Source organism: Atheta coriaria, unplaced genomic scaffold (assembly GCF_025399875.1).
Source record: "Atheta coriaria isolate IRGN ID8LTWV9N9 unplaced genomic scaffold, Caltech_Dcor_3.1 hic_scaffold_22_pilon, whole genome shotgun sequence".
Classification (NCBI taxonomy): domain Eukaryota; kingdom Metazoa; phylum Arthropoda; class Insecta; order Coleoptera; family Staphylinidae; genus Dalotia; species Dalotia coriaria.
Genome location: NW_027045464.1, coordinates 37,905 through 109,993, shown reverse-complemented (window position 1 = coordinate 109,993; position 72,089 = coordinate 37,905). Strand labels below are relative to the sequence as shown.

Here is a 72,089-nt window from a genome sequence, read left to right as displayed (position 1 = left end):
CGCAATAATTATTTCAAAACAGAGAATTTCATTTTGTTAATAAATTATTTATGAAATTACTGATTTAATTTTAATGTGTAATAACATCAATAACATCATTGTTTACTCTTGTTATACATTTACAATACTCTGCACGCGAGTAGATTGAATTTTCAGAAATAACTTTCAAATTAAAAACGTGAATTTGTGCATTTTAATTAAAATGCACCGTGACATTATAAATGCATACTCAAACGTTAATATTATTTTAAATTAACATTGATAATTGCAAATATCGCTCTTGGAGCATCAATAAAAAGCAATAACAAATTGTCTATTAAACCCAGTGTTCACATGAAATTACATTTTAATTCAGTCTATTTCCCGATGTTATTTTGTAATATTACAAGTTATGTTTGATTCCGATATTAATATAAATATGTCAGTGTTATTATGATGGAAATTTGCATGAAAAAGTTGTTTATTAATTGAAGGAAGCGATCACATCCGAAATTCGATATTTCGACCAAAAGCGAAGGGATAACTGAACAAACATCCGGGCCCCTCGGGACGGGTTGTACCCTCTCTGCGGTCGAGGATAAATTGGAAAAGTATGGCTTCAGGTGTAATCCATCACTGCTTGATACAATATCTCGGACATCATCAGTCGCCGCGCCGCGTTCGCAAACATCCGACGCTCCCATCGGCGATTTTTTGAAAAATTGATATATACCATGTGTATTTACAGTGTGGAGTATAACATATATATGCAACCAACATTACACACACACAAATATGTTGCACACATGTAAAACTGGTTGCCCCACTGATCGAACGCATTCGTTATATTTGCGGACGTTGCACCGTGCGCGCAAACGTGTGCTACAATTACAATTCGCGTTGATTTACGAGCGCATATTGCGAGCGGTGAGTAACGAGCGCCAATGAAAAACGCAACCACGGCAAGTGCGTAAGAATAAAATTGCATTAGCGGCGTGAGGCTGTGTGCAAATAATAAACCGCGATGATGGAAATTCGTGTTTTCATTTCGTTGCAAAAAAAAAAAACAACAACCAAACACACAACAGATTTTTACTAAAACGTTGTAATTAATTGATGCCCAACAAGTAGGCAACCCAATTTACACACAATTGTTGATTTTTCATAAAATAATTGCATAAAATATTTATACAAGAAAAATGTTTCAGATTTTTGTTGATTCATTCCCGTAGCTTTTAGTAAAATGTAATTGATTTAATTGAATTGAATTTAATTACTATAATTATATCTCAATATCAATTTTCATCTCATATTTCACACCTGTAGATGATAATTTTAGATATTTTAATACTTATTCTCTTATTATAGGCTGAGACGAATCTAATAAATCATAAATCATCAAAATCTGTCGAGCCATTCATGAGTTATAATTGTTGTAATTAACACTACTTTGTTTTATATGGTTACTAGATTTTGCCCGCGATTTCGGCGTGGTAGTGTAAAATGTAATTCGTTTTTACTCTCTTGTTCTAGACATAGTATGTGTCAATTCAATCAATAAGATTCGCAATTTTATTTTAAATAAATTAATTATATAAAGAATTGCATATAATGCACTTCAGCGCGCCATCTGGGATTCAACTATTTGATATAACTATGATTGAATCTCAATCCAACTTTAATCCTATTGAAAAAGGGCTGTCTTGTAGGGTTTTTCCTGCAATTATTCCGATTTTCTCGCCGTAAAGCACGCCGTAAAACCATTCAGTCTAGGCGTTGTTGAGTTATGCGCTTACCAACACATTTTGCGAATCATTTTATATATAAAATTATAAAAATAATATTTTTGCGATTGTACTGAATATATTATCGTAATATTAATAATATTTGCATAGTATATATGCACCTAAGTCAATTAATACGATATGATGATAACGCAAACCGATTCCTGCGCATTTTGATAATTATTGACCGATCAAATAATTACTGTACCTTTAAATCTTTCGTGGTGGATAATATTTTGTTCGAACGTAAATCGAAGTTTTTTTTGCAGAAAAACTCACCTGCAAGCAAATAAAAAACATATTAATTCAATTTTATATAATAAAATATGATTATATGACTATACTCATTGATAAATCGGTTTTATTCATGTTGCCTCGATAACAAATGTCAAGAGCAACAGATTTGCATCTCAATTATTATTTCTACGTCAATGATGTGTTGTATAATGCAAAATGTAAGAATTGTGTTGTTCAATCGTATCGACGTAAATTATTTATGAATGAATTATGAATAAAATAAAACGTTTCTTTATACAAAATTTAGTTATAATATTCTATCATAATACTATTTTTATTAAAAAAAAATTTTTTTCTTAAGTTTGCACACACGTTTCCATTGTATGACACTCTTTTCCGATTGATCAATCTACCATCTAGGAAACTACTCGAACGGAAATCGACAATGCAGGAAGGATTGCGATCGCGATTTCTACAAAACGAAATAAAAGACGAACCACGTCGTCGCCTGGAATTTCGTCGCGTTGAGGATTGCAATCGTTTCGTGCGCTTCAAAGACAGGACCCAAATCGAAATCACTACAATAATAGCAAAGAAATCTATACTATACTAAAAAATCCTCTCATAACAAAATATTCTCGAAATAAGAATATCATAGAAAAATAGTGCGAGATTGTAATACGTAAAAAAGGGGAAATTGCGAGCGCATTCGAACAGGATGGTAGGATCGCGTTCGCATTGCGGAAAATCCAAATTTCCGCTTCGCTGCAAAGTACGCAGCGCAACGAAACGCTCCCCGCATACGAGTATACAACAAACGCAAAGTGCGCACCAATTCAGATTGAAATCTCAACTTTGAAGACGAAAGAAAGGCAGATAACTACGGTGTAAGCATTTAAATTGAAAATTTTACTATTTTGTTCGAGATTAAATTCAATGACGCGCAGATACACCGCCAGAGCATTTAAATATTAAACTTTTTTCCTGCGTTTTACTGCAATTTTATTAGAAAATGAATCACCTTGTTTTCCTGGTCGTGAGATTAATACATCTCGAATAAAACTTGAGCGAAACTATGTCGTTTGAAGTTCGTATTCGATTTAAGTTTAAACTTTATGAAAATATGTCGTCACGGCATGTCGAATCATCGTGTTTTGCGGTTGCGGCGTGCCAAGAAACTATTTTTCGTGTGTCGTGCGCCGAAGCTTAAAAGCTCGCGTACGGATCACACACAACGCATGAAATCACACAAATATTATGCGACACACATTTTTGTAAATAACTTAATTTTCGAAATACTCAGTGCGTAGGTGGCGCTGCAAGCCAGAATAAAACAGTAGCAATAAAATATAAAATGTGAAGCAAAAGAGAAAAACGATCGCTTTGAAGAGGGTTAAAGAATATTTGAATTTCTGAACATTGCAAATATTCGAAGACTACAAGAAAATCCATTTCGATACCGTTGCAATACTTTCCCCTCCAGCTAGTCAATGAAAACTTCAAGAGAAAAGCAGCAAACTGCGAAGAATTTCAATTTCGATGCGCATGCAATATTTGAGGAATTGGACGTTTCAACGTTTCAATATGCCAATATATTTACAAACCATTTTTATTTTAGGCAGTCGCAACACGTTTGCAATAAAAATTATTTATTTACCATATTTCTGGGCCAACCACTACAGTCCAGCCACGTTTACGTCGAATGCAGCGCTTTTCCGATGCGAGCACTTCATCAGCAAACTTTTTTCGCAACATTATTAAACACCACTAGTAATAAAATCAATAAAAGTTATAATTTTCACTGTATCACAACATCACATGTTCGGAAATTTCCAAAACCTAGATTTGCTTTTGGTTTTTGTCTCGTGGAATTCGATTTCGGCGTCGCATTCGAATCACGCGCCAGTTGCCATAACAACAAACCTCGTGCGGACTGAGCTAATCCCAACAGCACAAATTCAAAAGGCCCAACCGTGTGTATTCCGATATTCGATCAGGAATGCCCGAAATCACTCAAATTCAATCGCTGCGCGACACAATGCACTCCCAACTTCCAAGTAATTGCACTGATCCACGTAATCGAGTTTTGATTCACAATTTACATCGATTAGTTTTAATTGTTCTCGGTTAGAATTTTTTTGCGACAGAAAGAAACAACGTGTGTGTCTCCGTAGGAGAACATCGAAACAACTGGTTGTAAAATCTCGCAGGGAAAATGAAAATAGAAAATATCATGTGAGTATCTGTGTGTGGTATAAATAGTCACACGACAGGATCTCAACTCGATTTACTCAGCTATTAATATGGCAGAGAGTGAAATAGAAACAGACAATTTAGAAAAATATTTAAAAACAATTATTTAAGAGGTAAAAATTAAGAAATTAATATTTTAGTGCCTCTAAAATGGTTAAAATTAGCTGCAGGTAAGAAAAATGTGTATTTTTTCGTTTGGCATTGACACGAAAGCTAAGTAAACATGGCGAAAATTCGCACCCGAAAACAATCAAACTGTCATCATCGTCACGCCCGTCCATCAACAGCAACGCCGTGTGAAAGTTAACCTAGGCTAGCCAGAAACAAACAAGATGTTGAGACGCGATAAATAAGTCTCTTGACAAACTGCCACATCCGCAGCGAAATTGGAGCAAACTGATAAAATAATAAAAATACACCCAATCAACACGAAAACAAGTCGTAAATTAAAAACAAACATATTTGCTTCTAAATATAATCCTCTACAAGGTGTACACCACACCAAATAAATTAAAATATAATAAAATAAAGCAATAATTTTCTAAATTTGGTCGCGCGCGCAGCGAGAATATTTCACGCTGACGTGCGAGTCGCGACTTGTCGCTGAGTATATTTACGTCCAGCAGGTGCGATAAATTATCTCAAACCTAGTTTCGCTTCATTTCGCTTCCACCATTCACATACGTGTAATTATTCCGCCTCATAAATAATTATAAATAAATACTCGAGATGAAATCGCACACGATTCAAGTGTGAAATCTAAAAATATATCGACTGTGATGTGAGTTTTCTTAGTGCTTGTTAATTGGAGTTGGGAAATTGATTGTTAGGCTGTGCATTGCTAGGTGATAATTAGTGACTGTGAGATGATTGATAATTAAAGGCGAGAAGACGAGGTAGTCGAGGACGATAAATTCAAATCAAGCTCAGGGTTGGTGGAATTGCTGAATCGAGCGCATTTGTGCAATCAAACGCTCGCTAATCGAGGATTAATTGAACTATTATTAACTTTTCACATTTAGATATCGAGCAAATCACGAAGAGAATGTAAGTCATTTAGTTTTATAAAAATACGTAGTAATTATTCGAAATTTACTGATGTTTTAATGAAAATTACTAAAGTTTTACTTTTGCGTATTCCAGAATATTTTAATATTAATGTAGAGGTATTTTTGCGCTTTTGCAACAGGAGTTATTGACAGGACATCCACTTGACTGGACTTTTGTAACTTACGGCCTGCAGCTGAAAGCTTCCGCTTGCTACCGCAATAAAAGATTCCGTTGCTTTCAGCATTTCCGGCCGGGCCTTTTTCCGATATTTTCCTTGTATCAAAATGGTAATGTCTCACCACCGGCATGAAATAAAAAAGAAGTTTTATCGTCGCGCAAAAAATGATAAAAATTGATTGTTAGAATGGTGTATACGGTGGTTAGGAATATAAATAGCAAAAAGGTTACAAAAGGAAGAAAGAAATGTGCGTCTTGACTTTTGTGTCCGACATCACTTGTGCTTCCTTTCGGCATCCTCTTTCATTCATGCTGTAATATTTTTCGCACCCCTTCTTGTTTAAGCGACCACCGACGCCATTTCTAGATGAAAACATATCCGGTTTTTTTTCTGAGTAGCGAAAATTATAAAATAGACAAGAAGCACGTATAAAACCGGAAGTACTTATGCTCAAATTAAAAATATCCCTTAATGTAAACCACTGGAGTGGCTAAAGCACATAATTCTTCGAGTTAAGGGATCTCGGTTCTTAGGATAAATTAATTGCTTTGCAGTAAGAAGTGCTCCACGAACGGGGTACAATTTAGTTAAATTTACGGGTTACAAAGATGCAAGGGTGGCTTTGGTAGGATGCTTAAAAAGCGCGAAATATGTTATTCGGTCATAAATAACCTAAATAAATAATGGGGGATGAAACACCCCAAAAAAATGCCCAAACCTAATCCAACATCGCAAATACAAATATCTCAAGATGAAAAAAATATGGAAGACGAGAAAATTATTCTCGCAGTTAGTTGAATTTTAATTTTTCGAAAATTTAATTTTGATGATAAGAAGAAATTAGATTTTTATTTATCGGTTCAACCAGGCAGCGTAACGACCCGACGCTTTCATGGCGCGATGTGAAAAAGCCCTGAAATGAGAAATAGTCCCAAAGTGCCGGGACTCCATTATTCCGACGCCGAGCGAACGCAAAATATATCCGACGGCATACCATCGCCAGCAAATTTGTTACTTTTTGTGCAAAAAGTTCAAAACTGAACCGAAAACTGTGACAACGAACGTGGGCAACAAATGAACAAAAAATGCTGCTAAAAAGCTTATTAAGCATAAAACGGTTAATGAGAATATATATTTTAAAATGTTAAAATTAAAATTTTCACGTTTTTTTTAAGCAAATTTTATAGTAAAAAAAGCAGCTAGTAAGTATTCGCAGGATATAGTGTATAACGTATAGTTTAAATTACTTTTCTGGCATTGTTATATGCTCAAGTTGTGAATTTTCCAGTGTCAGATTCCCCAACCCTTGTTTCACTCCTCGTGTGGTAATTCTAGCATGTACGAAACAAATTTCGAAAGTCGACGGCGCGTGTCGCGCACATCCTGTCCGAGGATCCCTGGATTCCACAAAATGTCAGAACGCACAAACGCACAAAGGGAGGACAGGTTGGTGTAAAATGTACCAAGGAATGTATACAAGTCACAAAAAATATTTTACAATTTTGGGCCGCAACTTAACGTAGATTTTCATAAAAATTAACCAAACTAATTAATTTTTTTGATTCTTGAACCTATTTTGTGTCGACTTCAATAATAAAATTATCAATTTTGATTTAACTACATAAGAAATGCAAATACTACACTTTAGCGCCCTCTAAGTTTCAATTAATTAACTACTACAATGAATTAATATTATAACTAACTTTTATACTTAATATTACACCCTTGAAGTCACATTCTTACTTCCAAACTTCACAAAATCACCTGTAACCCTAATCTGAAGATTATTTAAAAATTTCATCAAAATCTATCCAGCAGTTTTAAAATCAATAAAATACATACATACATAAATCCATTTTTCTATATATAGGTAAGATAAACCATTCAAACCAAAATTATTCCTATCACATCCTTTAAAATTCACAAAATGTGTTTTGCAAAATATTAGTATTACAGATATTGCGAATAATGCTGCGCATACTAAATACTAATATGAATATGTGTAGAGATGCATAAATGCGTGAAAGGAAAGCAAACTTTTCGGGTTCTGAGGTTTACGGATGCTTCGGATGCGTCGCATCGGAATCCTTTGCAGCGCGCTGCGTGCCACGGCTGCGATAAATATTCATGCGCGTTTAAATTATTCATGGGTATTAGCGGGCTCCACCCAAGCGCGCACGCTGAAACTTTAGTATATTCCAAAGCGAGGCTGGAGCATCTTTATCAGTACCCAGTGCAAGACGAAAACAAGACGAAAATTCAAATAGTGCTAGTGCTGGCAAAAAGAGGTGAAAGCTTTGCCGAAAAACTTAATCCATGCATAGATATAAGATAAAACCGGAAACCAAACAATGCGAAGTAAATTCAACGCACGCCTGCTTATTTCCCAATGGTATTTACGAGTAGTACAAGATTCAATTTAAACACAAAACCGTTGCAAAAAGTTGCAAAAAGTTTCAACAGATGTCGTCACATACTAAATGTTATGTATTTAAATATTTTATTTGTGCGTGAGTGGCGAAAACGCTTATTTCCCAAGACTACATCAGAGTTTCTTGAGGATGCAGACAGATATCATCACAATGATAAGTGTGCCCATTGGAGCGCGACGCCAAAACCGAAATGGTGGTGGCGCGGCATGGAAATTGCGGTGAATCGCATTTTGAAAGCGTATAATGATACAGCCAAACTTGAGCCAACTTCGCGCCACTCAGCTCTACAAACAAACACAAGTTGAAATAATTTCACATCTCGAATGCATCAAACAATTAAACTCTGTATTCGCCTGAAGATTTAAATCATTATCGTGTTTTATTTCATGGTTAGCACAGCGCGAATGTGGCGCGGAATATTTGCGTTGGATTAAAAAGATAAGTGAAAAACTTTGCAAATTGGATTTGTTATCACCAGCGGCTTAAATTTTGCCCACGCGCGTTAAAGAAAATAAGTGAAAACGGAAACGTAGAAAAATTGCGAACAAACAATAACGCACCGGACGAAATGTTTAATTCATTTCCTTTTACGTCGCTGGTGTTTTTTCTCTCTTGCTACGCTTCAATTTCCTTCTTTAATTTCTTTATTTTCATTTCCACAATTTCCACTTTAGGCCAACCTAAAATTTTGTGTATACGTATAATTTACAACGATATTTTTATTAAAATAACTTGTATTTAAATGGAATTCAAATGACACTTTTGAATATTTCCAGGAAGTTAGCATCTGGAAGTGGCCACATCCAGCCACAATGAGAGCGTAACATGATAAACGTTTTAAAATGCAAATCAGGACTGCATAAGTGTGACGGCACATTCAAACCGAAAACTTGAATCCGAATCGTTTTGGTGATTGTGTGCGTTTTATTTTTGAATGCCGAAAGCATTAATATTAAATACGCCCCGAGTAAAACTCAAGTGTTAATAAAAGGAGGAAATTAAATGTAAATTTTAAGAATATAGGCAACTCAATAGTCATCTTTGATACTTATAGAAGGAAGATGAATGATATAACAAGTTTCACTCAAGTGTGGTCATTAATCAAAATGTTTTTGAGTGAAAATTTGTAACAACACAAATTATTACGCAACCCACACGGCAATCGTGTAAGCTTGGTTGCCTATGAGTAGATTTTTAATGTGAATACATGAGTGGAATGTGTATACGCTTACCCGCATATCCAGCTGTGCCGGCGGCGCGGTTGCGACGGCGAGGGCGGCACGAGCAGCTGGGAACCGCCGCCCGGCGGGCCCAGCCGCAGTTCGAGGCACCTTCAGCTCCCCGCCGCTCATCGCGACGACGTCGCGCAACAGCCAGGCGAGATGATGGTCGCTGCTGCCGCCTCCACCGCCACCACCTCCGCTCCTGCTGCCGCCGCTCCTGTTGCTGCCGTCGTCGACGGTGCATCGATCGCGCGCATCCTATTTTATTCACGCATTTATTCGCTCGGTATTCTTTAACCCTTCTTTTATCTCAGCCAAAACTTAAAACAAAAACGCAAACAACACACACACGCAAACACTCTGTATGTTTGAGAGGTATATGCTACTTTTCACGCACTTGTTTTTGTTTTTAATTTTGTTCGCGTTCAAACAAATCGCCTTTACTTTTTCATCAATCAAAGTCTACGGAGAGTTATTATTTTGTGCTGGGCGTCAAACGTGTGTCATCATAGTCATGGCTGTCATTATATATTCGGCGCTAATTTGTTACACTTCAAGCACACTACTGCGCACACTCAAAGCTTATAATTTCAACTCGGATGCGTACTGTAAACAATAATTAATTTATTAATTACTATTCAAGTAAATATTACTTGTGAGAAACTATGAATTCATTTGTTTTTATTTTTTGTAATTTTTAGTAACTATAGGCAACTTTTCCAGCGTGTAAAGCATCAACTTCTAAGTATAATCTTTTATTTTTGTGTTATTCTTACAATCGGTATGTAATACGCCACTTTGAAACCGTGTCAGGGATTTATTCCCAAGTGATTCGATAGGAATAAAATTACCAATCAGTTTGAGCCTGATTTGCGAACACAACTCACGACGAAATTAATTTTTGGAGTCCGCGAGGCGCGAAATCAACGGCAAATCAAATAAAACTGTCGACGGGTGAAACGCACGCTGATATTGAGTCACGCGCGCAAAATGTGTAACATGCTGTTACACACGCGTTCGGATGTGATCTGCGAGCGCCAATGAGCGGCAAGCGTCTCGACGCCAGCAGGAGTAAATTACGAGGGCGTCAAATATTGCGTGTATGTACACCTCTCCCACTAGCAACTATAAGTTGATTTTAAATTTACAAAATATTATTTTGCATTTAAATATATGCAACTTATTTTACCCACATCACTGATAGTTATGCAACCCAAATTACTCTATGTCACGCATTTTTAAAAACACCTTGATTCAGAAACACGTTTACATGTTCCACAAATGCAACCGTAACATATTAAAATCGAGTTGAGTGCCAAAGTAAATTTAAGGATTAATCAGCGAGTGGAACGCAAATTATTCGAATTCAACTTCAAGTGAGGTTAAAAATGTCCACGCGGCCATGTTACGTGAATGTTGTTTATTTAACACGCGTCACGCGCTAGAAATTTGCGGGACGTGTGCCAAACGGTGTATGTTTTTCTGAATAATATCGAAAGCAATATTGAAATATATTGAATGAATGACACTAAATGGCAAAACGACAAAAATTCCACCAGCGACACGTTTGATCTTCGTGCAATTATTTATAGTTATAGGCAATTGCTGTGAAAAATTTACTAAATTATTGACTAATAAATTTTGAGGTATTACCGTGTGGAGGAATGGAGGAATTAAAGGCACTGACTTCTTGAATCTGGAAAATTTAAAATCTAAAAATATTTCGGGCTAAATTTAGATCAAGTGCTAGCGTGCGCACATTTTTAATAATTTGCCTTGAACACCAATTGGTAGCGGTCAATTGCTCATATTTTTCCATGTGCTATTCGATATTTGATTTCAAATATTATTCTGATTGTAAATATAGATTATTATAGCTGGATCACGATTCATAAACATTTGGTAGTGTGTAGATGTTTAAACTTTGATAAACTGAAAGTTTATATTTTGCACTAAATATAATTGTGTAAATATGAAATGGACAGTATTGGAATCTATTAGTATGCAACCCAAACAACTTTTTAGTTTAATCTAATATTACTAAAATGCTTTCAGGTTTAATTTTGTTTTATTGCACTTTCATAAATAAAATGTTTTAAAATAGTGCCACTAAAACGTGAAACGCATAAAAGCGTTTTGCATTGCTTTCGTTTCAGGATGCTCACACGAAAAATCCTTACATCCGCATGCGCACTTCTGCAGGACGCGCCGAAATTCTCATCTTCGCTCATTTTCGCGAGAAGCCTTAAAACGAAAGCAGTAAAACTGACATTTTATTACAGAACCTTTCAGGAGTTTCCGACGAGTTCGATTCGAATGAAAAATCGTTAAAGCATTTTATATACCCGGCAATTCAAAAAACGCAAAAAAGTAAAAAATATTTGACTTAAGATGCGAATCTCAGGTCGAGGTTTCAAACTACGATCTGTTTGCCAGGTGCAGAAATAAAAACCTGAATTTGACTGAATTTGGTATTACGTTGGCCTGGTTGCACCAGTAAATCGCAATGAAAAGTCGTTCCGCTTTTCCGTTTTCTCAGAGTTTAAAGTAGCCGACGAAGCTGAAGGGAAGATGAACGAGTGCAGAGTGCAATTGCTCGAAGCGTTGTGGATGTGGCACGTGATGGGTCAGGTCGGGACGTCTATTCGTTTCATCGTTTCTTCATCAAACCAGAAGACGTAGTAATAAAAAAATCTTAACGCAAAAATTCATAAAAGAGTTTTTCACAATTTTAATTACTTTAAAATTTTTAATCTCCGATGTATTTTTATATTCTTGTGGTCTTATAGAAATTTTCATTCATTAATAGTAAAAAATTAATTTTCAAAATGTGCTTCGAATAATTACGTAAAAAGGCTACATTCATAATACGACCCTTACTCCTATTATTTGTCTAAAGTCTAAACTCTAAACTCTAAAGAAAGCACGCTATCTGGAGACGTAGCGAGTTGAGAAGTGAAAAACTGCCAAGTTAAACAAAAGAAACCCGAAACCAAGACTCGAATGTCGAAAGCAAAGAGATGAATAAGAAAGAAAAAACGCAGAAAAAAATCTTCTGTTCTTCAGATATCTGCAAGCAGAGTAAGTAAACGCAAATTGCACATGCGGGAAAAAAATCACTAGAATATTTTTGAATCGTCTAAAGTTACAAAACTTTTTCCGCTGCAAAATAGAAAAAAAATGCCAAAAATATATCACGAGATTGGCGAAATCTACCTATAAGCGAAAAAAGTGTAATTTGTTAAATGGCACGTGCATGAATTTCGACTCTCTCGCTACGCCATTATAACATTTCGCTTTTCAATGGTGATGACGTGCGAGCGAAATTTCCACACAGTTTTTTCCGTTTAGTTTTTGAACGAAATATTACTTTTTTCAAGTACCTATTACGTGTTTTATTTAAAACTTTTTCTGCTTTTTAAATGTATCAAAATGTACTATAAAGTAGATCATAAAATGGAGGTAACGTTTAAACATAAAAAAAAACAGTAAATTCTCAATATTTGATAAAAATTTAAATATTCTCGATTTGCATGAATTGATGCGGTTCACGCGGTTGGACGATGCGCCAACAAAATTGGTAATTTATCTGCCAATATCCCAATTTCACACAATCCATCAACCCCTTTTTTCCTCGTTTTAATTTCGGAATGACAAAATGACAAAAATCTCATGTCCATCAAACAAAATACAAAAGAATGTCACACAAATTAATACGTCGATAACTCACGCAATCATTAATCAAATTAATTAGGTATTTATTAATTAATACTAAATCATTAGATAATGTGCCAGCACTCGCATTTGGCGCTCGTATGTAATCGGAATATACGAGTATAAATAAATGTGTGTATGTGAATAATGGCGTTTTCAAATTTAATTAAAATTTCACATGATTTAATGAAATCTCTGCATGCGCCGAATTCGAAATCGGGACGACACACACATGACCAACTTGCCACCTAGCGGTGGTCCATGTTAATTAACTTTTCCCAACAACAAACACAACAAACAAGAACAAAACAACAACAATACCAAAGCGAAACCAAACAAAACCCGCATGCGAGCACGAAGCGCGTAAACAATAATCGGAATTAGCCGAAAACTTTAATGAATTCTATTTTTTATAGCTGAACATAAACTTTTAATTAGTTATTAGTAAAATTTTACTCCAACTAAGCATTAAATTACTTGCAGGTGATAAATGGAAGTGTGTAAGATGTAATGTTGGTTGCATAATTACATTTACATGTTTATACTCGTACACTTCTATTACAGCAAGAAATTAATTATTGTAAGTGTTAATACAACGTCGCCGCCGCCACCTCAAACAATAGTCCTAAAAGGGTAGTCGACTATATTTGGCACACCGTCCGCCGCGTGGGGGCGGCATGGCATTGACATTCAGTTAAGTTTATCGCGCAAATTTAATGGAAAAAAGGTCAAGGGCGCAACCACACCATCAAACAATTACTTAAATGTGTTAGATGGGTAGCGTACAAATCATTTATTAGCACTGCATTCAATCATAACCTGTTTCCGCGGCTTTTGTTAGACTTGCGATATATTTAGAAATACGTGTGTATGTGTGAAATGTGAACATGTGAAATATGCAAATTGTGGAAATTCGTCCCATTGCTGTTATCTCTCGCATCCAGGCATGCCAGCATGCCGATATTCAGCAGGGTTTGCATATAGGTTGCCTACGCTTTCAAAATTCTAGAGAATTCCTCGAAATCTACTCTTTAAAATAGAACGAAATCGTTGTAAGTGCATTTTAAATATTTGATCAACTAACAAGACATGAAAACTATTTTTGGCGGTTATACAAAGGTTTATTTTAAGCACTAGTGTGGAAAGTAAATTTTACACACTAGAGTTTAAAATTTAAAATATTAGAACCAATTATTTCAGATTTATTTACATTTTGTTATCTGCCTAATAGAAAACACTGAATAAGTAAAATGGGTTGTAAATTGCTCATTTATAAATCACATCGCAATTCGAATTACAAATGACGCACTAACGGCGTGCGGCCGTTAATTGAATTTCGATTTCGAATTGATTGCCGCGCGTTCTAACGCCGAGCGCCATATAAATCTATCAAAAGCGATGTTTTGCATATCGAGAACACATTTATTAAATAATTTATATCGGCGTGTTTGGCGCTGGTGCGTTCGAAATACGAATTTCATCATTATAATAAATATCTATAATATAAAAATGAATTGCAAAATCTGTTGGAAAGCGCATAATTTAACAACGCCTTGACCAATTTGGACAATTCTTGATTTAAAATGTTCGTTAAAGTTCAAGGATGGTTTTTACGGCGAGAAAAATTCGAATAATTGCCGGGAAACCCCTAAAGACAGCCTTTTTTTATAGGATAAAAGTTGGCATTGAGATTCAATCATAGTTATAGTTAAATAGTTGAATCCGAGATGGCGCGCTGAAGTGCATTATTAGCAATACTTTATATAATTAATTTCTTTAAAATAAAATTGCGAATATTATTGATAGAATTGACATATACCATGTCTATTACAAGAAAGTAAAAACGAATTACATTTTTATTAAACGCTACTAGGACGAAGTCGCGAGCAAAACTAGTAACTTAAATGAATTTATGAATAATTGTGCAAAAACTATAGCAATTTTTCATTAATTACAAGTTTAAAAATAAGAATAAAAATTAAAATGACCAAATGATAATGTTATCGAGCATATGATGGATTTACACACCTCCAGATTAGTTTCCAACTTAGTTTTTTCATGTTTAAGTCAAGTAAAATGATTCTAAATAATAGTTTATGGTTCATATTTAAAAAGTGGAATATGCTTGTTGGAAGCATGTTTACCAAGCGATTAGCGACTAATATGGAAGCCACACACAAGTGTGAACGATGCTAGAGTTCCACTGGAGGTGCAATCATGGCCTGTTAGTCGTCCACTTAAGGAGCATTTCGTTGGCATCCACACAACCAAATCTCAGCCTCTACGTCGTTGTTTAGTCGTTAATGATAATAATAGCAGCGGTGTTGAATCATCGCGTTAAACGTGCTAATTGTCCACGGAGGCAATTAATGTCTCTCCACCGAGAGACACACATCACACACTTGTTTTCTAAACATTCTCAAACGCAGTTGAAATATTTTGATCATTTTTCCAGCGTCGAAAGTCGAAATTGTGTTTTTGGCTGATTTATCGATTTTCACTGCGACGCTGGTAAACAAGCTGGGACATGGCTGGTAAAATGCAAAACATGTCATCTCATTATGGATGCTCTCCTCCTAGGAAGGATAATAAATAACGGCGGACGCGCATAATTCAAACGGCACGAGACGATGATGGTAAAAGTGCACGACGACGATGAGACAAGCGAAGAGGACGACAAAGCACGGCGCAAAGATGGAAAATAAATGGCGTGTTTCTTCGTCGCCAGTCGGCGGCAGTCCGGGGGCTTTTCACCGACGAATGCGCGGCTTTTGTGTTAAATTAATCTTGTGTATAATATTAGCTGTCTTGTCTCTCTCGGCTCGTTTCGGAGGCTTTTATTCAGCGGAGACAATCGTGTCGATTTGAGATGGATTACAGATTAATGAATTTGCACAAATAGAAAATTTTAAAAAAATATATAAAATTGTTTAAAATTTCTTGAGATTTCATCAAAACTAAGGATTTTATCATATTTTTTCTATTTTCACCTATAAAACGCCAGTTTTTCCACGGTTTTCAAAAACAAAAAGTGGTACTTTATATACGGACGGCCAAGCCGTACATAATATTCATTATGTGTTTGCATTATGCACGGGACGGAGCAAGCGCCTGCGCATTTGCCTACGGAGCAGCACAAGGCGGTATGAAATGCCATGCGACGTCAGTCAAACATGTCAAAGCAGGCGCTGCTGCTGCTCGTATCGGAGGGGCACGATACGAACCGAAGCATCACATGGGCCGGCGCGCAGCATGGCATTTATAACCTTACAATTTGCATAAGTGTGCGAGCAAATTTTGATAATTTAAAATACAAAAGTTGAAATACAAAAACCGCCACGTGGAACTAGAGTGGAAGTAGAAAACAGAGTGTAAGTACCTCGTTCGCTACGCTCGCTCTCAATCAAATCCCGTCTGTAATGCCCTCGTTTAGCCACTTGTTACTTAATGTCCTATTATGGTTTTCCTTATTTGATACTACTATACCCACTAATAACTATACTAACCTCCAGCCGTCTGATAATTTGGCCTTTAGTAGAAACAAGTTAAATTTATTTACGGTGGTCCTAAACATGTTTAAGCATTCAATTATCACGCGTTGGCTACCTGTGCGCGCAGACAATTAGATGGAAATGTTTTCTTGTTGGTTTGTTTGGCATGTTGATTTTCGACCATCTCTATTATTCGAATCGCGCCACGCTGCCACGAAAACTTTGCCTGCACACACAGAGAGACGCGATGTGTGTTCCCTCAATTGGTTAACGTCCGCTTCTCGGTATCAATCAACTCTTTCACAGCACCCTGCGCGATTACAATGGCCCGATTCTTCATTAATGGATGTCGCTGTCGATTTGATCACATTCATTCACTGATTTTTAACGCACAAATTCAATTTTCGAATGTTTGCCGTGGATATTTTGCTAATTTCCTGCCCGCCGACAAAACTAAAAACCCGGAACACGTTTCGGCATGACAACGTTTGAATGTGTGAGAGAAAGAGAGAAGATGAACGTTTGTTGTACCCTCGAGCTGAATACCGTGTACAATCGCATCATTAATCTTTGCTGGGCTTTTTGCAGCCAAAGTGTGCGCATAAAATCGACACACATTGTTGTTTAACATGTTGTTTTCCTACGAATCACTGTGTTCGCCCTCCATCCCTTGACTCTCGTTCAACGTTTAATCCATAGCGACATAGATTTAAAGCATTTGCACTATTAATCAATTTTTTGTTGTCTTCAAACGATTAGTGGATTTATAAAAGTTTGAATTTCGAATTTCTATTCGGTGCTTTGTTGCGCATTGTATCGTGGGCTATTAGTTGTTATTACTAATACGTGTTGCGACTAATGTTTCGTAACGGATCTCCAACATTCACGCGTAGAATTAATCATGTTTAAGTTAGATTTGAGTCGAAACTTGTCTGACTTTCTTTATCGCTTCAAAGAATCAGAGAAAATCATCTGGCCTTGCATGTCTTCATGCTTGAATTGGTGGTAATTGAGTTGAGACGTCCAATAAAACCACCACCGACACTTTCTCTGACTTTATGCCACCCCCAATAGATGCAATAATAACAACTTATTAGTCGACGATTGTCCAGCAGGTAAGTGAATAGAATAGACTGAGATCGTAAAACCGAAAGGGAAAAAGAGCGGAAAATTCACGTGAAAACGTTGTAAATGCTTTTAGGGTTGTGGCGACATAACGGCGACATTAGCTTTTATTGATGACAACGTTATTTTTCTAACTGTTACTAATTTTAAAACAAGTAATAAAATTTCAAAGCAAAAATTTAATTTTTTTTTATTTTTAATATATTAGAGTATAAATAGTCTATGTAACTGATTTACCCGTGTGCAGATTAAGTAAATTGGTGTAAATACACCAATTAAACGGTTGTGTGCCAATGATTAAAGCTTTTCGCTGGGAGCTTTGACACCCTTTACAACACCGCTGCGTTTTGTAAAATCGCACGCGTCCACAATGCGCTGCAGTAATTAGAAAATGGCCGCCGCCGCGCTAATTACAAGGACTCGACCGTTAATTAAGTAATCTGTTTTAATTTACTCTTTGCTCTTTAAATTTACACCTCGTACACACATTGCATTTCATGGAAATCAACACCAAAAGCAAAAGAGAAAAAAAAAGAGGTAAAGATGTGATTTTTAATTTAAGTACTAAACTGAATTTCTTCCGAGAATGACATCACAAAATACTTCCAACTCGTGCAACCTTCAAACAGAGATTTGTTTGAGTTTTATCTCCTTGTACACACACAGAACAGAAGCCGACCACGAAGAGATAAAGCGACATACACACACGCGGTTTCTAAAGAGAGCTCCGCCTGAAAAGCCAAACGAACGAGATCTGAAAAGAGGTCCATCTATTAAAATTTGCCAGGTCATTTGGATTAATTTAATAAGTTGCGCTTTTGACTGAATGAAGCTGCGCGGCGCGCTGGCTGCATGCAGTTGGTTGTCTTCAAGTGTTTCGGATAATTAAAAATAAAATAAAATACAAAAAGCGGACGCGCGCGCTCGTTTTGATTTAGCCCGGCATCCACTGTTTGGTCATTGGTATTGTGCGAGGCCTGAAAGTAATTAGGGAAAAAGTTGACTTGTCATTCGGACGTAATTGAAAATTTTCATTCGCGTCGAAGAATAATTACTCACTTGAATACTATGGATGTGTGTATGGTGAGTTGAAAGCGAGGTGTTTATTAAACGATGATATCGGTTTTCTTTGGCGGAGATCGAAAACAATCGATGGTGTCGTGGTGCGTTCGTGATTGCTACCGTGCGCGCATTCGATCTGCCCACGGCGTAACAAAAACGTTTCTGGAATTGATAATAATACGCGCAGCGAAACAAACAAATCTACGAGTCATCTTAAACTCATAAAAAACGCACAACAATATAAAAACACAGAAAAAAATGTTCAACCCTTAATATAACCAACTACTGTATTCATACATAAATAAAGGATTTTTATTTGCTGTGATCAATTTTTGATTTTCTCATTTTCACAATCACACAAATTATTGTTTGTGTTTGATGTGTGGAATTAGGGGGTTGGAAAGACACTTCACTCCCCAGACACTCAGTATTGACAGTGACGCGCAAAACTCACAAATAGTAAAATACTGACATACAAGTGTTTGCGTTTGTTCGCGAGCAGGAAAACAGGAAAAGAGGAAAAGAGGAAAATAATCAGAGGCATTCACTCATTTATAATCCAATATGGTACATGTGCATGTGCTCATCGATTTCATTGAAATAACTTTAGATGTTTAAAATATTTCCATGTGAATATTTTGTTGCGTTTTGTTGTGCGTTGTCAGCTAACAAAGCGTCGAATATTTCTAACATGCGCGGTGTTCCGTGCGCTTCATTTGCTTCGCACACTCGCTGTAATGTGAATTGTGCGCAATCAGGCGCACATTTATTACAGCATTTACCATAATATTTTAGTTGCGATGCAGTTTTTTCAATATGTTCCCATGCATTGGTACTTTTAGGAAAGAAAAACATTATGGGGATATTTCAAAGCGTTGTATCTTCGAAACTAAAAGAGATAATTAATTTTTTTTTTGTAGGATAAAGCCTCATTAGTGTACTATACCTACAATAAATTATAATTTCATATTTTGTAGTAACTATCGCGAAAAAAAATTAAAAATTAAAAAAATTAAAGAAAAAACTTAAAATAAAGAAACTTATAATAAAATTCGCTCCAAGAAAAACCGTTATAAATAATTGTTCCTGATGTGGATATCCCCGATTTATCCTTGTTAATTGCTACAATACATAAAATGTTTATATTAAGTTGATTTATGGGCTGAAATTTAATGAAACTATTTTTGGTTGTTAAAAATCGAAGTTTGAAATTACCAAAAACCAAAATCTAATAAAAATAGATATCATTTGATAGACAATAAGGCAAACTAATAATTAATCAACTTTCCAAGATTTTTGAACGAATGAATCCCAAAGGCTTCCTAAAGTTGAGACATCGCAAAACTTGCAAAGGAAACCATATGCAATGCCGCATTATAAATTACAACATAAATAAAATTAACACGCACAATGGAAAAACGTTCGTGATAAATTAAAAGCCGATTTCCATACGCGCGGCATCCACAAGACGTAAAAGAAGCGCAGACGAAGCAGAAGAAGTAGGGGTCAGTAGCACCAGTAAAACGGCCCCCCTGTGGTCGCGGACGAGTCACAATAAATATTAAATATTAGAGGTGTGAGACTGCACGCACATAAAAACCGAGATAAATTCTTATCTCACCTGCTCTTCTCCGCGCCTGCCACCGCGTGATGCGCTCGAAATGTTTTAACTTTTATTGCTTGCAACGCGACGTAATAAAACCATAAAAGAATATTTTTAGCACCCAAAAATACGCCGTGCATTAATTTAATTAATTCCGCATGGCAAAATGTGAGTTTGAATTTTTTTTCTAAAAGTAAAAACAAATTGTTTGAGTTTGATGATAAAAAATGTGTAAATCACTTTACGTCCATCAAAAGCATCAGAAAAGATTGACTCGTATATCAAGATCCTCTTTTGATACGTCGCCTTTTTTCTTTCGTATTTTTCTTCGGCTTCGTTTTCGGTGTATTTCATTTTCGGTTATTCGCTTAGCGTTTTCATGCCCGCATGTCTTCCTCTCAGGTGGTAGACGTCGGTAGACAGAGTGGCGTTCGCCTTCTTCGCCGTCTTTCAGGCATTCCAAACGCGCGCGGCTTTTATTTTAGCGGCTTTAAAGTCAGCCACTTACCAATATCACAAGTGTTACAGACAACGCCGAAGCAGGCGATGATGATGACGCTGCTATTTTATATCATCCGACGCTGATAGTTATCTTGATGTGCCGAATATTTTACGGATACGTTTTTCAACGGGTTTGGGTTAATCGCGTTTTTATCATGACAAAATGACATTTCTAACCTCAAAATGTTATAAACTAGCTAGAAATGTTTTTTAGAAGCGTTGCCATTTTGTTGATTTTTCAGTTGATAAAAGGTAACAAGATGCAAGTCAATTTTGTATCAATTACTCGTAGATCAAAATATTAAACATTTTTGATGTTTTTTAACAATTTAGTTTTTTAATTGCGTGTAACTCGAAAACTTACAATGCATTTTTGATCAAATTTGGTAAACAACAAGAAAATATATTTCTAAAACATTTTTTTCTTTAAATTTTTGTAAAATATTTAATATTGTTAATTTTATAATCAAAAAAGTAACAAAAAATTAAAAATTTTAATTTTAATAATCTGAAAACATAAAAATAAAAATAATGATTAAGTATTACTCCAAAATGTGTTTTGGTCAAATGATCCCTTTAAACTAAATAGAAATACCTCCTTCTGTTGATGTTATTGACAAATTACTAACAAAAAGCAAACAACAGCATCTGGTTTTATCTGCGCCCAAAAATCAAGTGCGTCGCTTAAGATGTAAAAATTGATAAATGATAAGCATGTAACCGTATAACGCAACAACAAACAACCTAATTCAAAACACGCGGGCAATCGAAGCGTGCATTGTCGATCGGGAGTATCATGGTGCACCCCAAATTAGTGCCGCTACATTAAGCCCATTGCCATGCAAACACCATACAGTGTATCATCTGCTTCGCGTTCCTATTTGCCAAACATACGCTATTCGCACACACACACAGACTCATTGAAATTATTCCGCTTTACTTCACATCATCCGCACTCGCACGCACATCACTTTTAAACGGAATGCACATGATGGACCTGGCCCTGGACCTTAACCTCACCCCGAGAATATATATGGGATTAGTGCGCTGTGCGCTGTGTCCTATTGAGCGTGTTTCATTGCATTGTTGGTGTTTGTTGTCTGCCATTGTTATCCGTGCAATGTGCAAGCGCGCCATTGTTGAGCTATTTATTTTAGCTCTTCAATTTTTTACCCTACTTTATTATTTATTACAGTCCAGAGCGAGGGTTGGTGAGATTAACGCTTAAACAAATCCCGCTTTTATTTTATTACTATCCTTACCCACGGGTAATACCAAAACTTAAAATTTAATCAGTTTATAATTGAATTATTTCCCAAAAAAAATGTTTTCGTAAATTTATTTTTCGTTGATGCAAATCAACCAATACATCTTATGATATCTCAATAGATGATTTATAGGTGCGGTTGGTCTCAACTCTCCACGCACAGCTTACAGTCTTGTTTATTTAGTATTCATATGTATATTACGAAGCAAGTATAGAACTGAGTTGAATTTTATTTTTATTTTTTATGTTTGTTCCTAAAATGTAACATAGTGTTCAAGGTGTTTGATGCTGAAACCGTGAACCTCTGAAGAAATCTCAGACCTTCGTTCGTTCATTTTTGTTCATTGATTGCGGCAGAATGCACACGTGCACAATGCACCGGAAACTGCACCAACGTCAATACAATGGCGAAAAGAGGCGAGAAACGTGTGAGAAGCGGCGTTTTTCGGGCGACAATAGGTGTGGTCAGTGCAGTTTTCACAGAAAACAAAAATCCATTATGGTCTTTCATCTCCCTTAAACGCTTACTATTGATAAACATGTGCTGTATGCCAGTGTGTGTGCGTTCATATTCACCTTGGTTTTGTCTCGCCCGCAGTGCTGAATAGAAACACGTCGCGCTGTTCATTCGAGTATCGAGTGCCAGGGAAAAATTCCTTCTACCTGCTTATGAAATTCCATTCGGATCGGTACGCCCGCCATTGATACGTTTGTATTTTCGAACAAAAATGACAAAAACTGAGCATTCTCCAACATTTTACAGCTGAAAAAAACACTGTATCTTTTTTATTTTATTTTATTCTACAAGATTCTGTAACAATTTTCTAGCGCTTCATTCATATTTATGATTCTGGAGGATTTAATTCAACATATTCAGATCGCAGCCGACGGAAATCAATTCCGAAAAGCAATTTCGATCGACAATGACGAAATCCTTTAACACCAATCATTCAACTGTGCGTCCGATGGAGAGAAAAATGTTTTACCATGGCGGACGCATTATGCGCTCGTAACGAGATGGCAAAACAGCAAAAACGAACAGAAAAACCATCACCACCGGAGAATGGCCTGCGTGGCTCTGATGCTGAATGAGATTAAGGTGCAACTAAACACATGTTTAGATAATGCATCTTACGGCATTGCTAAGATACAATATGGTGGACTTCTTTACATGGAATGTAAATTGAATGACGAATTGTTACTCGAGGGGAGATATATTCATAAGTTACTACAAGAAACTTAAATTTTTTTAAAATTTTAAAATTTCAAAAATTTAAAAATATTGTAAAAATTCTCTGCAAATAACAATCTCTTAAAGATGTAAGTAACTTATTTGTACTGTAAACTTTATCTTTTTTCTTAGAACCATCGGTAAAAGCAAATGTTGTACGTAGTATGATCTATGCGCCTTTAAAATATCAAATAATGCAAATTAAACTTTTATTGTATTATTGTGTTATTGTGCTTATTCATATCGCCAACAACAGTATGAGCTTATTACCCATTTCAGCCTACAGTAAGCTTTTTCTGTAATGTCGCCCGCCTGAATAGCGACCATTGTTGGGCAGTTTAAAATTTTAGGGGGTGCCCGAGTGTCTGGAATCGGCGTTCCGTCGGCGCCGACGAGTCTAGCGTAGCCACAGGTAGAATGCGCGCATATAAATTTAAGGCAAGAGCGCTTAACTTAAGCAAGTTTAGGATCATGACATCAATGACACGGATGAGAGATGCTTTCGTCCTCGCATAATGCCAGGCACGACAAAGTCTTCTCTTCTGTATCGTTTTCCCGCTTTTCTACCTTTATTCATACCTACGCGTTCTATAAACATTATATTACGACACAGGTGTGCGTGCCATCATAAAACCGATGGAATCGAAGCAGCCAGAAGAGAAGAGAACGAACACGCCGTACCACTGTATCTATCATAATAATAATAATAAATGGTGGTTGAATTATGTTGATATTATACGAGAGAGCGTCGGTCAAAGTGTCCACTCATACATTCTTTCATTCGGGGATTCATTCAGGATTTTTTTCTTCTTCGTCTTCTGCTGCTTCATTCGTGTTGTGGAGGAGGAGCAGGAGGGTAATCGGCGGATGGCAAAGGTGAATTTATTATACCGGCAGATCGGCCGAATCACAAAGGACGCGCCATGACCGGTGGAAAGAAGAACCAGAATCCAAAGTGGCGCGCGAGTGCTTTTCGAATCCACATTCGATTTATTATATCCATTTCTATTCCATGTTTTTTCTTCTCTCCCACAAACAAATTTATGGTGTTTCCGTACGTAGTAAACTATCAATTTTTTATTCTCAACTTTCATTCATAACGCAGGGGGTAAATACCAAAAATAAAAACTGGAGCAGTATTATAAGTACCATGTACCAAATGTAAAATGAACCATGTAGATTGGTAAGATTTGGGTTTTATCAATATTTAGGATCAAATGGTGCATGTTGTAGAAGAAAAACGAACTCATTACGAACAATGGCATCGGTGGGTTATATTTATGCGCGCACTAATGTCGAGATTACGAACGCACTCGAAATCACTCAAGTCGGAACCGCCAACAATGGTTTATTAGTAGCTCTTTCGCGTTGCGCTCGCCTGTTTAGTCAAGATAAGCAAGGACAACACACTGCTTCCCAGCACGGAGCATAATGTTTATCGCGTTGTGCAAGCGACAGCGCATTTATGCTGTTCAAGAACGAAACAAGTCAAAAAAGTGAAAATAATACTAAATATTGAATATGAATAAAATAAGAGAGGTATTATTAGAATATTGAACTTGATTTTCAAGTTTAAAATAGTAACAAACGTTTTCTGATGTGTTTTTCCCAAAAATTTTTAAATTTTTGGTAAAAATATTAATTTTTTTTTATGAAAAATGCTTCTCTATTTATAAATTTTGTAAATTTAAATAAATTGTATCATATAATTATCATGATAATTGCGTTTTTGACCAAAAAAGTTTTTTTTAACAATTTTAAAAGTTTTTTTCAATAATCATGATTCATGATGAATTATTGACCAAAATAAAAACAGCAATGTACCTATCACAAATGCAACTATTTCCAATAAGTATGCCAAATATGAGAAAAATCAAACAATAAATTTCAGAGATATTTGCATTTAAAGTTTTAAAAAAAATCTAAAAAAGTTACCAAAAATACCAGTAACTAACATCTGGTTTATGGCACTTGTAAAACATTTGGGCACTCCTCACGAGTCCAAAATCCAAAAGAAAAACACTCACATAAAACCTGTCCCTTTTGAATAATAATAAGTAATAAAGTATGCGTATTTAAAATTGAATTTTTTCGAATGCCTGCGTGTCTGGTGTGGTCGTGCACTCTCCGCACACCAGACGCGCTGGCGACGGGAATTCACCTTCTTCTCACAGCCCAGCCAGCCTACGCGAGAAAGAGTCAAGGGTAACCAAACAATACCCAACGCACTGTGGCACATACACATTTTTATGAAAGCAGAAAGCTCGAAAAAGCTTAAACTTGGACGCTGTGCCACACAGCATAGCACCTGAGAATGTCCCACACCGTTGGAGACATCCCGCTGGGCTTGCTGCAGAGCTGCTCCACCCTCAAGTCTCCAGTGAGTCTGGCGTGGCGACGCTCTACAATAGCATAAAACTTTTCGATTCTCCGTTCTGACTTTTAACACTTTTAAAACCACTCTAAAGAAAACTTTCTGATTTTCGGTAAGTGCACAGCAGAGCAAATTGCAACTTTCAACCCCACGCGGGCGCGCAAGTTTTTCATTTGTGAGAAACAATGCCAGCGACCCCTTTTATTTTCTACCTGACTTTGAACTTTGAATGGCAAATGAAAGAAACGAGGAGGACTTGATGAGATGGCAATGGCAATGAATTTCACATCAAACCGAAACCTCTTGTTACAGATTCGTTTTTTTTTTGCGGCTCTAGAAAATTAGTCGCCCCTTTTTCTGACCTGGAATCTGGAAATAATCGAATTGCAAGGTTGGTGTTTAATGCGCACAAGATGATATTAAGGGGTGCACGTTATTGCGGGAAATTTGTAAGTACAAGGGTTGACGATGCACCTTAGCCCCACACACATCACCGACATCCGCACACAATGCGAGCTTAATGCGTTGTCATTCTGCTTTCTACGAGTGATCTCGTCATTCACAGATCAAGAGGGTTGTTTGGAGAAAAACGCGCACAAATAGTTTTAATTAAAAATGTCGTTACCGCAGCCATCTCCTAAGAAAACAACAAATTGATCGATTCTTCTTTTTATCATTTTGACCTTCAAATCTAATTTTCCCACAATTCACAATTCGTAACGTTTTCTGGTGCCTAGGTATATTGTCACCTTTAGCTGAAAAATTGAAGCAGGTGCAATTAATGCACGTCAGATCGTGAAATGAATATAAAGTGTTTGTGTGTGTGAGGGAGAAAAACAGCCGGATGAAAAACATCGATGGTTGTGATGGCCAGTGATGGGCCCACCGGAGGAAGAGTGCATTAGTAGTTTTTTGAATGGCAGCCAATGAAGCCATTATTGACCGATGGCTCGACGGCCGACGGACTGATATATTATCTCTTTGTGCACCACACGCACACACACACAGCCATCAGACAACGTGGTGCATCATCTCTCTCCTCTCTCCTTCGGTGGAGAGGCAATCAAGAACGGAAAACGCGACGACTCCGCGCGCTGCTGCCCGAAAGCTTTTTCCTCCGCGCCATTGTGTGCGCCTCGGCGAAACACTTTGCAGCGCACGGTGGAATAAAAAACACGCCCGCGATTCGAAATCTACTAAATCATTGTTCGCGACAGGTCTGATTGAAATATGTTGTTGTTGTGCCACTACATCACAAACTAAAAAAATCATTTTTTTTTCAAAACTAGGATTTTCAATAGAATTTTCTATAAGGGCACAAAACAACCCTAATATTAATATAGGTAAGTGAAAGAGTAGTGTATGGGCAAATAAAATTTGCCAAAGAGAAGTTCAAGATAACAAAAATTCAAAAATTTTCCTAATTTATTCGATTTTGCACTCAGACACAACAAATTAATAGTAAAATTGCATCGAAAACAAAATTCGGCGCACAATTTCCGGCCTGCCGCGCCAATAATTTCAAAACCAAGCATGAAATTAGTTCCCATTCACACATGCGTGTTTGTATCCTCAGCCCGAAATAAATACCTAATCGTGTTGTGTGTGCGTAATAATATGTCCGCCCAGTCGAGTGTAAATAGTTAAAATTTGCTTTCTCATTGCATGAAATACCTCAAAAAAGGAAAAAAAAAGCCCAAACAGAGGCAGATTTATTTCGCTCACTTCCTCTCCTTTTGAAGCACAATATGCACACACGCATGCACACCACGTGTAGGTTAGGTACGTGCAATTGTTGCCATTCGATTTATTATTCCGCTTTGCTTTCATTATATCCATTTGGTGCGCCCGAAAATTGCGGCCATCGCGAAGAATGCCCCCCGCGCCGCACACAAAAACCAACAATGTCCACACGGGCGCATTCAGGACGTTTTTCACGCCATTCGCAACGCGTGTATATTTTTGGCGAGGTGCGCATTGTGCGACGCATAATGCCCGGAACAGCTCTCTGGCCCAAGAAGAGTGTGGTGTACGCGGCATATGAAAACTATGCACGAAAGGATTTTTCCTTTTGTGCCGGGCTTATTTTTGGCACATTACGCTCGACAAAGATTTGAGAACGGACGCACTTTGCATAACTGCGCGCGTTGGACAAGAATGGCGATACTCGGGGCTATGGAACGCACACACAGCATGCGAATGACCCGGCTATTATAATGATACATTGTGTCGCATGGTCTCTTTCGCAATAACAATCCCACTGTCGTAATGTTCATCTTTTTTCATTCGAGAATGCTCGAGAGTACCAGCGTTTGTGTTCCCGAATGGAGCGCAGCCAGAGAATGGAATGAAAAGCGTCGCAATGTCTAGCGTGACCGAAATCTGAATACGCCGGACCACCGCGGCCGTGAATATTTAATTTCAAACTGGGCCTCATCTTGATACAACTCATTTTAACGTTTTTGAATTGTTACATTCTGGAATATAATAGAATTGTGCGCATACAAGTAATATAAGTGGTCTAAATAGCTCAAAATAGATGATATTGTTAGTTAGAAACACGTTTTACTCGGGTTATAAAAATGCTGGAAAAACAAAATGGATGTTATTTTACTCGGTATTAAACGTACTTTTATATGATCATTTAGCAAATAAAATTTAATTAGGGGTTTGGTCAATATTAACAAAAAATTGAAATTTTACTCTGAATAATTCTTCTAAAACTGTGCTTTTGTAGTTAATTCACATTGAACTAAGTAAACAGAATTTTAAATGTTTTTTTTTATCCAAGCAATTGTTCCTATAATTAAAAATGAATCACAAAATCTGTTGGTAAGCATATAACTCAACAACGCCTAAACCAATTTGGCCAATTCTTTTTTTTTAAATGTTTGTTATAGTCCAAGAATAGTTTTTACGGCGAGAAAAATTCGAATATTTGCCGGGAAAAGCCTAAAGACAGCCCTTTTCTATAGGATAAAAGTTGGCATTGAGATTCAATCACAGTTATAGTTAAATTAGTTGATACCAAGATAGCGTGTTGAAGTGCATTATTAGCAATTCTTTATTTAATTAATTTCTTTAAAATAAACTTGCGAATCTTATTGATAGAATTACATATACAATGTCTAGAAAAAAAGAGTAAAAAGAAATTACATTTTTTTTAAACACTATCAGGACAAAGTCGCAGAAAAAAGCAAGTAATTTAATAAGTAAATTGGCAAAATCAATTGATTTGATCAATAATTAACATGCTTTAAACAAGCCGTTTTCCAACATATAAAAAAAAAACACGAGTTCAATCACCAAAAGTTGAGATTAAAAGTCTCCTAAAATTCATCCTGTCTTTCATCCCCCGAATGTTAATGTGTGTGTGTGATTTGTGTGAAAGGCGTCAGAAGGCTGTCGATTCAACGCCCGAACGCTGTCCCGACAATACTTTTCTCAATTTAAATAAATATGAAAAGCGTTTGTCGTGCGCACACACAACGTCGGGCTTCTCTCTTATTCAATTCCGGCGTTGTTCCCGATCGCAATAAGAGCCTTCGAGGGTGAGGCGACGGCGGCAACGGCGACGGCGGCGACTGGGGATTTTAGAAAAGCGACGATTGCTGGTGGCACGTTACCACCACCATCACACCACCTACAGCCACCGCCTCCGCACAGACGGCAAGGAGCACTCCAAATAATCAAAACTGCCAAACAAACGCCCGGCCGTGTGTATTGGCAGACAAAAGAAGTGCTTCACATATAATCTCTTTAAGCGGTGTGGCGGTGAGAGGGAGAGTGTCCTCCACGACACACATTCGCAGCAGGGAGTTGAATTGAAGTTGTTGCGGCGTTTAATTTTGCGCATATGTCTCATCCACTTATCATCCAACATTACTTACATCGCGTTGAAGAAAAATTTAATTTTTCGATAAAATTACATAAACATAAGTTTGTAGATGTTGAATTAAGGGTTGAGGATCCCAGAGGTATTGATTTTCATCAAACTCTCGTCGATAATTGAAATCGGCGCGAGACTCTCGCCACCCTCGACTCAATTAGCGCCGTAAACTTTAATTCGGATTGTTTGCACACACCCCAAACCCACAAACCCAAACGTGAAATTGTCCTCGTGTTCTTGAATTTCAATCTACACCACTGACTGTTTTGTCTTTGATTACAATTCAAACATATGTGATATCTATGTGCTTATAATACAAACCAAACATTTTTTTCTATTTCAACAAAAAATACAAAAAAACGTTTGCAATAAATCAAATTTAACTCGACGTTTGTTATCTCCAATTGTGAGTTTAATTATGAATTGTTGTGTCGCGGTCGTATTTTGCAACATCTGAATAGAAGTTAATTGATAAATGAATGCCACCACAAAACATTCAACCCTTGCAGAGTATAATATTTTGCAATAATTCTGTTTGAGTTTTTTTTTCGCTGTGAAAGACTAAACGCTATTAAACAACGTCGTATTAATTCGCTCAGCGTGACGCACACGTTTTTCTAAAGGGGGTAAAACAACCCCTGGGTACGAAACATCATCAACTTGTAGCTCCACACTCGCACTGATTTCTAAAGATAATCGAAGCTTTCTCTGCACGCTGGGGAGTTGCTTCTGAATTCGGGTGCAACCCTTGATACCACGGGGGATGCTTGAATAGCGCCGCGTTTGCATTAGTAAATCTAGTAATTGATTTTTATTTATTTCTTTAAATCTTTAATTACTTTGTCAGAAAAAAAAAAAAGATTTAAAAATATAATTCGTTACCGGATGTTTACACTGAGCTTTCTTAAGGTTCATACAAATCAATTTTATATTACGATTAGTCTTTTGATACTGAACAAAGTAACAAAGCAACAAAGTAAATATCAAAAAATATATTCATTTATTTGATATGTTTTGTAGAAGCTCAAAATGCGAACACCTAAGACGGATTTACCTCATACCTTATATTCTTTACATTATATCTTAGATGTGAGGGATGGTGGTTGGAGGAAAATAGAGGGTAGATGAGTGGGTGAGCGCGCGAGCCCGTTGTGTGACGGGGTGGAAGTGGGCTTGAAAAATCCGATTTCCTCCCTTCAAACAACTCACATGAAACACGCATCAAACGCAGAGTACACAAAAATGCATAAAAAGTTTGAATGTAACAATTATTTTGATGCGCGCATTCAAAATGAGAAATGGCATTTTATAATACCAATGGTGCACAAAAGATTTGAAAAAATACAAAAATGATACCTACATTCAAAATGAGCACAATGTATAAAAATGCTAAGTTATGGGTGTAGGTGTAGAGTAACAGTGTAACGTTTGGTTTGAAAATAGGTTAGTTATAAAAAAAATGTTTTTGGTTGTTATGCTTACGAGATAATTGAAAACCAGTATTTACTTTGAGAAACAACACATACTGTAGTACTTAATTTTCTTTTTAAATGTTGGAATAAAATTAGTAATAAATTTTCAGTTTTCGTGAAAAATTAACTATTTATACATAAATACAATAAACTAGCTTTTGCCCGTGACTTCGTCCCGGTAGTATTTAATAAAAATGTAATTCGTTTTTACTCTTTTGTTCTAGACATAGTACCTATGTGTTAATTCAATCAATAAGATTCGCAATTTTATTGAAAAAAAAATTAATTATATAAAGATTTGCTAATAATGCACTTCAGCGCGCCATCTTTTATCCTATAGAAAAGGGCTGTCTTTAGGGTATTCCTAGCAATTATTCGAATTTATCTCACCGTAAAAACCATCCTTGGATTTTAACGAACATTTAAAAAAAGAATTGGCCAAATTGGTCAAGGCGTTGTTGAGTTATGCGCTTTCCAACAGATTTTGCGATTCATTTTTATATTATAGATTATGAATTAATAGCCTAGTCTTTAAAATATTACTTTTATTTTAACAAATGTAGAAAATCATTAAAAAATGAAACAATTTCTAACATTATTTTTTATGTTAATTTTTTTATTCCATAAATTATTCCTATAATAGAAATTTAAAATATTCCACCACTCGTTCCACTAAAATCATTGATAATACAGCTCTGAATTTGAACAAACGATTAAAGTCTGAATACCGTAACGAAAATACTCGAATATTTTTAACATTTTGCATAACACAAAATTGTGTAATACAATATTTTCACAACACAATACGATTTGATATTTTGCATAAATTGCATTTGCATCGATTCTCCGGAATCAATCGATCGCAAAATCGCAGTTAAATCGAAATTGATATGTTTTAAGAGGAGTGATCCAATGAATAATTAATGCGAACGCAAAAGTCAACGATGTCGATTTATTGATACACGCCCAATTTTGCATGCATTGCAACCCCTTTCAAGAATCAGTACTACACTATACATCACCGATAGATAGATCGAGCGATCGGAAATCAATGCCGTATGGTAATTTCCCATCGGTGGTGATTTGTTACACTTTTGCCGCATAAAAATGTTGCGCACTCCATAAAAGAATATAATGGATATTACGAGGTCGTTTGTGCTCGCCTTGCAAGGAGGGTGCAATCAGAAATTCATGAACACGGGTTGCGCCCTCAGATCCCAGATGTAAATGAATATAAAATTGGGACACGGTGATTTCGATTTTCATTTTTTCCTTGCACAACCATTACGAATCTATTGATGAGTAAACCAGCGCAACCCTTTTTGGCTTGGATGTCGATATTGTGATCAATGAAAAAATGTCACGTTTCAATGGCATTCTCTTGCGATTGTATGCATTTTTTGGGCGTTTTCCGTAACACACCCAGTGCGATTTATTTCGGCGCATTGTCCCTTGTCCCGCACAACGCACAATACCGGGATGTTCCTAGGATCCAATTTTTTTTTCGCTCGGCGTTTCTTTTAGTTCGATGGTGCGGCATGTATAATTTTCGTATATTCGTGGTGTTAATGGTCGAATTGAGATGTCGAACGTTGAACGAAATTGCGTTCGTTACACTCGACCACTCCCGGTGGTTATTATGATGTAACGCATCGTTCTTTCAATGCACCCAAACTTCTTATTTATTAGTTATTGGTTATTTATTGGTTATCAAAGCGTAACGGAATTATATCAGTGGAATCATGTTTAGACCCATCGTAAACACATCACTAAATAAAATCAATAAATAGAAAAAAATATCGATTACACTTGAAATTTGCATATGAAAATATTTGAACTTCAAATAATTTAACCGGGATCTGATTACAATTCATATTATTTTTAATTTTGCATAAAAATAACCGATCACAATACCAATTTTTAACAGTTTAACGTTTTTTTCTAGTACTTGAAATAAATCCCAACGATTTTTTGTGTATAAACCTAAAAATTATTCATGCTTTCAGGGAATGAATAAAGCCGATGTGAAAGGGTTACACAATGTTACAAATGTTGCAGTCTAAGGTCCAAGGGTCAAAGGGCCAAAGGACAAGAAAATAAAGGGTAACACGATGAGGCATGTGTAATATTTAGATACTTCTTTCATTTACGTTTTGAATTAAAGTAGAATAAATTAATTCATAACAATTATTGTTCAGAATAAACTACGTTAAAGTAGCTAATGCAAATTTGAATTTAAATTAATAGTATCTGTAATGAAAATTTTTTATTTGAAAAAAAAAAGTGGAGAAAACATGTTTCCGTACTTTAGTCACGGGCCGTGTTTAAAGTACCACTTTTTAATTTTTTGTGCCTCGAAACCGTGGAAACACTGGTAGTAGAAAATATAATAAACCACAAATGAACAACAAATAAATAACAAATGAATATTCTAAATGAATAAACAAAAATTAAAATCTCTCTAAATTAACGGTCAATTTTTTTTATGCGTACCTACCAACCCATTATCGCTATCGGTATCAGCGGTCTCTCACGAATTCATTATCAAATAATTTAGTGGAATCTGAAGAGACTCTCACCTTCCACTTGGTGGCGTGCGTTTATTAAGAAGCCGTTGTGCGCCGTGTGTGTCGGCCTGTGTTTCACCATCGCCAGGTGCTGTGCGCGCAATGCAACCCCCGAAACTATCCCAATCTGGATCACGTTCGAGGGTGCTTCATCGCAACCATCGCAACCCCAAAACGTGTACGCTACATCACATCATCCCGTCGCCGTTTTTGTCTTACCGCTCACAAGATTTACCTTAGCGCATCCACACACACACACACACAGATGTACACACACAACGCGCTTCAGAGAACCAGCAGAGAAAGAAACCAGAGAGGGATAACAATGGAGTGGAAGTCATGGTTTTCTTGAGAGATCATCTCCGCCAAGGTGAGAAACACGAAGCGAACGTGGATATATGTGCGAATGGTCGACACGGTTCAGCGCAGATGAATGCGGGCATTCCCTACATTAGCATTGGGGGTTGTGCGCTTCGTCGACCGTAAGAATGTGGAGCACACACATACCTATACAGAGTATACAGGCGTAGATATTGCGCATACAATGCGAGATGATGTCACAGTTGATTTTTGAGAAGTAACGCGACGTGACACATACACACGGATGGGAAAAGTCACCCGGGAAGAGAGGTGTTTTTGTTGTTGTTCGTTCTATTCTGGAGCAATGCACGCCATCGGAAATGAAAATATGAGATATGAATACAATCAAAAGGTCAACATGGGTATGCAAAATTCTATAATGTAAAGGCAAAAATGGTCAGAAAAAACGCATCAAATTTCAAAAGTATCAGAGGTTTCAGAACCGTTAGGACTAAATTATATGTCAATCAATCAAAATCAATTACCTACTCGTAAATTGGGTTTTGTAAAAACTTTTTTCAATTTGTGATATTTTTGACAAAAAAACAAACATAATTTAAATCTTTACATAAAAACAAATTATTTACCGACATATTAGCATTCTTCAGATGTTATGGAAGAAATAAAGATTATTAAATATATTCTCTAAAATATAGGTCTAAGTCTTTGAAAATAGTTATATAAAAATTTCAATTTTTAACCAATTCTTGATTTACTTAAAAATATCTAGGCAATAAAATCAAAATAAAGTAATACTTATATTGCATTTATATAAAAAATCACAAATTTAAAATTGATTATCCATTTAGTTTTCAAAATATTTGCATTTTAAATCATATAAAGTTTTAGTTTAAAAATTTTCATTTTAACCTAATTTAATACAAAAAACTGCATTGACTAACTGAGAGTATTAAATGTAAAAGTTAAGCGTTTTTTCCTCATTGTGCGCAAATAATCAAATTAATACCACGCCATTAAACCTATTAGTTTCGCGCGTGCAGCGCGATTTTGTCCGAATTAAATCGCAATTTGTTTGATACAACGTGTGCATCAAGAATAAAGATGCAAGCCAACATTATACCCATACTACTCGCGTACAAATGCGTTTCGGTTTAGGAATACAAATCGTGCATGCGTAAATCCATTCGTTGGCTTTATTATGCGTTAATGGCCGGCTCATCAATTTTCGTTGCGTACACACACACACACATGAACTCCAAGCCCCACACCACACGATTGATGATTGCGAAGGGTTGTTCAACATATGTTAAAAACCCTTTTTACAAACCCGTATACACAAATAAAGTGAGTGTAATTTTTTGAGCAAACATTTTCCACCGAAAACATTCAAACTGTAATCGAACAAATGCATTGATATTACATAATAATTGCGGTTAGTACATTATTTGATGTTTTTGTAGTAAGAATGTTTGTGGCAAGTTGTAAGTTGCACGTAACAGATGTGCAAGGATTACACGCTTATTACGTGGAGAATTGTGCGGTGCAAATACTTTTACAATTACGTTTCATCGCCAATCGCTAGAGGATTTGTGTAATCTTCTATGCCGAGCGTGTTTGTCCGAAATCTATTGGCCGTCCGCTTTTGTTACAATATTGGTCATCTTAAAGATGATCACCATCTGCCGTTTTTACTCGATTGCACCGAATTAAAATTCAATCATCGAACAAACAACTATCTATCTAGGTAGATAAACTTCCGGTTGTCATGTTTGTTGTTTGTTTATCTTAAACTTAGTTTTATTTTGCCTCATCGTGCACAGTAAAGTGTAAAATCCAATTAGTTACCGAATCAATAATGTCGTTCCGATTTCCGAGTTTTCATTTGATCAATTCGTGATTTTTAATTCCACCCCATGAGAGCAGCGTTGTGTGGCTGTAAGCCGCAGAGAAAGCCTCTTTTTCTCCCCTTCGTGATAATACCTTCATAGATGCGCGCAACAATAACAGAAATCAAAAGGTATGCCTCGTCTTGACAGTCTAGATATCCGTTTCTTTTTGCTTTTTGTTCAAATCCCTGTGCTGTGTTCCAGTTATGGGGCGCATTCATCGCATGTCAAGGGATGCTTGATCTCATTCGCAGATATATCGGAACTATGTGTTCTTATTTCTTATGTGTGTGTTCGTTTTTTTTGGCCTCTTTGCATCTTATTTCTTGCTTCAACTGTTACAACCAACGTTTTTCTAAAACATCTCGAAACCCAAAACTCGATCACGATAACATTTGAGTAAAGATCAAGCACATCTTTAAATCTCGCCGAGAAATCAACAACTTTTTTAGCGTGTGTGAAAATTTTGGTTAAACTTATGCGAACAAAAACGTTACAATTTACGCAGCAAATAACGAAAATTTGACACACAATAAAATATGGCACGCGATGAATGAATTTAAATAAATTTGATGAAATGGCGAAATTTATGCAGCACACGCTAAAACTTTTACCTGCATGATAAAATATTCATCAAATCATTTGCATACACTTTGCGAGATTAAGTTGTACATAGGTAGGTATAGAAAGGGGTTGTTGCCGATTATGAAACGCAATGAAAACGCAAATTTAATTATGCATTCAAAGGTGGACCGAACGAACGACTAGAATGTGTGGCACAATACTCACCACAATACGACATTATTGAGTACACTCCATTATTAATATATTATTAAGAACGGCAAAGGAATTGAAGAGGTAAAATGCAAATATATATCAAAAGAATACGGAATGAGCGTGTACGTATGTAGTAGGTATCTGAATGAGATTTGCTCGTAATCGTGATTTATTACACTTTAATTTCACAACAACGGCAAGTGCTCAGCGCGCCGCAAGTCAATTCTTTATTTATCAAATCGCAAGCCAGCAATTCATGAATAAATTGTGTCTGGCTTAGAATGGTTTTTATAATAGATCAATTAAAATCAACCTGAATACACTTAGACGCTAAACTTAAGATTTATATTTGTATATTAATCTATTTTGAACTGCAGTTAAGTTAGGTTAATAAATGCATAGGTTATGAGGGAAAATCTATGATTTGGAAAATTCTGTTTTTGTAGCGTTAGTCTATAATATAAAAATGAATCGTAAAATCTGTTGGTAAGCGCACAATTCAACAACGCCAAGACCAATTTGGCCAATTCTTTTTTTAAATGTTTGTTAAAGTCCAAGAATGGTTTTTACGGCGAGGAAAATTCGAATAATAACCGAGAACACCCTAAAGACAGCTCTTTTCTATAGGATAAAAGTTGGCATTGAGATTCAATCATAGTTATAGTTAAATAGTTGAATCCGAGATGGCGCGCTGAAGTGCATTATTAGCAATTCTTTATATAATTAATTTCTATAAAATAAAATTGCGAATCTTATTAATAGAATTGACACATACCTACTATGTCTAGAACAAGAGAGTAAAAACGAATTACATTTTTATTAAACACTACCAGGACGAAGTCGCGGGCAAAAGCTAGTTAACTATATTCAGTGCCTCAAATGCAAAATTTGGATGCATGACAAATGTGTTGGGGTGTCCAAACGAGTAAAAAATACCTTGCAAATAAATACATTATTATTAAACTAATATATATTCTCATTTTGATATTTCTTTGGCATAGGTACGACTTAGGGTTTCGATGGTACGACTTAGGGTACCGGTTTGTTAAGTCGCACCGTTCACACATTTTTGTTAAATTGATGTTTTACAAAAATATAAACATTTCTGATTAATTTTTCTCATACGAATTAAAGCTATATTAACTAAAGCAGGTAAATATGTCGAAAAACTGACATTAAGTTGCAAAACTTTCAATCTAGGGCCAATTGTATTTTAGAGGTACGACTTGGCCAAGCTTCCGCTAATTCCTCATCGTATGCTTATAGTGGTACTACTCGTGGTGGTTTTCAAAAACTTGCATTGTTTTAGGAACGCAAGGCAAAAAATGTTTTTACTTTTCAGCGACACTGCTCTGCTTCGATATCCCGTCTAACTTTATTTTCTAAAAGTTGTACCTATTACCAATTTATTCGATATAAAATTCAAATTTCCAAATATAACTAGGTACACGAAATACAGAAAAATGGATTTTCAGAGAACGTAGAAGGTAACATCTGTTTGGAATTTTGCTGAAATCTGCAATGCAAATTGTTTTACAACATTGGATAAAATAAAACCATACCGTTAAATAAACATCAACAAGTTTAGCTCCGCCAGTCCCAAAAAGGGGTGCATATAATTTTACGACTTGCGCTGCTCGCTGAAGAACACAAACGGCATTGTACATGCGCGGCTATTGCCATTCTCTACCGCTCTCCTCGTTTGTATAAGAACTGTAAGTACGCCTTTGGTTTATAACATTTTACGACGTATAAAAGTTGTAAGCGCGCCGTGAAAAGGGATTAGTGCGATGATGGTGACCATCTCGTTGACAAAAAACCAACATACACACACACGTAGAAGTATAGCTACATCAGACCGCCGGGCATGGACCCGCATTCCGTTGAATGAGATTTTCGGACATGTAGGCGACACGCCGTCTACCACGGCTGGTTGGTCGCTCAATTGTCCGGTCAAGATGTCGGCTTCCCCACGGTATATTAAGCGAAGAAAAGACGCTTGTGGCAAAAATGAACAACAACTGCTTCTGTGATTCAGAGAAATCCAACGATTACTAAATAACTGAATATACTGGCAACCCAGGTGCTATTGATTCGACAGTATTCGGGGGACAACACCTGCACAAGGCCCGCGCTGAACAATGCCATCGTGGGTCGCCTAGGCAACCCGTCGTTTTGTTTGGCACGCCGAAATCCGACCGTTTGACAAATCTGCATGCGCGCACGTCGCGACGAGCGTGTAATCGCTTTCCACCTTTTGTGTCACGCACACACAAGAGGCGCACTTGCAAAAATATTAAATAGTTCACATTTCCACCGATAGAACAACGCCAACAAGCAAATAAGCACACAGCATACCATACCATGATCTCTCTGCTTTTGCTCTGCCTGTGTGTTCAGTTTAGTTCAGTTGTGTTTTGTTTTATTTTACACGGTGTCGCGATTTTCCGTCACGCGAGAGAGGCGTAGCCGAGACGGCGGCAGCGGAAGGGGACGTGAGTTTGGGGGACCCCGCCTTGCGTTCACCGCGATTGGTTCACAGTGCTTCCGCTACGGGGCGCATGTCTACCCGCGCCCGGTGAGCCACACTCGCACGCCAGCGCCAGCACAACCGACACACAGAGACACCGCCGCCGCACCACATTCTATATCGTGTCCGACGGCCAACTAGATAATATCGGGCATTAATCGTTCACCTGTGCGACCCGCGCAACAGCTGTGTGGACGTCAACCGCGTGATAAACAGATAAACAATAATAAAACGCGAGACTTGTGACTTTTTAAAAGAAACTTTCAGTGCGTGACTTTGGTGATTAGTGAATTAGTGAATTTAGCGATAAACAGGACTCAAACGGCTTCAAAATTGATCTGGACCTACATCGACAGGCCACAAGTGGCCATTTTATGAGGTAAATTGTTTATTTAAGTTATCACACTAATAAAGTCAAAACACTTGCCCTGTGAGTGAGTTACAAATTGATCTAATAAGCCCAGCACGCCCTTTTTGACCCTCTGGTGCAGGGAAACGGTCAAACGCATTAGCTCTCCTGCTCCTTTGGTCCTTTCCACCCCACTCCAGCGCGCAATTCCTTTGCCGACGGCCAAACGAGCCGGCACACTCGAAAAGGTCAATTTGTGAGACTCTCAGCCGCCCGAAAGTGGCCCTTAAATTAAGTTGTTGCGCACAACACGTTGACTAATTGATTATACGTCCGTGGAAAGCATTTTTACGACCTGTCATACATTTGAAATGCTAAAACGCTACAAGCACGACATGTTAATAAATATTATTGATATTATTTATGATTTATCAATAATTGCGAGCTGATATTTATTGACCGTCGTCCATTTATCTAATCGGCTATAAAGCATCGTAATCACTTCATTAAAACACGCCCGTTCGCATTGTGGCTGCGCCGTCTAACGGTCATAACTCAAGATTTTCGTATTTACCGCGGGATCAATTTGATGCATTTACATATTGGTGAAAGTTGAGAATTTTTGGCGCCACTTCTAAACTTGATAGCTTAGGTGTATGTAGAGGTGGGTACGGCACCCGCGAAATGAATATTTAATTATCTGACCCCTAATGTTATTACAGCCACAGCCCTTAGATGTATAATTTTATTCGTGTGTTTTGATACGATTAGCATTCATGACGTGGCGGTGTCTGTGTTTGTTGTTGCAGGTCGCAGATGTGCGAAGGGGGCTTCAGCGCCGCCGAGGGGTTGTCGCGGATGGCAAGCCTCGGCGGAGCGGCTGGTGCGCTCGGCATGCCGCAGTCGATGGCGGGCGCGCCGCAGGCAATGGTCAAGAAGCAGGAGGATCACATCAAGCGACCCATGAATGCCTTTATGGTGTGGTCGCGCCTGCAGCGGCGGAAAATCGCGCAGGAGAATCCCAAGATGCATAATTCGGAAATATCGAAACGACTGGGTAAGCTATCAAGAAGCAACCTGTGTTATCCTTTTTCAATTGATAGGAAAATTGTGTTATAAGTTCTCAAAGGATGGCATTAGGAGTTTTCAACTATTGGTCACCCAAAGATTAATAGTTCCTTTAGAAGGAATGAGGTGAATTTTGATTTGGATTCTGTCAGTTTTTAATGATCTAACCATTACAATTGTCAATTTATTCAATAACCAGCTTTAGCCCGCGACTTCGTCCCGGTTGTGTTTCATAAAAATGTAATTCGTTTTCACTCTCTTGTTCTAAACATAGTATGTGTCAATTCTATCAATAAGATTCGCAATTTTATTTTAAAGAAATTAATTATATATAGAATTGCTAATAATGCACTTCAGCGCGCCATCTCGGATTCAACTATTTAACAATAACAATGATTGAATCTCAATGCCAACTTTAATCCTATAGAAAAGGGCTATTTTTAGGGCTTTCCCGGCAATTATTCGAATTTTTCTCGCCGTAAAAACCATCCTTGGACTTTAACGAACATTTAAAAAAAGAATTGGCCAAATTAGTCTAGGCGATGTTGAGTTATGCGCTTACCAACAGATTTTGCGATTCATTTCTATATTCTAGAAGATATGTACGTATATATCAAGATAATAAGTATTAAACACACTTTCTGATAAATATTTTAGTTTTACCTAAGTAGGTATATATCAAATTTAAACATTGTATCATTCATTTGAAAGTTACAAGACAAAACCTACACGAAAACCCTGCGAAATGTCATGGTTTTAAAATGAAATGGTTTTGTTTGCGAGGGTTAAATCACGTTTGCATATGAATAGGACTATGCTAGGCCTCCAACATCCTGAAAACGTCAAATTTTAAATAGATTTACCGCCCCTCCGCCCTGCCGCCCCCTTGGTAAATGTGTTATGTTATGAAACCGCTTTGTACGCGTGCGGATTTAGTTTGACGACAAAATTCGGCTGACTTGCACCGCACTACACCACGTGTATTGATCCAACACACCAGCAAGAAGAATAAATAGTGAATGTGTCAACTGTCAAACGCTGTAAATTTATTTTTCACTACAAACTTTCACGCCATTCAAAACATGCATTATTCATTCGACGGGGCGAGCGCGCGCACTTTTTTCGTGTGTTTCGGTGAATTTTCCTAGTTTTGAAGCGCGTGTTGCGGGTCGCGAATGCGTGGAACGCATCGGGCATTGTTCCGCCATTGGATGAGAACAATGCGCGTCGCGCAGTGGCTGCGATCGCGTCGCTCCACCAATCGTGGCAACATTTTCGTTTTTGTCTCTAGCAAGAGGCACGCGGCGGCGCGCGCGAGTGTATCGCGAGTGTGTCTTCTCCCTCCGCCGCGGGGGCAGGAGGGATGGCGCACGCGGAAAAGAAAGGCGCGCGCGTTGATTCTCGCCGCGCGCCACCTTTCTCCACAGCAACATCCAACCCTCTTCTGTTGAGACAATGAGCGCGCTTCATTCGCGAAAGAAGAAAGAACTTTGTTGTTTTTGTTATGCGCGCGATGGTGCGGCTTTTGTGCCGGGTGCGCTTTGAATGCCTGCCCCGGCAGGTTGGAGAGGATTCTTGTGCGCGCCGTACAGTAGCAGTGTAGCGGCTGCATTGTGTCTGTCTCCCGAAGCGAGATAAGAATTAATTACGAGCCACGGATGGTCTTTTGTGCCTCCTCGCGCTCTTTCTTCGTTAGCATAGGTATCGGTACGCGCGCGGAGACGGTACAAATGGAAAGATAATTTAATGCCTTTTCCCATTTTATTATTATGTTGCCAACAATCGCCAACCAGCCAGCAAAGAGCGAGGTATCGTTCTTTTTTCTTCTCTGCAATTTCTTTTGTTTCACGTTTTGCTCGTTCACACCTTTTCGATAGTAATTTATGATAAAGACTGTACTTTTGTAAGAGCTAAAAATTCATTTCACAAATAACTCAACCCAATATTGCATATTTTTCAGATGATTATAATTTCAAGAAAACAACAATCAGTATATCAATGTTAACTTGCATTATTTCTTCAAAAAATACCCTTTAATTTGATTATAAATATCTACCTACTAGCTTTTACCCGCGACTTCATCCCGATAGTGTTTAATAAAAATGTAATTCGTTTTTAATCTCTTGTTCTAGACATAGTATGTGTCAATGCTATCAATAAGATTCGCAATTTTATTTATAAGAAATTAATTATATAAACAATTGATAATAATGCACTTGAGCGCGCCATCTCGGATTCATCTATTTAACTATAACTATGATTGAATCTCAATGCCAACTTTTATCCTATAGAAAAAGGCTGTCTTTAGCGTTTTCCCGGCAATTATTCAAATTTTTCTCATCGTAAAAACCATCCTAGGACTTTAACGAACATTTAAAAAAAGAATTGGCCAAATTGGTCCAGACGTTGTTGAGTTATGCACTTTCAAACACATTTTGCGATTCATTTTTATATTATAGATTTTTATTAAAATCCTTGTTAAATTGTTACTCAATTTGATAAATTTAATTAAGAAAATAACTAACGTTGTGCCATAACTTTATTTGAAACACCTTGAAATACTTCTCAGAAGACTCTTTTCTCTATCTGAAAAGACACGTGTCAAACTACCAAAAAGAAAAATCGAGCCAAAAATATTCCTATTGAAGCAGAACAATAAAATTTTTATTTTCGCCCTCAACTTCGCCTGCCATTCTTCGCATAGAACAACAAATAGGACGAATAATAGAATTTGTGATTTCGCTCAATAGACAGTTGCAGTGTGTGCTGCTGCCGGATGAATGCGACTGTTTGTATTTGTAAACTCCATAATGGGGCGCGCATTATTTCTGTGAATCGAAGCTTTGGAAAACGATTTGCGCGCAGTCAAGTCGCCGACGATGTGTGTGGATGCCGGCGTCGTCGTCGTAGTCGTTGCCGTCGTTTGGCGAACAAACAGCAAGCACAGAATTTACCCTCCTTCCCTCTCAGCGCCGATGAGACAATGGCCGGCAGCACGTTGTCTCTTTAGTTGGCTTTGTGGCGCGCATTGTGCGCCGGAGAATGCGTCGAGAGTTGTTACATCATCATTGTTACATTCGCGAGTGGCGCGGGGAGCGGCCGGGGGGAGATTCATCAGCGTGATTGCTTTCCTCTCTCGCCGTTTGCTCGATTTCGTTCGACTATCTTTCACTCCAGAAACAATCGCACTCGATAAATTTATCTATAGGGACAATTGTGTCGAGCAAAGAGATGTTACTTTCGGTTGGATTCTAGCGCCAAAAATGTGATTTTTGCGATAAAAATATTTTAACAAGTTAAATCACCTTCTATAAAAGTTTACGAATAATTATTTTTTTAAGAAACTAGCATTTGCCCGGGAATTCATCCCGGTAGGGTTTAATAAAAATGTAATTGGATTTTACTCTCTTATTCCAAACATAGTACCTATGTGTCAATTCTGTCAATAAAATTCGCAATTTTATTTTAAAGAAATTAATTATATAAAGAATTGCTAATAATGCACTTTAGCGCGCCATCTCGGATTCAACTATTTAACTATAACTATGATTGAATCTCAATGCCAACTTTTATCCTATAGAAAAGGGCTGTCTTTAGGGATTTTCCGGCAATTATTCGATTTTTTCTTGCCGTAAAAACCATACTTGGACTTTAACGAACATTTAAAAAAATAAGTGGCCAAATTGGTGGAGGTGTTGTTGAGTTATGCGCTTACCAGCAGATTTTGCGATTCATTTTTATATTAACGAAATGATAATTATGTACACTAACACCATCTCGAATTCAATTCTTTAACTATAACTATACTATAATTTTTTTTCTTAAATTTTCACTTAGAAAAATCTCTAAGAATACTATTCTTTGCAGGTGCTGAATGGAAATTATTAACCGAAGATGAAAAGCGACCCTTCATCGACGAAGCAAAGCGATTACGCGCAATGCACATGAAGGAACACCCCGATTACAAATATCGGCCACGTCGCAAGCCAAAAACACTGCGAAAAGAAGGCTATCCATACTCAATTCCGTACCCGTCGGTACCAATGGACGCACTTCGCGCTGGTAAGTCCTGCATCTTAGCATCTTCTTTTGTGCAATTTGCAATTAATTCGATGAGAATGGACGGATTAGACACACACGTATACCGCAAACGTGTCCGCGTACTTTACCGTTTCCTACTTCATGCGCATATCTCGCACGTCAATTACAAATGTTGATTGATGGACGAATGACGGACAAGAGAAAGTAGGCACCACTGCCGCAGTCTAATGTGTTTGGACAAGTTTCGTTACAACGAAACAAAACGCACGAAATTACGAAAGATGACATGACGACGTCACACACGCCAAGTAGCGCAAAGTAGCGGCATTGCAAACGAGACAAGCATCACAAACATGATTTTTGTTAATTTTTCTAGCTTGTAATATGAGTTATTATTAAGTAGCGTGTTTTCTGGCTTTGGCATCTAGAACAGAAACAAAACTTTTGTTGGTGTGGATTAATTTTTTTGCATTTTTAGGTTAATCATATTCTGGTTTTATTCAAACTCGCGGCGTGAGTTGTGTGTGTGGTTTAATTATGATCGAGTTTTTGGTCGCAAAACAACGTGATTAATACGTTAAAATTCCTCGCCGGTGATTTTTCCCTTCAAGATATATCTGCATGCGTCGGTTTTATTAAAAAAGCGGGCGACCGCCCGTTGTTTTCGCCGGCTGGGGCTTTTTCGTCATCCTTTTTCGGTCACATTACGACCGCCGCACGTCATGCATCATCGTTTGCGGGTTTATTGTGTGCGCTCTTCTTCAGCATGATCTATGCCTTCGTAAATTCCATCGGAAGGAGTTAAAATTTATATGTGCCAATAAATATCGCACCTTCAAAATACAAAAAGACAAAAACAAAACAAAGACATAGTACTCGTATGTGTCAATTTTATCAATAAGATTCACAATTTTATTTTAAAGAAATTTATTATATAAAGAAATGTTAATAATGCACTTCAGCGCGACATCTAGGATTCAACAATTTAACTATAACTATGATTAAATCTCAATGCCAACTTTTATCCTATAAAAAAGTGCTGTCTTTAGGGTTTTCCCGGCAATTATTCGAAATTTTCTCCCCGTAAAAACCATCCTTAGACTTTAACGAACATTTAAAAAAAAGAATTGGCCAAATTGGTCTAGGCGTTGTTGAGTTATGCGCTTTCCAACACATTTTGCGATTCATTTTTATATTATAGATGAATTACTATGTATCTCAATTACACAATAACCATTTTATATGGCATGAGACTACTTTGTGCCCTTCCCAAGTTGAAACATTACCATTTTTTTCCGAAAAGAACAATACTCAACTAGTTGGAGAAGATGCATCCGAAGATGAAGACCTTGATTGATTAAAATTGATTAAAAGCAGCTTAATAAATCACAGGCATCGGCGCGAACGCGAGAAGGATATCTTGAGCGTCAAATGGAGCGTTTAAATGAGCCGTGATTGACACCTAAATGGCCCATCGCGCACTCGTACCTGCGTACCTCTTGGCTGCTGCCGGCGGCGGCGCGAGAGCGCTGCACTTCATCAGTAGACGCCCTCGAAGTGGCACTCCACGATGATGATCCGTGAATAGGCGGGCGGCCCCGCACCGTTTATATATATACACACACACATATATACCTACAGCCCATCCATAGTGCGGCTGTGGCCTCGGATGCGCTGCTGATGCCCGCCGATGATGACGGTCCGAGAGGAAGAAAGAGGAGCGCGTGTGGAATGTGGTACGTTGGTGTCGCGACGGCTACCGGCGCGGGCGCACACGTGTAACCACGTAACGAGTTCGAATTCTTCGCGCCCGAAGAGGAATCTCGCACGCTCCTTTGCAGCCGAGCCACACGTCTGCATCATCAGATCCTCCATTCTTCGCGCTGACACTAATTTCACCGTTTAGCACCTCTCGGCAGCGAGTTTAATTTAATTTTAAGGTTGCACGCCTTGCATCGCGCGCTACTTGACTTTTCAAGTATTTTCAACAATACGCACACCGACTACGTCTTCATAAACTGCAGCGCAGCAACACATGTGATTTTTTCCATTCGCAAATTTTATTTCCAATTTTACCGAGAACCTCGCGCGCTGTATTGTCCGCCATAACGGCGCGTTTCGTAATTCATTCAAACGCGAGCAAGACTAATTACGCGCATGTCGATGAATAAATTATAAAATTTTCTCACACTCTGTGAGGTCATAATATTCAAATTCACAAACAATACGAAACCGAAGAAAATGCAAATCTTCATTTCCGCTTCAAATTTTCCACGAAACAAACGCCAACAATTTTTGAGCGCTTATAAATTTGCGTACACGTTGAATATTTGAAAGAAGCACACCTGGTCGCCGATAGAGCGGGACATGCACTCTGAGGGCGACGGCGACAGCGACGTGTCGGCTTTGTGTGAATAAGATGAGGAACCCCCTGGTGCTGCAAACGCCAACACACACGCAGATGGACGGCCAAGATACCGGGCGTGCACGGGCGCTCACAAAAAGACACCGTGTGCACGACGCAGCCGAAAGGAATGCCTCGCATTCCAGAGGAACGATTTTACTGCGCAGCGCGCGCGTCTGTCGAGCTAGACATTGCGGCAACAGTCGGAGGAGTCGAGGAGGACTCGTAGGAGTTGGTGAAAAAAGTCAACGAAGAGTTCTTTTCAAATTTTCCGGTTGATTTCTACTTTGAAGAATATAGATTTTACTGGCAACTGTATGTCAAACCTGACCAAGTAAATTTTTATTATTTTCAGTTAGAAATTAAATTATTTTGAGTAAATTTTGGTAAAAAAAACAAATTTTAAATGTGTTCAAACTGCAAAAGAGGTGTCATAAGACTACTCGTATATAGTAAAGCATATTCACGTGAAGGTTTTGATAACAATTAATTAAAAAGTTCTTTTTTTCGTGTTTAAAATTAAATATTTCGATTTTTAAATCAGCATTTGCGATTAAAATGTTTCCATGTCTTCAAAACTCAAAACAGACAAATTTCTTCAATATAATTAAATGAAAAACACTCTAATTAAACTAATTTACACCCAGCGTGGTAAAACCCGCCGGATTACAAGCCCAGTGCTTGAATTTCGTCCGGTTAATCCTAATTAATGACGCCGCATTATAATAATTGCGCTCGAGGCTCGACAATTATAAATTACTTTATAACAAGACTTGAAATACATATTCATAAGTCTACCTAACGTAAATTTACCTTAACATATCGTGTGAAATTGTCAAAAAGTTACCGCATTTTAATTTTACCGCAACTATTCATATTTGATCAATATTTTATTACATCTCTTATAAGTACTTAGTTGTAGTATTTCTGCGTGACAGATGCACGAACAACATTTACACGCTCGATAATGAACGCATGTGTGCTTGTCATTCGACATTCGAGTGCAGCACAATAGACATAATAAGAATAATAATAACGATAATAAGAGAGGAGAGTTATTATTTCGTAAGGTGTTTTATTGCTGCTACACCTGTGCCGGCGACGACCTCTGCGCCTTCGCCTCTCTGGAGCACAGAGGAGAACGAGGAGGGTTTACGTTTCTTGTATAATGTATGTATGCGCTATATCTGCATATCTACTGCCGTTGCTGGTGCTGGCTGGTGTGTCACAACTACTCAGCGTCGAAGGAACGAAGCGGGAACGAATTGATGACTTATAATACGGCGACAATCGAAACGCATAATTTTTAATTAAAATATAACGACATACGTTTTAACCGAATGACATTTGAGATTTTTTCTCATTCAGGGGTTTTGTAATATCCGCCTGATATTTATCAACATGTATTAATTATTGTAATTATTCAGTTGTAGGCGTGTTGCAGTGAAGAATGAGAGCAAAATTAATATTATTTTTTAATAAATTCATTTGAACTTTAGACGGTTATAGCGCAGAAAAGAAAAGTTGCTAAACAACAAACTAGGTGTTAATATCTAAAGATTAATCAGTTGCAATATATAGATACCTATAATTAATTTTGATTAAAATCTACGCGGAAAAAGTCCCTGATAAATGTACGTATCACTATAAAAATGATATCTCAACAAAACAACTCACAAATATTCTAAAAACCACGAAAATATTTTGAGTTCATACAATATCTCAAATTTAACGTAAAATTTGATAAAAACCCGCGATGCGTCCAAAAGTTATCACCTAAAAACGGCGACATTCAACTAAACTCGCAATAATTCAGTTTTCAGCCTCAAAAAATAAACCCATGCGCTCTCATGTTTAATGTGCAACATTCACGTAATCGAGCGATATCCGCTGTTGTACGAAATAAATAACGTGGATGGCAAATGCGGCGCGCGAGCGAGAAAAATGAAGACGTGCGACGGCACCAGCCGCAAGCCAGCGAACGCGAGCGCGACGGAGTGAAAATAATAATTCAGCATTATAAGAGCGCGCGGGCTCTCGCGTGCTCCCAGCGTTATAAATTATCACGGACACGCACCGTGACACAAAACGCATAATGAATCAGTTTCGCTATGGAGATGCCAAATAAACTTATTTCAAACATACCTCCATGTCACGCTGCCCCGGCGTTGTAGGATACGTAATTTTCGCGTTTTGTGCGCCGGTCGCTCAACGTTTATACATTTACATATTCTCTATATATGTGTTTATATATATATGTGTAACAAACAACGAACGATTACTTTATTCCACTTGATTCGATTTATTATGTTTGCGGTTATAAATTCGCATGAGCGTCACGCGCGCATGTTAAACATTCTTTTATTTTAAATAATAATAATAATATACACGAAACAATGCGGGAATTAAATAATGCGGAATCGTTAGTTGTGTGTTTATTTTTGTACATTATTATACGCGAATAATAAAATGAATTCAACGCAATAATTAATACAACGGCAGGCGTGGTGACGGAGGTTGTATTTTTTACTTTACTTTATACCGCAGCGCAATTAAATTCAATTAACAGTAATGAATTATTAATGGCATGTATTCCCCGGCCGGGATATGCTTGTCTAATAATTCAACGAATTAATTACTTTTATCGTGTGTGCGCTATGGAAAAATCGATATGGCACTTATTGTTTTTCAGGACGTTGATCTAACATTCTATAGGAAACTCGCTTTTGACCGGTAGTGTTTAATAAAAATGTAATTCGTTTTTACTCTCTTGCTCTAGACATAGTATGTGTCAATTCTATCAATAAGATTCGCAATTTTATTTTAAAGAAATTAATTATATAAAGAATTGCTAAAAATGCAGTTTAGCGCGCCATCTCGAATTCAACTATTTAACTATAACTATGATTGAATTTCAATGCCAACTTTTATCCTATAGAAATGGGTTGTCTTTAGGGTTTTCCTGGCAATTATTTGAATTTTTCTCGCCGTAAAAACCATCCTTAAACTTTAAGGAACATTTTAAAGACAAAATTGGCCAAATGGGTCTAGGCGTTGTTGAGTTAGGCGCTTACCAACAGATTTTGCGATTCATTTTTATATTATAGACAAACGAATTGAAATTTAAACAAAATTGCCGATTAATAAACAAGTTTTCAATGAGGAACTTAGGTTCTAAATTTCTGGACAACACGATCGTTGGTTTAAATACAATGAATAAGAATTGAATTAAAATTTCATGATTAAAATCGATAACATGCAGCGAGTAAGAAAGCCAAAACCAAATTGATGCTTTTAATTACCTTTTACGATCTCTGCATCATACAATAAACACTACACGTGCCGCCAGCTTGCACGTTAATCCAACCTGTTTATGTCTATATGAGGACGATAATTCTGAAATTCGTTAAAAACGTGTGAAACTGTGAAACAATATTTTCGCCTTTACGAGGTACTAATTGTGTTCAATATAATTCACACCGTCTGTTTTTCTGTGCATTGTGCACTCCGGCTTGTGCACTCTGCACATGCGATGTGTTAAGAATCGAAACATGCTTATCTCTAAGTAAACACTCACACCAACACTACTGCATACAACTACTAACTTACTTGTTTGTGGTGTGCATTGCAGGAATGGCAGCCAGCGGCATGGGGCAATCGATGGCATCGTACTACAATCCATCAGCGGCGTACGGCTCCCTCAGCGCGGCGTCGATGGCGGCTGCGGCGGCGGCGGCTCAGCAAACGGCGGCGATGTCAGCATCATTGGGATCTTCATCACAGGTAAACACAAATTGCACTGCACTTGTTTGTCGTTTAGAAGCCAACTGGGGAAGAATGATCATGCGTGCCAACGAAATATTTCAAAAGTCGAGCTTAGTTGTGGCGTCGATAGAGGGCGCTAGTGGTACGATTGGTAAAATTCAAATTAGATTAACATTTATTGCATTTATTTTTGCACATTAGAGCTAGAAACGATAAAGTAAGTAATTTGCTTTAAAAATTCTGTTTTTAATATAAAAACACAACTGATTTGATGTTCAAAAAATTTAGGTAAGATTAAGATAAATCAATTTTCCTGCATTTAATTTTTTGATATAAAAATTCATCGCCATTAAAATCTAGTCACAGAAATCTATAAATTCCCAAAAAAATTGTTTTCAAAGGCCCTCTCATGATTAAAATGAATAAAATTCTAACAAAATTCATTTCTAAGCAAATAATTATTCAGGAAATTCAACAGGATCTAATTCTTTGATTATAAGCAGTTTTATCTATTTAGAAAACTTTCTTTGGTTGTTGTGTGGATTTAGTGCAGTTTGCACGTTGCACTGTACGCTGCACGTCTTAATTCGTTACGCGGGGGTTGGGCGATTTGCATAAATAGCTCGTACGTTAGCGCACAACAAAGGAAGTGGAAGGAACACCGGATTGCAGTGTGCGTAATATATTAAGGTATTAGTTAATGCCATAACGCCAACAGTCCCACGACAGCCGACCGGCATCAGATCGCGTTCGTTCTGCATTCGGTTTCTGCGAAATCGCCGGACGAATTTTTACATTTCGGCGTTTCTCGCAGTTCATTACAGCAGAATGTGTCGTATATTGACTATTAACACTAAACATTGACGATTTCACCAACGTAAACTTCGAGTAAATGTTAATTTTACGCAAAAAAATGAGAAAAACGCTAAAATTCGACGGGATTTGATAATTTTTACATGTTTTATTATTATGTTTGATTTGAAACGTGCGAATATTATTTTTGGAAATTTGTTTGTTTATCTTCGTTGTGAATAATCAAATAATGAAATAAGAATTATTTTTAATTATATTTTAATGTACTTATCGTTAATATCGGAACGCAGTTTTCTCCAATTCGGTAAAAGTACATCTAATAAGCCAGAGGAACGAGAGTTTTAAGTGGTAGGTATATGTCTAAATTGTTAATCTATAATATGAAAATTAATCGCAAAATCTGTTGGTAAGCGCATAACTCAACAATGCCTAGACCAATTTGGTCAATTCATTTTTTAAAATGTTCGTTAAAGTCCAAGGATGATTTTTACGGCGAGAATATTCGAATAATTGCCGGGAAACCCTAAAGACAGCTCTTTTCTATAGGATAAAAGTTGGCATTGAGATTCAATTATAGTTATAGTTAAATAGTTGAACCCGAGATGGCGCGCTGATGTGCATTATTAGCAGTTCTTTATATAATTAATTTCTTTAAACTAAAATTGCGAATCTTATTGATAGAATTGACAAAAGCTAGTTGTTAATAATTTTAATTTTTGGAATTTGTGTTTTTGGTATTTGATAATATTGGTTTTATGTGTTATCCAGGCGGTGCCTAAACCCTTTCAAATTTTTTCAATAATTTTATTGCTGAACGCAGAAAACAAACAAAAAAAGCACTAAAAATTACAAAAATTGGAATTCAAAATTAATTTGTCCGAGACATCTGGTCAAATCATGGAAATTTCAGCGCGCTGCTCACAACCCATACATTTATTTACAGGTTTGAGTTAATTCGTATGCATAGTCTCGACATTCCAGAAACCACACGATAGCCAACAAATCAATGCCTTTTTATACGAAATTTCCTCTCTTTCAAATGCGAGGCGATAGCGCGCCGGCTGCGTGTTGCTGTTGTTGTTTTTTTTATTCAAACGAGGAAAAATAGTAATAATCATAATAATATAAAGTGGGACCAGTGGGACCCCAACGCGCGCGCCCGTCACGAGACGTGTCCGCTAATCCTGATTTAATAATCTCCCCGATTCTCGCCATTGTGCGCTCCTACACTCTCCGCGCGTCGAGGTGGAGTTCATGAGGCGGCCGCGGCGTACCCCATTAGTATTCTCACGATAGATAATAAAAATAAAATCGAAACTGAAACTCTCTCTCAACGACAACCTCGCGACTCAAATGACAAACTTCTTGCTTTGTTGCGGGCTGCGTCTTTCTTTTGGCTCCAAACCGCCCTCACTCATTTGCATCACAAAACATGCGACATAAAACACGAAACGTGCACGCACAGCAAACAGCAAGCGTTTGCTTATTTTGCTCCGGACGGGAATATCAAGAAAACAAATAAATATTTGCTTTAATTTCGCATTTAAAAAAGGCATGATTGTAACGGAACAAGACATAGAAAAATTATTTAGAAAGGCACATGCTTAGACCACAATATCTATAATATAAAAATGAATCGCAAAATCTGTTGGTAAGCGCATAACTCAACAATGTGAAGACCAATTTGGCCAATTCTTTTTTTAAATGTTTGTTAAAGTCCAAGGATGGTTTTTACGGCGAGAAAAATTCGAATAATTGCCGGGAAAACCCTAAAGCCAGCCCATTTCTATAAGATAAAAGTTGGCATTGAGATTCAATCATAGTAATAGTTAAAAAGTTGAATCCTAGATGGCCCGCTGAAGTGCATTATTAGCAATTCTTTATATAATTAATTTTTTAAATAAAATTGCAAATCTTATTGATAGAATTGACGCATACTATGTCTAGAACAAGAGAGTAAAATCGAATTACATTTTAATTAAACACTACCCGGACCAAGTCGTGCGCAAAAGCTAGTTTTATATAGCCAGATTAAATTAAACAAAAGCAAAATGAATCTGTTTACGCTCAAATTGAGTTGTGTGTGCCTCGCGTGTGAAGATTGAACCGTCACGTCTTAATTTCGATTTTATTAAAAGAAGTCGCGACTCGCTGCAAGCCAATAACCAATTTCCTCTTTACATAACAACCGGGATTAATGTTGCGCTTTATGATCGTGAAAAAGGCGCTCGTTTACGACAACGACCACGACGACGCGCCATCTGAAGGAGCTAAGGAGCTAAACTCAATTTACATAAATTATTAATTGGATTGGACTGCGTCCCGGCTCCACACACACACACTCGACGACTTGTTCTTCGCGCGTGCATAATAATCATACGAACGAAACGAGGAAAAAATGGAAGCACTTTTACGCGCATGTAACGCAGGTGCTCAATTAAACGTCGCTCTGTTTTACGTTTCATTCTCGGTGACGGCGTTAAACGCCTGAATGTTTATTAATCGTAAACTATACCAGGCGTGAATATAATAATCATGCATCGCTTTTTCTTCTTCTTCTCTTACTGAGGTCAAATATCAAGCAGAAGTAATAATTATATTGGTGGTGGTTAATTTCGTTGTAAATTTTTGATTACTTTAACTGGTTGTTTTATTTTTATTTTATTTTTTATATTATAGCAGAATATATGTATGTGTATAGCTATAATGTAGCTTGACGAAAACACAGACAATAACCACCTGGCCTGTCACTTAATATCCGTGTCTAATGGCCGCGTTCACGACTGATCGCCAGCGAATGACGCGGCAGAAAAACTAACAGCGCGCGCGTCACGACCAGTAAAAAGCTCTTCGATCGCGAAGAAAACGACCGACCATCATCAGGCGCATCATCAATTCACGCGCGCTGCCCCTTCGGTAATAATAACAACGTGTCGCAAGTGCAGCTTCTCACGCGTCCGAATCTAACCTATCATAACCTCAAAATTTAGAAAACAAAGCGTAATTGAAGGTTTGCAGTTTTAAAGCGTCATAACTATGGTGTTTGGAGTTGGAGAATATTGAGTGACGTGTTGGTAGAAAGGGAATTTATTGTAAATTAATTGGAAAATTGGCAAAAGTAATGGAATAAACTTTTAATATAGTTAAGATCACCAAATGGTTTAATTGAATTTGAATAAACAATAATCTGTGTAATTTTTATATTAAACTAGCGTTTGCCCGCGACTTCATCCCGGTACCGTTTAATAAAAATGTAATTTGCTTTTATTCTCTTGTTCTAGACATTGTATGTGTCAATTCTATCAATAAGATTCGCAATTTTATTTTAAAGAAATTAATTATATAAACAATTGATAATAATGCACCTCAGCGCGCACTCTCGGATTCAATTATTTAACTATAACTATGATTGAATCTCACTGCCAACTTTTATCCTATAGAAAAGGGCTGTCTTTAGGGTTTTCCCGGCAATTATTCGAATTTTTCTCGTCGTAAAAACCATTTTTGGACTTTAACAAACATTTCAAAAAAAGAATTGGCCAAATTGGTCTAGGCGTTGTAGAGTTATGCGCTTACTAACAGATTTTGCGATTAATTTTTATATTATAGAAGGAGCGGAGGTCTAATTTGCAAAACTAAAATATCCAATATAACTAATAACAGACGTTTTAGTAAAAAAAAACCTGCCACTTAGGGGAGTAGTTGCTGAGAGAGTACGACTATTTCGCTCTCACCTATTTTTTATTTTATCACCTGACATATAAACTGCAATATCTTAATTTATCGTTGTTTGGAGTAAAAATTACTCGATACAACTTCAGGAGCATTCCAAAATGAATGTAGATATTTAAAAAAAGCTGCGAATTTAATTTGCACATTTGTTTGTTCGGCTGCTAAAGTTAGAACCGGTATAATATGTTATGCATTTATGATGGGCATGCCACCTTGCGGGACAAAAGTGACAATATATCATCCTCGTGCACACAATACGCTTTAACGACTTAAACAAATGTCTTCTATCCGAAGCGTGCTGCATTCTTCGACGTGTCAAACCGAAGAAAACAAAAAAAAAATAACAACACCTCATGCTAATATAGATTCTGTTATCTTGCGTGTTCGCAGGTGGTGAGTTCAATGGATGCGATGAAATACTCGATGGAAGCAGACAAATACCGCTCGCCGTACATGCCGCCCTCCACCCTCGCGATGTCAATGTACTCGGACCCCAAATACATGGACTCACAATCGAAGAGCTACTTGGAGCGCGGCTACCTTGACTCCACATCCGCCCTGACCAAAGCCTACTTTGAATCCTCCAAGATGTACATGGATGGCAAATACAACTGCGATCAAACACGTCAGACTTACCCGGGTCTGGATATAGGCAAGGTGTATTCGGATAACAACAACCAACAGCAGAATGCAATGGCATCGCCGCGTAGTTCCGATTCTCCGAATGATGTGAAACCGTTGGAGCGACAAGATGCGGCGAGTACGAGCAGTTCAACGACAACATCATCGGCGGGAGCATCACCTGGAGGTCTGCCGGCCTACTATCCTAATCCAAATGGCATGCAGCAAAGTGGTGCGATGCCACCTGGATTGCTCCCAATGGCTCAGTATGCTGGGCAGTATCCGGCGCAAACCCCCGGCACCGAGTTTCGAAGACCGCTGACTGTAATATTTTGACCTGATCGGTTATGAGGCGAGTAAGGAAGCCAGTGCGGGAAATCAAAACGTAGGATACGAATTGAGCAGCCGGGCGAAGGATAGTGGTTCATCTTTGTGCGCGTTGCAATATAGGCCTTACATTCGTAGTTAAACATTTTGGCGAACAAGTAGGCATCTCCTAAAGATGAACGTGTACATTTTGTATATAGATAGATTTATTTTATTTAGGTATAGATGGGCGTATAAGTGAAGCATACCGGTCTAAAGCAGTGACATTTGTCATTATATTGTAAAAATTGATTAAATACTCAAAAACAGCATGTGGTATTAAAGTTTGCATCAATATTATTAAAAATATGGTTTAATATTTATTTATAGAGAAAGTTTTGGGCTAAAAATCAAGAATACGTGAAAACTGCTGAAATTTTAAACGATTTTGAATTGAACATAAAAATTGGATTCAAAGTTTTTCCATTGATATTCATTGAATAATGAGTTTATACTAATTAGAAATTTTCTGGTATTTTTTGCACAATCAAAAACAGCGTCAAAAACATAATTAGATTATGTTTTCTTAAATATTTTGTTAAAAATTTAATTTTAATGTTAAATTTTAATTTATTTTGAAGCAGAATTTAATATTGAATTCAGTTATTAATAAATTATTATAAATATTGAAATAGTTTCTGAGTAATTAATTAATAACTGAAAATAATTTTTCAATGTCAACTTTAGACCGGCGACACTGCACATATGCTGCTCCTTGTATAAAAGTTTTAAGTTTCAGAACGGATTTCTGAACTTTGTCACTCGTTTGTGATTGTGATTCTTTAATTGTTGCTATAATTTATATTTTTTAATGGGTTTGTCTCTTCGCTACTCCTACTATACATACGATTACTATTATCGCGCTAAGCCCAGTAATTACACGCGTATTATTAAATGAAAGAAATCGTTTCTGTTGTTCGATTTACGTGCGTAGCCGCAATAAGAGTTTTACTAGTGATGTAATTAAACACATGCAATGACAGAGCACACACACGGACACACATCGACACAGCCACACATGATAACACACATGATAAACCTATATTTAATGCTAAACAAAACGTAATTACGACTATATTTAAAGGTAAAACATGCTGCGAATGCTGCAAGTACGCAAATAAGGTGAATTAAAGTAACGTGTAAGAGAATATGTAATGATATGTTGGATATATGCGAGACGAGACGATGAATGAACATAAAGAGAATAAAAACGAATTGAAATTGACTTACGATTACTGCTTGTTTGCTGTTTACTGTTTAATCTTTCAGTTTTTGCTAGTTAACACAACGTTTTCACGCATTCTGGAATGCGTAATCGGCGTAACTGTTATTGAGCTGTCAAAATGTCAAAATTTCAACTTGACAGCTTGGATAGTTCCCGAGGTGGCCGCCTTTTCTTGGAGCGTTTGTAAAGCTTCGTAGATATCGCACATTTCAATTAAAACGAATGAGTGGTTATTATTCGTTATTATGTAAGTTGAGAGATTTCGTGGAGCGATAACAACGGGGCGTTACGACACGCCAGCCGCAAACAAACCAAGGTGTTTTCCCATTCGAAAGCTCAACAACTCAGCGCGAGCAAAAAGGTAACCAAACTTATTTTAAACGTTTATTAATTTTGTTTCTTGCTCACATACAGTACTAAATACAGTGTGATAAATGCACTAGTAATATTTATCTATTATATTAGTTGGTAAGTGTATGATGTAATGCTTAGTTTAGATGCATTGTGTGTTGCCTAACTGTGTGATTAGTTGTAATAGCATGTAAAGTGTGAAATTACGCGTGTTTGGTGCATCATTAAAACGCCCCTGGCTTAAATTCTTAAATTCTTTGAATTTATCTATTTACTCGTCACATTTACTAATCATGCGCCATGGTACGGTTAAGTATAGTGCGTCGTGTTGTGGAATGGCGAATGAGACAAGGATACAACAAGCAGCGCATTTTTTTTGAATGCAGTGGCTAAAAAGGTGTTTGAAACTTCAGGTAAGATGCGGGTAGGGTGTAATTTAACGTGTCAAATCTTGACTCGTGCTTTATTCGCTTTGTTCTCTACCAGCAGCGGCGTAATTACGTGTTACTATATTAAGTAAACAAACGTGTAGTCGACGAGTTTAAAATAGCAGGTGTCAAAATAATTTTCTAACACAATTCAAATCATTGAAAGTTTTAAATTATAGGGTGAGAATTAAAATTTTATATCATTTTAGTCTTTTTTGTAAATAAATTTATAATTTCTTAATCCGTTGTATAAAAATGAATCGCAAAATCCGTTGGTACGCCCATAACTCCACAACGCCTAGACTAATTTGGCCAATTCTTTTTTTAAATATTTGTTAACGTCCAAGAATGGTTTTGATGGCGAGAAAAATTCGAATAATTGCCGGGAAAGCTCTAAAGCCAGCCCTTTTCTATAGGATAAAAGTTGACATTGAGATTCAATCATAGTTATAGTTAAATAGTTGAATCCGAGATGGCGCGTTGAAGTGCATTATTAGCAATTCTTTATATAAATAATTTCTTTAAAATAATATTGCCAATCTTATTGATAGAATTGACAAATACTATTTCTAGAACAAGAGAGTAAAAACGAATTACATTTTAATTAAACACTACCGGACCACATCGCGGGTAAAATTTAGAAACTAACCTAAAATTTACATTTTGAGCACAAGTTGGCTTTTTGTTTAGTTATGATAAATGCACTTTTTAAACTAAAAAATTTTCGTATATTGGAACGTATTGATTGATTGCGAACAAATTCTAAAATTAATTACAGACATTCATCGAGTTTCGAGGGTGTGTGCGGTGTGCGCGATCGAGACTTCGATATATGCGAATGGGTAAGTGGTCGTCGGTCGTGGTTTCAGTCCAGCTGTGCATGTGGAAACTCGATAATATCGCCGCCGCCACAATGGCATAGAAATTCTTTGTAAGTCCCTGTGCCGTGCTCGGCGCGCTCTCGCCGAGTGTGTGCTTTCTACATTATGAAGCGTTTTGTGCGCGGATTGAAAACGCTGAAATAACAACAACAAAACATAACACACAACAAACACCGACGACGACGACGACGCCGTCGACGCCGTTGTAGACGACTAACAACAAACGAATCAAGCGAGCACCGAGCGCTATTCATCGCGCGCGCGCTCGCATTCTGAAATTAACGGCACTGACTTTTCGAAATTGCCTTTAATTAAACGAAGCATTGTCGCTGCGCCGGCACCAGAGAATCAAGTCACAACTCGTTCGCATCGTTCGCGCGCACAATATCTCCACCTGAAGTGTGAGGGGTGAGAACTCACCAGGCCAGGATTTAAAAATTTACGAAAAATGTTTTTTCTCGTTTACTTTGAAACGGTTAAAGATACAGTAGAGAATGTTTCAGTCATTGATGTAGAATAAAATTCTACGTCCTCTCGAGCATTAATTAATAAAACAAGTGATTGAAAATATAGTTAAGGAGTAATAAAGAATGAAAACTTAAAAAAAAAATTTTTCTAAAATAGTTTTGTTTATTGCGTATAATATCAGTAATTAAAAACAAGTTACCGTAACACAAATAATTTTGAAGAAATTTAGTTTTTATCACTGTAAAATGATTTATGGACCGCAATTCTGGACATATAGAAAGTTAGCGTTTTTTAATATCGCATCGATGAATTGACCCCTTATTCTACCCCTACGTCACCTCGTCACCTTTAGTCCTCAACCCACACCTATCTGCAATGCGAGCTTTCAGCGCTTTTCTATTGTGCGTCGACGTCATTATACTCCGAGCTTCTGCGCGAGCTTAAGAGAACGCGCACGAAGCGATGTACACATTCCCATTTGCATTGTCGGCGCCATAATGAAAGCCTAATTTAATTAACGCTCGATAATGGCCGCCATTTTGCACCTCCCTCGCTCTTAACTCGTTGCTTATTATAATCAACAATGTTCACAATTTTTTTCTGTGTTATGATATTCAGGGACGTCTCTAAATATAAATAAAAACATAGTTTAAGTTTTAGTTCTACTTTATGCAACCAAATACACACAATTACATAGTTTTCTTTTAAGGTTATGTTTTGATATTGGTGTATGCAGTTAAATATCTCGTTTAACAACAGCAGGCAAAATGTAAAAGTCTGCCGGTAGCAGTGCAGACACACAATGTGGGCCCCTCGCTGTGGCCAATCCCCAACGATCAATTGAATTCCGAAATCGCCGCCGCTCGCCAGCCCCCATACTGAGGCATGTATTGTCTGTCGTAATTGTAGCCGTTGGAGTAGTCCTCCAGGTGACCATGGGTGGTAGCGGGCCATTTCTTAATTTAACACACAGTTTACTCTTATTAGGTTTGTGGAGAATACATAGTACCTACAACCGAAATGGAAATGGGAAAGCGAAAAGATTTATAATGTTGAATACTCTTTGAATGTGTGTTGACTGTCGAATGGAAAACGGTGTTTTGTTGTCGCGCTTTTTCGCCATTTCCTCCGCGTGGCATTTTTCACTTTGTTGCGCGAAATATTTACAATGTGTTTTTCCAGCGTGCGTTTGGCGGGTGTGTTTCGACTGTGCGCCGTCGACATGGAATTTACATGCTAGAAAAGGGCCATTCGAATGGAAATGTACGGCGCGCGCGCGCGCCATTGTCGGCTGTCGATAAAATATAAGATGACAACAATGGATTATGTTAGTTGGAAAGCACTCTTTTCTACATATAATACTCTCCTACAATATATATATATATATATATTATCGGCTGGGAATCGGAAAAGGAAAGGAAAGGAGAACAAGACGAAGCGAAAAACGCACACACACATATAGAGAGTGTGTACGTTGTTCGTTTGATGTAGGGTTGGTAAGCTTAGTATGCTAACGACCTCCGTTATTTTTCCGGGCGGGCCGCCAGCCGCCAGCCAGTCAGCCAGTGAGTCGTTTTATCAATCGCCGAATGAATAATTGAACGCGTGCAATTCGCGTGTGCACAAGGAACTTGTCCGTTGTCCTCTTGGCAAAAGGGGGGCTCGGAAAAATAGCCGAACGCCACGCCGGAAACGCGATTGTTTGCTGGATTCGACGACCGACAAGATTTATATCGCTGCAAGTGCATTTTTACTCACCCGCGCCATCTATAGATGCCAACCGGACACTAAAATAAGTTAGGTAATGTCTTCGTAACTTAACCTCAATTATAAAAACATATGCGAATACAATAATCAACATGCTACCTGATTGCAGATTACATAAGCGATACCATTATGGTGTTGGAAGGGCAGGCGCGGGGGGCAACAATGGCGAATCGAGATAAGATTGTTTAGTCGGACGCTCTCGAGTTGGCATTGTGCGCGCTGCAGGCACGGCGTAATTATAGCAGGCAATGCCCTTTAATGGAAAAGCGAACGACTCGCCGGCGTGGCAGGCGTATAATTAAGAATGGAAAATAATCTACAACGTGAAAAAAGAATTCTTTTATGATGCGTTTGCTACGCGCATATTGGGCCGAGGAGAACACTGGCCGCTGCGAAGGCGCACAGAAAAGAAACGCGCAGCGCGCAACAATAACAATAAAGGAGCGCGTTTTTTTTAATACGAGAAGAAGTCGCGATAAGCGTCGAGTCACTTTAACTCACACGTTGATATTGTTACGATTGCTTAGTCATCATTAACGACCAGTTGGACGTCTTGATGTGGTGTGTTGCGCGCGCGCGCACGCTCAAACTCTTTATCTTTATATTCTACTTGGCTGCTGTATTCAAATGTTTCGATTTTTGATCGGATTTCATTTTTGGTTAAATTTTAATTCGGCAAGTAGGGGAGAGGGGGGCAAAGTGGGCCCCATAAGCGAAAAAAGGGGATTTGTTTACCTTGTTTCACTCGTTACCCTATTTTTTACATCCTTGTTCAGTATTCAATATTAATAAGCCGTGTCTATCAAAATAAAAAAAATTCAGAATATGGGGCAAGTGGGCCCCCGCCCATAAAAATTTTGCTATTACCTTTGTATCCATTTTTTGCTTATATATTTTTTTTTCATTTCTTACTTCTAATTTGTTGATATGAGTTATTTTCCCCTCTTATTTATCAAAAATTTTAGGGGGCCCACTTTGCCCCTCAATTTTTTAAGCCATCTGAATTTCAGGGGCCCACTTTGCCCCCAGGGGCCCACTTTGCCCCCCCCTTCCCCTATTTAAAACTAGCTTTTACCCGCGACTTCGTCCCGGTAGTGTTTAATAAAAATGTAATTCGTTTTTACTCGTTTGTTCTTGACATAGTATGTGTCCATTCTATCAATAAGATTCACAATTTTATTTTAAAGAAATTAATTATATAAAAAATTGTTAATAATGCACTTCGGCGCGCCATCTCGGATTCAACTATTTAACTATAACTATGATTGAATCTCAATGCCAACTTTTATCCTATAGAAAAGGGCTGTCTTTAGGGTTTTCCCGGCAATTATTCGAATTTTTCTCGCCTTGAAAACCATCCTTGGACTTTAACGAACATTTTAAGAAAGAATTAGCCAAATTGGTCTAGGCGTAGTTGAGTTATGCGCTTACCAACAGATTTTGCGATTCATTTTTATATTATAGATTACGTTGTTTTAGTTGCAAGTTAATTTAATCTTTTCTAAAATTGTTCAAAAAAAGCTAAAAAAATCAGCATAGGTACCTATATGCAGTTCTTTCAGGAAGATTCTAATTTTGTTACAATCAAAAACCAAACAAAAAATATGCCCTTTCGGAAAGTAACCCTTAACTTAAAGTTGAAGCCGAAAAAGTAATTTCATCTTGTGCGGGGAGTACCTAATCAATAACATCCGTCTTTTGTCACGTTATTCACTTGACCCTCCTGATACACTGCAACAGGATCCGACAGGACAAGCTAAAAAGTACACGCGAAAAGTGAAGAAAGAAGCTCGGAAGAAAAGAAACTAGGCGAGCAGCGGCAGCAGCCGAGCCGGCCTTATCCTCGAGACTGATCTCTCGAAATCACAAAGTTGAACAGCTGAAAAGGACGAGAAAATAGCATCGGGACGCGTCGGGGGACGTTCTCAATCATTGAGGGCCGAAAACGTCAAAAGAATAACCTGATTGTCGACGACGGATTATCGGACAAAGGGAAGCATCTCTAGTGTAACGAGAATGTCCACCGAACAGCGTCTTACATGTCTTTAGTAAGTCTTACAAGCAGATAACATAACCTCTTAGGTTAAAATGTTTATTTTTTAAAAATTTTAGCTCTTTGACCAAGGTTAGGTTATTGGTTTATTGCAAGACAATTTGACGCGTGGGTCATAAATCATACTTTGCACATACTAGTATCAGTTATGACTTTTTCTTACCCTCAGAGGGTTGGGTTGTTGGTTGTTGGTAATAAATGAGATTGCCGACTAATAGAATGCGCACGCCACGCTCTCGTGGAGTCATCACGCATGGCTAGGTTTAATAGCGGCAAACATATTGCTTAATTCCTATTAGACTGCCACCCTCTCTGCACGCCGCGGCCGCACCCGCGCGCGCTAATACTTGTTAACTCGCACCCCTCCACGCGCGCACAACATGGATACATGCGCACCCCAAAGCGTCTCTCTTTTATATGTGTTTTGCCAGTGTGCCAGTGATATCCGATGTGTTTTTTTTTCGCCTCAGGAAAAAAATGCTGGGGGGTTGAGGGAGTTTAGGGACGAGTGTGCGCGTACAAGTACCCGCTAATAGCGCTTCTCCCCATTACAACGTACTTAAGTCTCGTGTGATTTATGACGAGGAAGGCAAAAGCAACCGAAGGGGGTTAATGTGTGAGCACACACAAATTCAACCCCTTGAGAAAAGGGGTTTTCTCAATAAATAAATAAAATGATTTGATCATAATTTGAATAATTTTGACATCATCTGTCAAATGTGTAGCAGGATTTGCATGGCATGCAGATTTACTTGTTGAAAGCACGAAAACAAGTTATTAACGTGGCGCTGGTGACGCGGGCAACATCGTTAAAACTTTTCAGACGCTCGTGAGCGCAATTGTGTTGCCATTGCCAGCATCCCTGCAGGAAATTCAGGCATCCACGCACAGGTATATCGATTTAAAATGTTTGCATTCAAAAACAAACAAATGTGAATCACTTAGATCGGTATGGTAAATCTGTAAGTCTTTTTTTAATTGAAGCAAGATTGGTAGGATTTTTTGCCACTTGAATTTTGAATTAGATTTTGATAAATAAGCGCAGAGTGTATCGCATGTGGCGATATAATCGTGGCGCTTTTATGCGCTGACGACACTCGAAAATAAAGCGCGCGTGTTCAGCCTCCCTCGGCGTGCGTCATTTCGTCCTTTCGAGGCTTGCTACTGGCAAAGAGAGGCTTCTAAAGTCGGCGAAATGTGTCGCCTCACTTACTGCACACCTAATTGCCACTCAATTTAATGAGCGCAAAATGCAAAACGTAAAAAATTTTAAAATAACAAATTTAAACAAAATAATGAATTTTTAGACATATTGGTAAGTAGAAAAGAGTACCTAGCCTAGAATGGAGCATTTTGTTTTTTTTTTAGGTTTACGCAAATATGCCCCCTTTTTAATAAAAACGATATCAGAACATAAAAGGTACACGTATTGCTTACATGTTAGTATATTTGGGTATAAATATTGATGTTATAATTTTCAACGCAAAAAATTCATTTAAAAATTTTGTGTTTTTGGGTCCAATCAAGGAAAAAAAAGGTAACCACCTTTTCTACTCTCTCAACACGCTATAAAAGATTTTTTTAAATTTTTTAATTTAAATTTTCACAACGATTTACTGGTAAAAATAAAATTACCACTTTTAAGCAACCAAAATGATTTTCTATTAAAACAGCAAAAGTTGAATCGAGTTTATAATTTTATCAGCATATAAAGTACCTACTCTACAAATGAATATATGTTTTCATTGGTATCAATTACGAATATCATATTTTTACAATTGAATCGCAATGAAATAATAAAAAAACACTTGGTTAAAGGGTCATTTAAAATCAACAAAAAGGTGCAAAAACACTCATGGTTTGTTTTCTATTTATGCAGCTGTTACAAATTTCAGCTGATACAAATCGTTTCGAAGTATTCCACATTATCCACCAAGTAGTGCAACTGCTCATTCCTCACACAGTTGATTGCTAACTTGATAAATATTGATTTTGATGAACGAATTGAAAGCCAGAGAGCATTTTAATTCCACACTTCAATTATATCCTTCGCGGAGTAAATGTAAGGCGTGTTATTCCACTTCCTTTCGCTGCGATTCTAAAGTTGTAGCAGGAGTAAGTAGAATACATGCATAGGCGTTATATACACGTTAGACGCGCGGCTAGAAGTGCGGCTTTTGATTTCTTATAAAAGGCCGCCATGTTGCAGGCGTGCGTGGCCAGCGAGGCGTTGTTTTTCGTTAGAAAACCCGCCCTCAAGAGAAGTGGCAAACAAGACCACAAGAAACGTGGAATCGAGTGTGGAATCCAGTCGCGCATTCCAATCGACCCGTTTTCTCGCGAACGGATAAAAGGATAAAAACCAAACGCTGGCCGCGGTTGGTTGTTCGCCTCTACGCCATTTGTTACGAAACGTTTGTTGGCGCTGTCGAACGCTGTAATAAATATACGCGTATTGCAATATACGAAATGTTATTATAAGGTTACGTTGCACTGTGTAACTTTTATGGTTATCTTATAGGTTATGTTGCTCGGTTGGTAACAGTGTGTATAATAAACATGACCGTATTTCGCACTTCATAATATTTAGATTAACAACCGGATTTTTGTCCGCATTGTGCGAGTCCGAGAACGATTTATGTACTCAGCCAGCGCACGTAACTCAATTCGGATGGTTTACAGTGCGCGCTTTGTATCGCGAGCTTTCATTCGTCGTTATTTATACGATTCGCAGACCAACAGGGCTCGAAAAGGGCGCGATGCTTTACGACTTTTAAATTGAAACATGTTTACTGTTTCGCGTCCAGAGGGAAAATATGGCGCGTGCAGTGTCACGTGTCCGGTTCAATGATGATGGTATGAGTGTGTGTAGCACGCTAATGGACGCGAAATGCAGAGCGCGCAGGCAGTAGTCGAACGAATGCGATTGTCGATTGTTGTCAAAAAAGACGCTGGCTGCCGGCGGTGCGCATAAAACGCGCATAAAGTTTTGAAATAAAGGGGTGCAACTCATGCAATGTGCGCGCAATGTCTTTTTCACGGTTGTTTGTAATTGGGACGCGCACGCGCGCACACCACAGATTTACACGCCAAATGCATTAGTTAATTGTGTTGCCTACACACCCCTTTCGGACGCTGATTCACTGAATTAAACTCATCGGCACGATTCTCGGCCATTTTCGCGCAATCGGTTCAATCCACTTTGCTTTAGTTTAAATTAAGATATTTACTTAATTTAGGGATTGCTCATGAGTCTTAAATTTAATTTTTTAGCCCCAGGCAATAAATATTCACTAAATTGGTATTTCTTATTAAAATTTTTGATAAAAAATTTCTTATCACGTTAACTCATGTTTCAAAAACATTTCAATTTATATTTTTATTAAAACTTTTGTAATTTTCTGTGAAAATGATTTTTCTAGTATTGAAAATTCAAAATCTATTGCAAAACCTGAAAGTTGCAGTCCACATGCGTGTGTTTTGTGCACAGCGCATTGTACATTGTGCGCTTGGAGGTTTTAATTTACAACACAATAAAAACACATGGGAAAACAGTAGACGCCATTTTAGTGATTAACTGGGGATACTCTCTGGGCAGGTTGGGGACCTGAATGTCGCTTTTCACCCTCACATACGTGCATACACATACGCATTTACTTGCACACATTAAAAAAACATATATTCTAGCGCAGACTGCGCGGCGTATTTTGTTTTTCCTCACTTGTGTCGCACGAATGCGTCGCTGTTTTTTGTTTTAATTGTGCTCACATCTTTTGTTTCAGCTCTCGTATTCAAATCCTGCAATGGCTGCAATGTTTTCTATTTAGCTACGCAGACGAACATCCACGATCCATTGTTTAAAGCAATCTTCTATTATATTATTTATTCGTTTCGTAGAAATGAATATTTGTAAAAGTAAAAAAGGTTCATTTGAATTTAATTTATTATTTCTTAAATTTGGTATGCTGGCGTCATCTGGCAGGAAAATATTGTATTAAAATATGATTGACAAAGAGATTGTGAAAGTTTTTGAGAAATCTAAAGATTTCTTTAGTATTTATTGAAAAAAGTTTGTTTTTTAACATCATATGTATTTTAATCATTAATTTTTTTAGTTTTCAATGTTACCTATAAAAACCAACCTATAAAAACACAAATTTTAAGAAACGATAACAGAAATCAGCATTGCAGCGGCATCTAGTGGCAATTAGCCAAATCCAACAATTCAACTTCTCTACTCTATTGAAAGTAGAAGCAAGCTTGTGGAAGTTGCTGTATTTGCCACTAGATCCCACTGCCTAACATATCGTTACTATTATTTTTAATATATTGTTTAAAATAACTTCAAGTACTTTTTTTTTTTAATTTGAACAGTTTTTATTCCTATACCAATTATTTTTATATATTTTTTAAAATTTGAATTTAACCTGAATATTGTAAATAACATATTGTCCCAACAGTGATTTCAGCAGACAATAAGCCCGACACCGTGCGATTGACCGTGTATAGTGATGGTTTTCAATCGACACGTCGCGCGTCGTCTAACAAAATATTAGCACTCGGCAGTTATTGAGAGGAAAAGAATGAATCAACAGGAGATGGCTGCCAATAAAGCTCGACCCGCCCGACCTCACCACACACCACTGCGCTGGTGTGCAAACACGCCGGAGGGTTTGTAATGCTCGCCACTGTCTCACCGTCTCACATCACTTCAGCCCTCAACAGCAGACGCGCAGCATTTCATTGTTATGAAAATGCAAAGAACAACATTAATAAAATACCCATCAATATATACGACTAGCCCATAGCAGTATATCACCAATTCGTAGGTGGATTTAGGAGAGGGTGTTTTTTGAATTAAACGATTTTGGTGTTTATCAAACGAATAAAAAAATGATAGAAAGGGAGAATGAGCGCACCTCGCCGATGGTGGTGTGTCTTTTTGTGCGATTTTATACAAAGCGGGCGCCCGGAAGGCAGGCACACGTTTGCGCCGCGCATCCATTCACGATCCAATATACCATTTGAAAGGATTTCGTCCGTCGGCGCTTTATGCACCGCCACAAATCCTAAATACGCGAATTTATTGACGGGGGCTCGAGAATAATTCTGAAGATGCGATGCGACGATCGCTGCAATCCAGCGGCGAACGCCTTTCGATAAATATACAAAAATACAAACCAGGAAACGTATCTACTATGCGAACGTTTTTAAAACCTGCTTTATTCATGATTTGATTTGATTTTTATTTTATATGGCGTCCTAGTTTCATATAATCTACTTCACTTTAACTAAATATTTTACTTCAATTTTTTTTTGAAAAATATAAAACGCAAGGATATCAGCAAAAAATTCTATTTCAGTTTAAAAGTTAATTAATTATAATAGGGAATGAAAAATATCCGATCAAAAATGCATTTTTACAAATTGTGTCATTTTATTTGTTTTTTCTACTTCTACCGATAAAGTGCCACGTTTTCCACGGTTTTAAACACAAAAATTGGTACTATATATACGGATGGCCAAGCCGTACATAATATTCATTATGTGTTTACATTATGCACGGGACGGAGCAAGCGCCTGGGCATTTGCCTACGGAGCAGCACAAGGCGGTATCAAATGCCATGCGACGTCAGTCAAACACGTCAAAACAGGCGCTACTGCTGCTCGTATCGGAGGGGCACGATAATAGCCGAAGCGTCACATGGGCTGGCGCGCGGCATGGCACTTTAAACCTTACATTTTGTATAAATGTGTGAGCTAATTTCGATGATTTAAAAGACAAAAGTTGCAATACGAACCGCAAAGTGTAACTGGAGTAAAAGTAGAAGAAATAGCACCTCGTGACTAAACGTTGTTAAAGACTCGATTGATTGACAACTCGCTACGCTCGCTCTCAATCAATCTCGTCTGTAATGCCCTCGTTTAGCCACTTGTTACTTAATATACTATTAAGAGACAAATTTCAACACGACAAAAAAATTGCATTTTATTAAAAATATATTATCAGACAAAGATTTAATTAAAACCGAAATGGGTATCTCATTATTTGTTTTCCTTTTGTAATTAGAATTCAAGATATCAAAGTTTCTAAATTTTTTCAAAAATGTTCTTTAAATATTCTGCTTTAAACTTTTCTTCTTGTTTTTATATAAGTAATATTAGGATTTATTTTATTACGTTTAGTTTTTTATTATAAATTTTAATATTCTTAATCTTAACGAGAAATTCACGACCGCAATTAACAGCGAATTGTCCTATGGCAAATATAAAAGCGGGCGGCGCGTAGAAAACGTGGAAAAAAGAGCGCGCTTCAAAGGCGTCGTCGTCATCAACACAATATAAGAATCGAAAGCCGAAATCCGCTTTCAGGCGAACATAAAAGTCACAATTCCAAATGGGATTTGTAAAGTTTACGATATTATTCGCGGCGCCATTCTCACTTATAGAACGGGCGCTATCAAGATTTTTGTGCTTTTCGCCGAGCACAAACCCGCAAAAAGAAGTTCGCCCCCTTTTTCTCGCCTGCTTCTCGCTCCTTACAACCGACGACCGAAAGGACCTCCGCCTTTCTGTTGAATGCAATAAATGCTTTCGCTTAAGGTTTTCATACGAAACTATCTTGGATAAAAAAATAAAGAAAAACGGTAGACAATTTAAACAAAAAAATGTTTCAGCATAATAAGTGCATGTTAAACGTTAACATTTTGCTTTCTGGTGCTGTGATTTGATTATGCGCCGTAGAGAATGAGCGTGTTTCGGGGAGGGTGTTAAATAGGCATTGAGCGCGCGGACAATCGCACTTGATTGCTGAGACAATACAGCAATTTTTGCGATGTCAATTTGTTTTTGTGCGCGTATACAATACGCCATTCGCGCAATTTTCGACGCGACAATGTGACAAACACGAATTCGTGTTTCGGCGTGATATTACATACAAATAGATACCGCGCGCGCGTATACACACACACACACCACCAGCGGGGGTGGCATTTCGAGTGGCGCAGACGTGTTTTATTATATTTCAATGCATATTCCGCATTTGTCCGTTTTGTGCCGACGGCGTATAGTTGTGTGTAAACTAAAAGGCGGCTATTGTGCGCTGCCAACCCTTGGAGCACACACACACCCGTCTATACATCGAACGCATCGATACACATCCAAACAGACGAAGGGGTGTTATGTGTGCGTGTGGAGTGGGCGCGAACGCGTCAATTTGGCACTATTCAATTGGACCTCCGCACGAGTGGAATTTTGATTCGAGATTATATTTATCATAAATATCGGGTTATTGCTTTTATATGCGCTTTGAATTGATAACAATGTTATTGGAGCTCACCCCATCACGCACCACCAGCGTATTTATTATTTGCAAAACACGTTTGTTTGAGACTAGTCTAACTTCAAACGATTCATGCTCTAAAACAAAAATAAAAATACTCTTTAAATTTGCAGTATTAATTACCTATGGTTACCTAATTCTTTTTGACAAATTAGAGTTCCTTTGGCGTTTTTATACAAACTTATACCTATCTTAACAAGATCTGCTATAAACTGCTCAGGCGCATCTTTATACTCTAGTGCTGGCTTTAATTATTTTTTGCATGCACACGTCTGGGATTGATCCGGGGATAACTGTTTTACCAACGCTTCTTTTATTAAAATATCCTTCTACTATAAGAAAAAAATGCAATAAATTTTCTAAAGTTCTAATACAGCAATAGTTACTACGATGGGTTTTTAATATTTATTTAATACTAGCTTTTGCCCGAAACTTCGTCCCGGTAGTGTTTAATAAAAATGTAATTCGTTTTTACTCTCTTCTTCTAGACATAGTATGTGTCAATTCTATCAATAAGATTCGCAATTTTATTTTAAAGAAATTAATTATATAAAGAATTGCTAATAATGTATTTCAGCGCGCCATCTCGGATTCAACTTTTTAACTATAACTATGATTGAATCTCAATGCCAACTTTTATCCTATAGATCCTATAGATTTTATCTTTAGTGTTTTCCCGGTAATTATTCGAAATTTTCTCGCGGTAAAAACCACCCTTTGACTTTAACGAACATTTTAAAAAAAGAATTGGCCAAATTGGTCTAAGCGTTGTTGAGTTATGCGCTTACCAACAGATTTTGCGATTCATTTTTTTATTACAGATTTAAAAAGTGGATTTTATTATAAGTCGTTTCAAACGTTTTCTATAAATCATCAGTGGTTAAAAAATGATCTTGTTTATTAAATTAAAATAAAAAATTAAAACATAAAATTGGTACTTTACAAATCATTTTACTTCCAAATTATTGATAGATTCAAATCATAATTATTATTTAATTGTGTGACAAAAATTAATACAGGTATAACTAATTTAAAATACATACCCATTTCTTTAGCTAAATGTTTTAAAACGTACTTAAAAATATAAATAAACTAATTAAATCTTAAAGACTACATAAAGTATGTTATTTTTGTAGATTCTTATCAACTGTACAGTAAATGTTAATATCGAAAGCGGGTTGCCCACCGCACCAATAGCCTTGTACTGATATTAAAGGCGGAGTTTAAACAATCGATGCATCCCCCACCAGGCTCTCGCAGGAATGTATCCTGCAGTCCTGCACACCGGTAGAAACGCATGCAACAAGTGGAACTACAGAATACCGTGTATTACCTAACCTAAACTGAAACAAACCTGCTTATACACTAATAACAAATTATAACTTTTTAATATTAAGTAGTTTATTGTATTTTCATATGGTATCCTAAAAGTGTTTAATGATTTTATTTTCCAGTGTTTTTACTTAATT

General features: G+C 37.4%; 1 protein-coding gene across 1 annotated transcript; it reads left to right on the top strand.

The window, feature by feature from the left end:
- Nucleotides 1–39,017: 39,017 nt before the first annotated feature.
- LOC135802426 (transcription factor SOX-2-like) lies at nt 39,018–57,330 on the top strand. The gene is made up of 5 exons (XM_065316008.1): nt 39,018–39,325; nt 40,105–40,352; nt 44,231–44,425; nt 50,440–50,591; nt 55,509–57,330. Exons 1-5 carry the CDS (start codon nt 39,321–39,323, stop codon nt 56,073–56,075), a joined length of 1,167 nt encoding a protein of 388 aa, XP_065172080.1. The 5' UTR covers nt 39,018–39,320; the 3' UTR covers nt 56,076–57,330.
- The last annotated feature ends 14,759 nt before the right edge of the window (nt 57,331–72,089 follow it).

Coding starts and splice junctions, on each gene's coding strand:
- LOC135802426 (XM_065316008.1), top strand. Junction 40,353..44,230: donor GGAAATATCGAAACGACTGG/GTAAGCTATCAA, acceptor TATTCTTTGCAG/GTGCTGAATGGAAATTATTA. Junction 50,592..55,508: donor CATTGGGATCTTCATCACAG/GTAAACACAAAT, acceptor GCGTGTTCGCAG/GTGGTGAGTTCAATGGATGC.